Source organism: Ranitomeya imitator, chromosome 8 (genome assembly GCF_032444005.1).
Source record: "Ranitomeya imitator isolate aRanImi1 chromosome 8, aRanImi1.pri, whole genome shotgun sequence".
Taxonomy (NCBI): domain Eukaryota; kingdom Metazoa; phylum Chordata; class Amphibia; order Anura; family Dendrobatidae; genus Ranitomeya; species Ranitomeya imitator.
Window position 1 is genome coordinate 172,436,758 of NC_091289.1, and position 72,089 is coordinate 172,508,846.

The 72,089-nt window shown below is 41.9% G+C and overlaps 1 protein-coding gene across 1 annotated transcript; it reads right to left on the reverse strand.

Moving 5' to 3' along the window:
* Positions 1 to 1,661: 1,661 nt before the first annotated feature.
* Positions 1,662 to 59,967, reverse strand: SHISAL2A (shisa like 2A). Its single transcript, XM_069736560.1, has 4 exons — positions 59,625 to 59,967; positions 41,817 to 41,956; positions 4,472 to 4,676; positions 1,662 to 1,780 (listed from the first exon to the last, which is right to left on the reverse strand). Exons 1-3 carry the CDS (start codon positions 59,804 to 59,806, stop codon positions 4,492 to 4,494), a joined length of 507 nt encoding a protein of 168 aa, XP_069592661.1. The 5' UTR covers positions 59,807 to 59,967; the 3' UTR covers positions 1,662 to 1,780; positions 4,472 to 4,491.
* Between the last annotated feature and the right edge of the window lie 12,122 nt (positions 59,968 to 72,089).

Below are 72,089 nucleotides of genomic sequence, written 5' to 3' on the forward strand. Positions count from 1 at the left end.
CCCTAACCGTAACCTAACCCTAAGTTCATGATTTATTTATGTATATATTTTATTATATTTATTATGTTTTATTACCCTAACCATAACCCAACCCTAAATTCTTTATTTATTTATCTATTTTATTATATTTATTATGCTTTATTACCCTAACTGTAACCTAACCCTAAATTCATTACCTATTTATTTTATTATGTTTATTATGTTTTATTACCCTAACCGTAACCTAACCCTAAATTCACTATTTATTTATATATTTTACTATTTTTATTATGTGTTCTTACCCTAACCATAACCTAACTCTAAACTCATTATTTATTTATATATTTTACTATGTTTATTATCCTAACCATAACCTAACCCTAAATTCATTATTATTTATTTATATATTTTATTATATTTATTATGTTTTATTACCCTAACCGTAACCTAACCCTAAATTCATTATTTATAATAATAATAAATAATAATCTTTATTTTTATATGGCGCTAACATATTCCGCAGCGCTTTACCATTTACGCATGTTACAGAACCGCCCAGCACCAAGAATGTTATGCAGTATATGTATGTATAATAGTTTCCATGTGAAATGCATCAGTCCACAGGCTGCGCTCCTGGACAAGATATTCTCTTTCTGACCTCCCCCTACCTTTGTAATTCCCACAGTAAATATTGGCAGACTCCGGCCCCTTGCGGCTATTGTAATGTAGGTCTGGCCTGCTGTGCTCCTACTGGCCTGCCCTGTGTATCTGTGTTATATATTCTGTGTGCTGTAAATAAAGGTTGTTCTTAGACTGGAAATACGTGGAGAAGCAGTCAGCTTTTATATGCTCTCATGTAATCAAGAAATTCCTGCCAGCGTCCTTCATTCAGAATCTAGCAAAAGCAGAGTGGACTTCCTGAAACACGGGGTGGTACTGAAAGAGGTACCCCAGCTTGGTAGACCCCGTTACAGCGCACATTCTCATCGCTGTTCCCGATGGGGCTCACTATCTCAATTCCCTACCAGTATGGTCTTAGGAATGTGGGAGGAATCCGGAGAACCCGGAGGAAACCCACGCAAACACGGAGAGAACATACAAACTCTTTTGCAGATGTTGTTCTTGGTGGGGTTTGAACCCAGGACTCCAGCGCTGCAAAGCTGCAGTGCTAACCACTGAGCCAAATTTATTAAGTTTTATTACCCTAACTGTAACCTAACCCTAAGAGCTGCTCAGCCTCTGACTTCTCAGTTGCTGCCTATGCAGAATGCAGTAGTTGAGGTTAGAGTACCAACAGCTCCTGGGCTCGGCATATTCTGAGAGATATGTATGATTGCCTTGATCAAACCATTGCCAAGATTATCTAGACTGCTGCGCTCTGCGTAGGAACTGGTGGCAGCAACCAAGATGACAAGGCAGACACTGTGTACAGCTGGGGAGACGGGCATAATTTGGCACCCGATGGAAGCCGATGTTATTTTTTATTGTGAAGAACGGAGCACATTTATCAAATATCCAGAAGCAAACGTTAACATTTCTGTTACATTCGATCCTTCGTAGACTCATTTATAAGGCAATTGGAAAGCCATCAAAGCCCACAGAACCTTTTTATTTCTAAGCAATGAGACTGTGTTCCGGGAAAAGAAAGATTAGTACAAATGTCACACAAAGACAAGCGGATGTAAAAGAGGCAATAAAAATGTTTATTGATGAAATGCGTGGCACGTGTGTAGTAAGGCGGCAGGAACGGGCGATCGAAGCCAAGCAGCTGTTTGAAAACACTGAATCAGAGCACAATGACCTATGGAGAAAGGAAGAAGGAAATACAAATTAGTGACATGAGAACCAAGACTGACTAGAATGACTTTCAAAAGCGACATTATTGATATAGAGACTTAAATCTGTCAATATCTCTAAATTTTAAGAATACATCATGATGACGCTTCCATTTTGCCTTAGTATCTGGTTAACGGTTAAAACCTTAATGATCATAAATGCTTTTCTATTAATATTTTATTTTTTGTGCAGGATTTATCATGTTTTGCAAATTTTCCTCTACCATTTATGTTCTGGTATCCTTGTGGTTCATCAAAGTGTTTTGGCAAAACTAGAATTGAATCCAATAGGGAAGAGAGGTATTAAGAGGAGATGAGAAAATCGATTTGAAGAAAATCAAAAGCACTTGGAATGGCACAAAAAAAAATCAGATTTACCAAAATCCAAATGTTTTGTGATTCGATTTGTCTTGAATCCAGAAAAGTGGCAGCCAGCCAGGTTACCATGTATATGGGCTCATTTTAGGACAAGTAAGGGGATAAAAAAACAATAAAACATACATTGACCCACACATGTACTCCTTACTTGGTCCTCCATTTGTTCCCTCTGGCTTTTAGCATTGACTGCTAGGCCTCCGACACGACCCATGTGAACAGACCACACGCACATCTTTGACATCTATGATGTGCGGTGAGCCGAGGTCATGTGAGGCGCGATGCATGTCATACACATCAATGACATGCTGTAGCCTAGTCAGAGTGAAACAAGCCAGAGGCGTAGGAGTCAGTGCCAGAAAACATGAGAGAACAAGAATTGACAAAGAGCTGTGAAAGCAGGATAGATGAGGGGCAAAGTGAGTAAAATATTTAAAAAAAAACTCTTTCAGTCCATATGGCAGAGGATTATCTTCTGTCATATGCATCAACAGAGCAGCATTTGGAGTTTCACATCACTGTTATGATCCGGTGACCTTGGAGCAGCATGAAAACTTTCACTGGAGTAGGTGGTAACTATACTGACCGCAAATCCTGATCTTAACACCGCAACTAGAAGTAGTCGTGGGGTGTACCTAACAAACCCTAGACACCTCGTCACAGCCAGAGGACTAAATACCCCTAAAGATGGAAATAGGAATACTACCTTGCCTCAGAGCAGAACCCCAAAGGATAGGCAGCCCCCCACAAATATTGACTGTGAGTAGGAGAGGCAAGACACACACAGTCAGAAAACAGGATTTAGCACAAGAGGCCACTCTAGCTAAAATAGGAAAGGATAGGACAGAGTTCTGTGCGGTCAGTATTAAAACCCTTCCAAAAATATCCACAGCAGATTATACAAAAAATTCCTTCATCTAACTAAAGACGTGGAACGTATATCTGCAACTCCAGAGACTACTAAACTCAGAGCAGGAATACAATCAAAAAACAAGCACACAGCTTGTGTGCCATAGAAAAAGAAACAGACACTTATCTTTGCTGAATTGGCAGCTAAGCAGGAGAGGCCAGACAAAGATCCAACACTCCCCAAGAAACATTGACAACTGGAAAGGACTAATGAGTCCTGCAAACCTAAATACCTCAGTCAGAACTGCAATCAGCAGATACACCTGTCCAGGACTGCAGCCCAGAGACAACTGCGTTACCACCTACAACCACCGGAGGGAGCCCAAAAGCAGAATTCACAACACATCACTGACTTCTCTATAACAAGCAATAAACACAACTCGGCACCACTCAGCCTCTCTATATAGAGCACCATGCTGCAGAATATCACTCCTCCCAGCATCCTATATTCAACCCCATCTTGCAATATATCATGCCTCTCAGCCCCCTATATAAAACCACATAGTAGATCATTCCTTTCAGCCACTCATATAGAGCCCCACCCTGCAGTATATAGCTAATCTTAGCCCCTCTATACACAGCCCTATACTTCAGAATAACTTTCCTTTCAGTACCCTCTATGCACAGCCCCATCCTACCCTATATCACTCCTTTAAACCCCCTCTAAACAGCCATAGACTGCAGTACATCGCTCTTCTTAGCTATCAGCAAAACAGCACACTGTTGCTTTTTGTTGAGTTCCATGCTGTAAGGAAGGACGTTCTGCTCTTTCCAGTGATAACATCCTTCACAGGAGCAGCTACATTATAGACACATCCCAGAACGGTGCTATGTCGGCATAAAGTTTGCAGAGAGACACTGCACTGTACATGATCGTCCAGAAGAACTGGAACTACAGCAGGAAGGTTCCAATGGCAACTGGAGGGTACAGAGATCCTGGAGGGGCAGTGACATATGCAAAACAGGGAAGATTTAAAACTGAGATATACAGGCACAAATGAGTAAATACAGTGCCTTGCGAAAGTATTCGGCCCCCTTGAACTTTTCAACCTTTTACCACATATCATGCTTCAAACATAAAGATACCAAATGTAAATTTTTGGTGAAGAATCAACAACAAGTGGAACACAATTGTGAAGTTGAACTAAATTTATTGGTTATTTTAAATTTTTGTGGAAATTCAAAAACTGAAAAGTGGGGCGTGCAATGTTTTATGAAAAAGTGAAGTATAAGAAATGAGTTCTAGAACTGGAGGTTATTCCCAAAGTAAATATATAAAAAAAAATATGTTACTGGCCATAACACAGAGTGGGAGTAATAAAGCTGTCAGTGCAGAATGAATTTTTAGAGGTGAAGAAATGATATATACGTACGTGTATAATGACAGCTGAGCTCAAGAAGGTCCTTGTACATTGATTGTTGTTACAGTTGCAAGGAAACATCTCTGAAACAGTCTGTCCGGGTCCTGGGGTTGGTTGTCACAGTCCAATTTATGGCTCAGAAAATGCCGCTTAAAGCCGTTGGGCACTGATGATTGGCTGGATCTGCTGGGACCTTCCAAAGAGTTTTGTTCTATGCCTAAAGGAAAAAAAAAAGGAGGAATTTCCAATTAATTGCAGTATCACATATTGCAGCTGCATTTGACAGAAATACTGAGAACGAGTCACATATGTAGGACTTTTCTTCCAGAGTAAAGTGTTAGTTCAAAATTGATTTATTGGTAATAGTACATATCGCTAATTCTCTTAGTTACATAAAAATCAAGGTTCACCAAAATGGATTTAAAGAGAACCAATCACTTGCCATAAATATGTATTTTTTTAACCTGGTGTGAATACCGTTTTTCTCCTGAATCCGACGTTGTTTTTCTTTTGTTCTTGCACCTCTCCGCTCCTAAGATTTTGCCCCTTTTTACTTGTGTATAAATCTTGTTTTGTTAGAAACTGAGCAGTATTATCAAGAAGACTCCCATAAAAAAAGAGCTTATTGCCACATCCACTTGGCTAAAAACAATAAATTTACTTACAGGGTAGAAAGAGCGATATCTCAATAATGGAGAGGAGCAGGAACAAAAGAAAATCAACTTCAGATTCGGGAGAGCAGCAGCATTTATACCAGGTAAAAAAATATATAAATGTATGGTAAATGACAGGTCCTCTTTAAAAGTCACATATTTGGCCTAAACAATGTGACCATAAAAATGGACAAGAAAGTGCAGCTGTTCAAAGGGCAGCAGAGTGGCTCAGAGGTTAGCACTGTTGCTTTGCCGTGTAGGAGTCCTGCGTTCAAATCCCATCAAGGATGATAGATATCAACGTCTCTGCCAAATCCCGGCTGATGTCAGCCTTTTTACTTGCCAAATCAAATCTTGAAGTTTATCATAATTGTTATTTGTCCTCCCACTTTTCGAGCATTGGACACGCATTCTCATAGGGATTGAGATCTGGGGAGTTTCTTAGCCGTTGACTCAAAATGTCAATGTTTTGTACAACGAGCCACTTTGTCATCTCTATTGCCTTGTGCTATGATGTTAAATCATGCTGGAAAAAGACTTGTCACCATATTTCTCCTGGGTGGTTGGAAGAAGTTCCTCTTGGAGGATATTTAGATCCCATTATTTATTCATGGCCGCGTTCTAAGACAAATTTGTGAGTGAGCCCACTCCATGGATGGAAAACAAACCCCAACATAAATGGCCTCATGATCCTTTAATGTTAGCAGACACAGAACTCATGGTAAAGGCTCAACTTTTCTTCTCTTGGCAATGCAAAAGGACTGAGAAGATTCCATTGCCCTCGTACTTGTCTACACTATCTCGGAGTCTCGGAGTCTGCAACTACCGTGCTGTCTAAGCCTCCTCGTTCACAAACTTAATACCATACTAATTTCTACTCAACTACTGTACAAGGGCTGACAACCACACACTGTTCTGTTTCCACCATCCCTTTTCCTTCCCTGTCCGGCATTACTTCTTCAAGGACTCTGGAGCGCTCCTTCTTCAGGAACCAGCTCTCATCATTCCACGTCCCTTACTGTAGTCTACATACATACTTTAAGGAGACGTTAGATTTATTGGTTCAACTTACGCAAGAGGGATGAAGTCAGGGACAATCCAACTAAGACAAGGATCAAGAAGGGAAGTGTGGAGGTTTAATTATTTTGCACTTTTTGGCACAGTCATTTTGAGTGTATCGAGAAACATTTTTCAAGTGCTGTATATACAGCTCTTATACATTTTTGTAGTATTTAAGTATTATCATGCCTTTGTTAGTCTCTTTATATTTTCAAGGTTTCAAAAAGTCTGAACAACATATTCTCTGAATTTATAAGATTTCCGATGCTCACGTCTCCCAGGCAGCAGAATGAGCCCTGACTACATCCAATCCTTTCTCTTAGAAATCCCAAGGTTGGGAGATGTACTGTATAACACTCCTTGTTTTAGTGCCACATCTGTTTCAATACTTTTATATGTATATATGTATATTTTTTTATGCGATTTCCTGCAATGCAGATCTCATTTCTATCTTTTTATCTTATTTCTGCCTATGTCACCGTCACGATGCACTACAACGTCCTGGAATGATACAAAACATATACATATATAATGGAATGTATTGAAAATAAAGACATTGAAAAATAAACCTACTAAGCATCTCCCCTCATCCATAATCTCTCCGAGGTCATTCATCCTTATGTTTATAGTCCTTTTACCAGGCACTGCTCCTAATAGCCAGTTTCCTACTCCACACTGATGAGGGGCAAATACCCCAAAACAGCTGTCTGTGGATGGATACCATGTTTTGGCATAGGTGGTTTTCCCTTTTGGGATGCTGCCTTTCCCGTGGTTGTTCCTTCCCGGTGAAAGACCTGGCTATTTATTGCTTGCGTTGAGAAACACGTGATGGTGTCTCCGCGGCTTTTCTACATGTATTTGCATATTTCCCATAAGGGATGGGGGCAGTGTTCTGGATTACTGCTTTGAGAAACACGTGATGGTGTCTCCGCGGTGTTGGATGTTTTGATCTCTCCGAGGTCATTCATTCTTATGTTTATAATCCATAAAAATCCGACACATCAAAACATAAAATTATTTACCCCATAAAAAACCCACCATAGAACAACAAAAACATCGAGTTGCCATTTTTTTGGTTACCGCAATCAAAACATCTAACTCCAAAATGGAATGAATAAGCTTGCCACACAAAAATGAAACCCTTTTACAGATCCATCAACAGGTAAGTTAAAAAGCTACACGTGTGAGAAAATGGCAACAGAAACAATTTTTTTCTTACAAATTTTTGAATATTTTTTTCACCACTAAAATAAAAAAATTCCAGCATTCAACTATTACAGTACATCCTAGGTCAGTCAGGCGAATCCTGTTGCTATCGCTCTTTCAGCTATGTTGAGCTCTGCTAATAAGCTACACAATACAACTCTGCTGCTCCTGTGGTTTACTGTATCCCAGCTGGAAGACACCTGATTGTATATACATCTCTGCTATTGCTGTGGTCTACCATATCCCGAGCTGCAAGATATTTGATTAAACCTACTTCTCTGCTGTTTGTGTATACACAGTCGTGCTTGAACCCTTCAGAAATTTTCATATATCTGCATAAATAAGACCTTAAACCAATCAGATTTTCACACAATTCCTAAAAGTAGATAAAAATAACAAAATAAAACAAATGGTTTAATTTAAAGAACAGGGATCTTTCAAAGTCTGATCTACACAGCTCATGTTTGTTGAAGTGTATCATCGCACAAAGGATGATGATTTCTAAGGACCTCAGAAGAAAAATTGTTAATGCTCATCAGGCTATAAGAAGTTGTGAAACCATCTCTAAAGAATTTGTAATTCATCAATCCACAGTCAAACAGGTTGTGTACAATGGAGGTAATTAAAGACCATTATTACCCTCAGGAGTGGTCGACCAAAAATGCAAGGGGCACAATAATCTGTGAGGGCACAAAGGAACCCAAGGTGTCTTTTAAGCAACTAAAGGCCTCTCACATTAGTTAATATTAATGGTCATAAGTCCACCTTTAGGATGTTTTTGAACAACAATGGTATGCATGGCAGGATTGCAAAGACAAAGCCACTCCTCTCCTGCACAAAGAACATTTCTGCCTGTCTGTAGTTTGCTAAAGATCCCCTGGACAAGTCAGAAGGCTATTGGAACAATGTCTTGTGAATGGATGAGCCCAAAACAGAATTTTTTGGCTTAAGTAGCATTATGTTTGGAGAAAGAAAAATATTGTGTTGCAGCATACAAAATCTCATACCATCTGTGAAGCACGGTGGTGGTAGAATCATGGTTTAGGCCTGTTTTAATGCATCTCGGCCCATCATTGATGGAACAATGAATTCTGAACCATAACAGCAAATTCTAAAGGAGAGTGTCAAGACATCTGTCCATGCAATGTAATCAGCTCCAGACCTTTTACTAGCTTAGTTGATGATGCATTAACCAGGGAAACGCCGGTACAGTTGAATGCAATGATGGAGGAGAGAGTGTCTGCTGACGCTCCCTCTCCCATCATTCCCCGCTCTGCCTCGCGCTGACACTGCGGGTGCGCGATGATGTCATATCATCGCGCACCTGCTGTGTGTCAGGCGGGCAGACTGCAGCTGCTGAGACCAGATCCGGGAGCAGCGCGAGGCACGAGGAGAGGTGAGGAGAGTGTTTTTTTTAATATATAACTGAGTGATAACTGGATTGTGGGGCTATTGGGGGGGCTGTATTACATTCTATGGGGGCTGTGCTGCATTACATTCTATGGGGGCTGTGCTGTATTACATTCTATGGGGCTGTGCTGTATTACATTCTATGGGGGCTGTGCTGTATTACATTCTAAGGGGTCTGTGCTGTATTACAATCTATGGGGGTTGTGCTGCATTACATTCTATGGGGGCTGGCTGCATTACATTCTATGGGGGCTGGCTGCATTACATTCTATGGGTGGCTGGCTGCATTACATTCTATGGGGGCTGTGCTGTATTACATTCTATGGGGGCTGTGCTGCATTACATTCTATAGGGGCTGTGCTGCATTACATTCTATGGGGGCTGGCTGCATTACATTCTATGGGGGCTGGCTGCATTACATTCTATGGGGGCTGTGCTGCATTACATTCTATGGGGCTGTCTGCATTACATTCTATGGGTGGCTGGCTGCATTACATTCTATGGGTGGCTGGCTTCCTTACCTTCTATGGGGGCTGGCTGCATCACATTCTATGGGGGAGGGCTGTATTACATTCTATGGGGTGCTGTATTATATTCTATGGAGGGGCTTCATTATATTCTATGGGGGGTTGCATTATGCTCTATGAGGGGGCTACCATATATATGCAGGTGCTGCATTATACTATATAAGGGGGCTGCATTTTATTCTCTGGGGTTACATTATACTCATGGGACTACAATATATTCTGTGGGGTGGCTGCATTATACTCTGGGGTGGCATCATTATACTATATGTGGGCTGCATTATACTGTATCATGGACTATGGTGAATACGTTATACTATATGAAGAACTATGGGGTGCATTATACTATGGGAAGTGAATTGTACTACATGGATGACAATGGCGGGGCACTATACTATATGGAGCACTATGAGAAATATATTATACTATTTGGAGGACTGAGGAGTGTATTATACTATATGGAGGAATTGCAGTGTATTTTAATATATGGAGGACTATGAGGAGTGTATTATACTATATGGAGGACTGAGGAGTGTATTATACTATATGGAGGACTATGTGGAGTGTATAATACTATATGGAGGACTGAGGAGTGTATTATACTATATGGAGGACTGAGGAGTGTATTATACTATATGGAGGACTATGTGGAGTGTATTATACTATATGGAGGACTGAGTCGTGTATTATACTATATGGAGGACTGAGGAGTGTATTATACTATATGGAGGACTGAGGAGTGTATTATACTATAAGGATGACTGAGGTGCACATTATAATATATGGAGGACTATGGGGTGTGTTATACTAAACAAGCAAAATGCTGCCTATTTATCGAGTGATTGGATTGTTTATGTGGGAACAGAAATCCTTGTTCTCAGCAGCACATCCCTGATGTAAACTGTAGTTGTGCTGCTGATAACATGATACTGTATGGGGACAGATTGGTCTAAATGTGATTGTTCTGTTCCCTTCATTCTTTCTCAGTTGGTGTAAAGAGGCCTGGAAACAAGCGAACGACTTCAGTATTGTCGATCACACTCGTTTAGTGGCCTGAGATCAGCGCATGTAAATACAGCAGAAATGCTGCGCAGGTAGACTAGGCAAGGATGATGACAGTTGTAGTTAGCACCCGACGCTTGGGAATAGCGCTAACTCTACTGCTTTTCCCAGCCGCCAAAGCATTTAATTCTGGTATGTGTAATGATTTTTAGGATTGATGTCAGCTGCGTAATGTCAGCTGCTATCAATCCCTGGTGTAAGTAATGGAGTGGTGTCTATCAGACACCCCCACTACTAGCCCAGACCTGGCGAGACCTAGATGGGCTTGCTACATCTCATCTGATGAAGTTGATCCTCGCAGCCTTTGTTTCACATGAGAAGAATGGACTGATGATTTTGGTGCAGCAGGAAGATCCATATGGAACAACTCAAGCAGAATAGCACCAGGAGGAACAAATGGGAATCACGAGATCTGATTAAGCAGATATGAGTTTACGACAAGAAGTGTAACAGAGTTGTAATTCACAAAGGAAACCAAGGACAATCAGCAATGAGGAAAAGAGCTGAGCTGCATAATGAAATTGCAAAGTTGACTCAGTCTCAGTGATATACCAGAGCTAAGTTTGTCACAGAGTTCAATACAGAGCTGGCAGCAGTATGGCATTGTTGACGCAGTAATATAAGTATTCTGGGTTTGTCACAAAGTTCAAGGCAAAACTAGCCAGTGGTATTGCAGTTACCCAGCAAAGTAGCAGAGATTGGTTTGTCACACAGTCTAAGACAGAACCGGTCAACGATAAAGTTGTATTACCCAGCAGGTTTGTCAGGATGAAGTAAGCAGTGCAGGAAATCAGTTCAGGGTAGCAGCATGGATGCTAACTACCTGAATACTCAGGCAGCACACCAGCGGCCTGTAATACCTGGGAGTGTTATGTTAGAAGATTGTGTTGGGTTGCTATGGCCAAGGAGCAGAAGGTCAACAGAAGGAAGAAGACACAGCATCTGGCACTGAATGAAGGAGAGGTTAGTAAAAGTACTAACCACTGAATACTGGGAATACACCACAAGGCATGCTGTTTTGTTGATCTGACAGTTATTTAGCCATCACAATTTGGCACCTGTCAAAGTCACTTAGATCCTTGTGCCTGCCCATTTTTCCTACTTCCAACGCATCTGCTTACTGTGGGACAAGAAGGCACATGTCTATAGAAAACATATTACTGCCTGTTAGGTTGATCAATATGAAGATAAATTGAGGATCTGGTTGCCTTGGGTGGTGGTGACATATGCGTTGCTAGCTGATATTGAGTCATCAGAAGATCGTGTTTACACGTATCACAGGTGCTGATAATCAACAGTGTCATTTATCACACAGACAAGAGAGAAAAACCTCAGGACAGAATTACATGGTAAATGGTAATGCCAGTCTATTTGCTGTGTTTACAGTCCATATTGTATAAGCCAGAAACACCGCTCTGTCAGATAAGGCTATTAGAAGGAGGCGATAAAAGAGAACACATGATAATAATAATAATAATAATAATAATAATAATAATAAATATACATAGTATGGGTTTATTTTATATTTTCTCTCTTAAAGGGGACATTTCACTGGATATCTTTAATTTCAAATGAGCATCTTCTAAAATTGGTGCTGCTCCACTAATTCTGAAACAGTTTTTCTTTTTCTTCTGTGCAGCTCCATTCCAAAGTTATGCCCCCCGGGAAATAAAGATGCCATTTTCCCTTCAACCAGCTGGGTTTGGGCATTTGCTGCTATCTCCTCTAAGGCTACTTTCACACTAGCGTTAACTGCAATCCGCCGCAATGCGTCCTTTTGCAGAAAAAACGCATCCTGCAAAAGTGCTTGCAGGATGCGTTTTTTCCCCATAGACTTCTGCGGACCGTCGGGAGCAAAAAACGCTACATGTAACGTTTTTTGCTCCTGACGGACCGCTTTTTCCGACCGCGCATGCGCAGCCGGAACTCCGCCCCCACCTCCCGCACCTTACAGTAGGGCAGCAGATGCGCCGGAGAAATGCATCCGCTGCCTCCATTGTGCAATGCGTTAAAAGCTAGCGTCGGAATCTCTCCCCGACGCATTGCGACGGGGAGATTCCGACGCTAGTGTGAAAGTAGCCTAACTCTGGCCAATCAAAACATGGCCATGCCCACAGAGAAGTTATGCTGTACTCACTCAGTTGGTTGAAGTGAAAAATGTAACCCTTGTTAATAGGGGGTCATAACTTTGGAACAGAGGGGTACAGAAGAAAAAGAAAAACTGTTCCAGAATCAGTGAAGCAGCACCAACATGAGAAGGTATTCAGTTTCAATTTTAAAAAGATTGTAAAATTTGACACAAAATTGTGTGCATATTTTGGCATGGAATTTAAGTCAAACCCAAGGACAACCCATATCCCATGTAGGGAAGAAAAAGTAATGAGGATCATTATCCGGCACAACCATCCGAATAAAAAAACACTTAAAAACACGAGCAAAAATCGTTATCCCAACGCGTTTCTAGCGCGGCGCAATTAGTTAAAACACACAGACACTATATATATATATATATATATATATAAATATATATATATACAGTACAGACCAAAAGTTTGGACACACCTCATTTAACCCCTTAATGACCGCCAATACGTCTTTTAACTGACCTGAGATATAAGAGAATAGCCTCCCCATACAGGTGACAATCCAGCATCTGTCGGTTGTACACTATAGCTGACAACTTGCTGTACCAGCCACGATCAGTATTTGCACCATCTAAATCTGTTTAACCCCTTAGATGCTGCTGTCAATAGTGACTACATCATTATAAATGGTTAACAGAGCGTGGGGGCTTCTTCTTTGTCCCAATTGGTACCCTCATATCATGATTTTGTTGTCCTGATGTTTGCCATGGCAATTCATGGCCAAATAGTGGCCTTAGAGTCTGACGGCTGTAGTAATCTGTTTAGAAGTTAGAGACATTTAGGTGGTAAAAATACACATTTTCATTTCTGTCATACCACTTTGCATTAATTCCTGTAAAGCACCTGAAGGGTTAATAAACTACCTGACAGCAGTTTTCAATATGTTTAGGGGTGCTGTTTTTAAAATGGTATCATGTTTGTGGGTTTCCCAATATATGGGACCACTAAAGTCACTTCAAACATGGATAAGTCCCTAAAAAAATAAATTTATTAAATTTCTTTGAAAAAATGAAAAATTGCTACTACATTTTTAAACCTCCTAAACTGCTAACAAAATAAAATAATATTTTGCAAATGGTCCTGATGTAAAGCAGACATGAGGGAAATGTTATTTATTAATGGTTTGCTGTGGTATGACCATCTGGATTAAAGGGATAATCATTCAAATTTAGAAAATTGCTAATTTTTTAACATTTTTCTCAAATTTTTGATATTTTTTATAAATAAACACAAAAAATGTTGAACAAAATTTACCATTATCATAAAGTATAATGTGTCACGAAAAAACAATCTCAAAATCACTGGGATTTGTTGAAGCGTTGCAGAGTTATTACCACATAAAGTGACACTGGTCAGATTTCAAAAATTTGGCTCAGTCACTAAGGGGTTAAAGATTTTTTCTGTATTTTCATGACTATGAAAATTGTACATTCACACTGAAGGCATCAAAACTATGAATTAACACATGTGCAATTATATCCTTAACAAAAAAGTGTGAAACAACTGAAAATATGTCTTATATTCTAGGTTCTTCAAAGTAGCCACCTTTTGCTTTGATGACTGCTTTGGACACTCTTGGCATTCTCTTGATAAGCTTCAAGAGGTAGTCACCGGGAATGGTCTTCACTTCACACGTGTGCCCTGTCAGGTTTAATAAGTGGGATTTCTTGCCTTGTAAATGGGGTTGGGACCATCAGTTGTGTTGTGCAGATGTCTGGTGGATACACAGCTGATAGTCCTACTGAATAGACTGTTAGAATTTGTATTATGGCAAGAAAAAAGCAGCTAAGTAAAGAAAAATGAGTGGCAATAATTACTTTAAGAAATGAAGGTCAGTCAGTCAAATATTGGGAAAACTTTGAAAGTGTCCCCAAGTGCAATGGCAAAAATCATCAAGCGCTACAAAAAAACTGGCTCACATGAGGACCGCCCCAGGAAAGGAAGACCAAGAGTCACCTCTGCTGCTGAGGATAAGATTATCCGAGTCACCAGCCTCAGAAATCGCAGGTTAACAGCAGCTCAGATTAGAGGCCAGGTCAATGCCACACAGAGTTCTAGCAGCAGACACATCTCTACAACAACTGTTAAGAGGAGACTTTGTGCAGCAGGCCTTCATGGTAAAATAGCTGATAGGAAACCACTGTGAAGGACAGGCAACAAGCAGAAGAGACTTGTTTGGGCTAAAGAACACAAGGAATGGACATTAGAGCAGTGGAAATCTGTGCTTTGGTATGATGAGTCCAAATTTGAGATCTTTGGTTCCAACCACCGTGTCTTTGTGTGACGCAGAAAAAGTGAACAGATGAACTTGAGCGTGAGAAAATATTCAGAAAAATTCCCACGCTCGAGTTCATCTGAGGTTATACCAGCAGGGGGCGCAGCACCGCAAGTCTAGGTACAGTCATGGCCAAAGTTTGACACCCCTGCAATTCTGTCAGATAATACTCATTTTCTTCCTGAAAATGATTGCAAACACAAATTATTTGGTATTATTATCTTCATTTAATTTGTCTTAAATGAAAAAACACAAAAGAAAATGAAGCAAAAAGCAAAACATTAATCATTTCACACAAAACTCCAAAAAAGGGCCAGACAAAAATATTGGCACCCTCAGCTTAATACTTGGTTGCACAACCTTTAGCCAAAATAACTGCGACCAACCGCTTCCGGTAACCATCAATGAGTTTCTTACAATGCTCTGCTGGAATTTTAGACCATTCATCTTTGGCAAACTGCTCCAGGTCCCTGATATTTGAAGGGTGCCTTCTCCAAACTGCCGTTTTTAGATCTCTCCACAGGTGTTCTATGGGATTCAGGTCTGGACTCATTGCTGGCCACCTTAGATGTCTCCAGTGCTTTCTCTCAAACCATTTTCTAGTGCTTTGTGAAGTGTGTTTTGGGTCATTGTCCTGCTGGAAGACCCATGACCTCTGAGGGAGACCCAGCTTGCTCATACTTCATTATGCTGCAAAATTTGTTGGCAGTCTTGAGACTTCATAATGCCATGCACACGGTCAAGCAGTCCAGTGCCAGAGGCAGCAAAGCAACCACAAAACATCAGGGAACCTCCGCCATGTTTGACTGTAGGGCCCGTGTTCTTTTCTTTGAATGCCTCTTTTTTTCTCCTGTAAACTCTATGTTGATGCCTTTGCCCAAAAAGCTCTACTTTTGTCTCATCTGACTAGAGAACATTCTTCCAAAACGTTTTAGGCTTTTTCAGGTAAGTTTTGGTAAACTCCAGCCTGGCTTTTTTATGTCTCGGGGTAAGAAGTGGGGTCTTCCTGGATCTCCTACCATACAGTCCCTTTTCATTCAGATGCCGACGGATAGTACGGGTTTACACTGTTGTACCCTCGGACTGCAGGGCAGCTTGAACTTGTTTGGATGTTAGTCGAGGTTCTTTATCCAACATCCGCACAATCTTGTGTTGAAATCTCTTGTCAATTTTTCTTTTCCGTCCACATCTAGGGAGGTTAGCCACAGTGCCATGGGCTTTAAACTTCTTGATGACACTGCGCACGGTAGACACAGGAACATTCAGGTCTTTGGAGATGGACTTGTAGCCTTGAGATTGCTCATGCTTCCTCACAATTTGGTTTCTCAAGTCCTCAGACAGTTCTTTGGTCTTCTTTCTTTTCTCCATGCTCAATGTGGTGCACACAAGGACACAGGACAGAGGTTGAGTCAACTTTAATCCATGTCAACTGGCTGCAAGTGTGATTTAGTTATTGCCAACACCTGTTAGGTGCCACAGGTAAGTTACAGGTGCTGTTAATTACACAAATTAGAGAAGCATCACATGATTTTTCGAACAGTGCCAATGCTTTTGTCCACCCCATTTTTTATGTTTGCTGTGGAATTATATCCAATTTGGCTTTAGGACAATTCTTTTTGTGTTTTTTCATTTAAGACAAATTAAATTAAGATAATAATACCAAATAATTTGTGTTTGCAATCATTCTCAGGAAGAAAATGAGTATTATCTGACAGAATTGCAGGGGTGTCAATACTTTTGGCCATGACTGTAGCTACGTTCCCCTTCTTCCCATTCATTCCCCAGTTTTTACAGGCAGGGGCACCTGCATTAGCAGGCTCCTGCTTGTAAAATTATTTAACCCCTTCAGATGGATTTACATCGTGGGACATGACTGAGCATCGGAGAGGTATGGGATATTGTTGTTTTTTTATTTTAACTTTGTATCAGGTGACAAGGGTCTTCAATTGGATTGAGAGTATAATAACCTATTACAACACCATGTGTCTTTATTTCATTAAAATACTTTTTTCATAATGTGTGTGTGTTTTATTAACCACTTACTACTATTGGATTAATAATGGATAGGTGTCTTATTGATGCCTCTCCATTATTAACCTGGCTTAATGTCACCTTACAATAGCAAGGTGGCATTAACCCTTTATTACCCCATATCCCACCGCTACACGGGAGTGGGAAGAGAGTGGCCAAGTGCCAGAATAGGCGCGTCTTACAGATGTGCCTTTTCTGGGGTGGCTGGGGGGCAGATGTTTTTAGCCAGGGGGGGTCCTACAACCATGGTCCCTCTCTAGGTTATTAATATCTGCCCTCAGTCACTGGCTTTCCCACTCTGGTGGAGAAAATTGCGCGGGAGCCCACGCCAATTTTTTCCGTGATTTAACCCTTTATTTTAACAGCTAGAGCTCCAATATTTTGCACACAGACACTGGGAAGATTATTAGTGAGGGATATGTACAAAAATAAGGGATATGAAATGGTTTACTGTATGTACACCATGTCTCATATCATCTTGAGTTTGGGAAGGAGATAGCAAAAGCCGGCAATTGAATTACCGGCTTTTCTGCTATCTAGCGCTGTTTGAAATATAAATACACATATATATATATATATATATATATACACATACAGTATATATATGTGTCTCATATATATATATATATATATATATATCTAATATATAATTGCCTAGAATACTACTTCCTGCAATTTGTGCCAACTTCCGTGGCTTTGTCCGGAGCTAATGTCCGGAGCTAATGTCCGGAGCTAATGTCCGGAGCTAATGTCCGGAGCTAATGTCCAGAGATAAGTGACGTCAACAGTGTCCAGTGTCTGATTGGTTGCCGCCTGCTGCGAGCGACCAATCAGAAACGTGCCGTACTGTGACACACTCCGCCCGCCATTTTGGTGTGATTTTTGAATTTTTACCTCACAGCAAGTTTCTACTGCGTGGAGGCGGGCCCAGTGACGTTGCTCTTCAAGCTCCTGCCGAATTTCAAGTATATATGGATTCTAGACTCCCGATTCTTTAGAATCGGGCTGCCATCTAGTAAATCATAAATATCTTGTATCAGCCTGACGTCCTTTGGGTTATTAAGTCGGCTGTAGTAAAAGCTTTCTCTGCACTGGTGTAGAATGGTCACACGAATGTATTACATCTTAATTTAATGAAAGTGCTAACAGCGGTTTAGCTTTAATAATATATTCAGACATAATAATAATGTCATGACCTGCAAGCATTTCCATTCATGAGCTCGTGAATGGTAAATTATAAGAGTGATACACTACATTTTACAGTGAAGATTATGGTCTGGTTATCAGATTTTTCCAGCCTGAAAGCTATTTTTAAAGGATTTTTTTTTTAATTCTTAAGGGGAAGCTGTTACATGAGTCGCAGAGCTGAATAATGTCTAGTATTGTAGTTACTGATATTACTTTATGCCAGTGATTGACATTTATGTGTGTATGCACACTCATGCACCGCCAAGCAACCCTTCCTCCCAGCCAGGGACCGCAGCATTGTCCCACTAATGCCAGCAACCTTGCCTCCTGGGACCCCACTACACCACAGTCGTTCCCCCATGGCTTCTGATTTCAAGGCATGGAATATACATACTTACCCCAGTACGGTCACTGCCAACTCCACAATAACAGAAGGAACCACTAGCTGCCACCACCGATCATTTATACAGGCCAAATGGACTCCTGTACAGGTAGCATATGGCTTCAGTGGTGCGGTTTACAGAACAAGAGGAACAGACCTATTAAATTTTATATATTTAATCAAGAAACAGAGGCAGTGTTTATAAAAAAATATACAATATGATGTAAAATGGGAACAAAACAATATGATATATACAATTACATAAAATAAAAATGAAAATTGAAAGGAAAATACTAAACCTGATGTTGTAGGAATAGCTCTTATCTTTATGGAGTGAAGCACTCCGAATGTGAAAATGGAACACTCTCAGAGCAAACTATGACTTCCAGGATGACCAATGACAGACATTCAAACTGTTTTTTTATTAGATCAAAGTTACACCGTCTTACCTCCCCTTGGTGAGCTCATATTGGGGCTGGTTGTGGAATGTGCTAGGTCTTTTAGCAGATTATAAGATTCCCAACATTCAGGATATCCTCGCCCCTGGAGGTCCCAGGCGATAAATTTTGTTGTCATCATGTTACCTATTGCAATTTTACCTTTCTATAGAAATGAAGCACGGATGGCATGGATAGAATCATTAATTTGGCTGATATTAAGTTTCTAGTGGTCAGTATAGCCTTACGGTGATGTGAGGGAATGCGTTATGTTCGTCCCTTCAATGCAATGCTGAAAATATATCTCCCATTAATATCAGGTCGATGCAAACCCCAATATTCAACACTGATCACTGGCTCCAACAGATCTGTGACCTGTGCTTTGATCACAGGAAATTCACGCCTTGGAAGTGTACATCTCCTCCTCTGAATTAATGAATCCCATACTTAGTGTCTGGCTCTCAGAGCAGATCTCCAGTTATTATCTGGTCACTGTAGAAGGTCCCTACTTCAATTTAGGTTGGAGTGTCAGTTCCTGCTCACTTCGGCAGCTATAATTAATCCCATATGTTCAATTTGAGGGTTATATGTCCCCTCTCTGGAGATGTCTTTATGGATTTTAATTTTTCTCTACAACATGGCGGTTTAGTTTGGGTCTTGCCATCAAATCCTGCCAACAGCTGATCTTAGATTTCTAGCTACCACAAGCTCCCATATGTACTTGCTCCCTTCTAATAAGGTTTTATGCACACTATAATTACCGCCATTCTTCCCAATCTTCACTGAAAAATCATCATATATATTCCTAGCCTTTCCTCACATTTTCTTCTCCCTACGGAGCCATTAATATTTGCTTTGAAAGAACATAAAATCCAATTATTCTTACAGAGAGTGGCGCGGTCATGTTGGACTTCACTCTTCCTACAACACAGAACTCATCACAAATTAGTCTAAAACTCACCTACAGGACACTACGAGAGCAAGATCAAATATAGACACATAAAACATCCGTGTGCTTCAGGATTTCATGCCCCGAGACCCTCATTACCAGATTCTGATGGTTTTTATAATGGGAAATAGCTATCGGCAATGTAGGTGGCTTGTGCCGTGTGATGTGTGATCGCTGCGGTCCACGCATGAATGCTCTCTCTGTTATCTTGTGCATACGCTGCTGGATTTTTCTAAGTTTTTTGTTGTTTTTTTCTTTTAAAGAGAGAATTGATTAACACATTTTATGGTCTTATGGTGGCTCTTTAATTAACTGATTAATTATTTAATTTACCCATTTTTATATCAATTTCACACAGTTTTTACAGGGTTATTCTCAACTTCTTAAATTTGTGAAATTACAAAGCCTTTGTAAAAACAAGCACTTATAAAAAAAAATACATTTTGTTCTCAAGAATGGAGGGACTTTTTAATTTTTCAGTTTACTGCTCATTGCCTTGGTTACCCACCACCGTTGCGGTCTATAAAAGGTGGCCATTTTCATAAGTAAGGAGCGTGCACTTGCAAGTCATTTGCTATACAGCTGGAAAGTTCAGCTATGGAGCTGTCTGGATCTGGCTCTTTTCAGTGCTCCTCAATGTCACAGAGGCAAAGCTACCTCTACTATCAGCATGGTAGAGCGCCCAGTTCAGACCATTGATTCAACTGTGCCGCTTGGCAATTTTTAGGGGCGTACTGCAATTTTTAGGTGGCCGTACCTGGAGGCTCCTGAAGAAAGAAGATTAGACAACCCATTTAATATCTCTGTAGTCAAGGAATAGCAGCTAAAAGTGTACATACCATGGACAGAACCCATATTGGCATGGTTGATGGAGCTTGGTGAGGAGAACAAGACCTTCTGCACAGAGCCTGGACCTCAACCCCATCCAACTACTTTGGGATGATCTAGAATGCAGATTGTGAGCCCGGCCTTCCCCCAACATCAGTGTCTGACCTCACAAATGCTCTTCTGAATGTAGGGGCAAAACTCCCTCAGACGCTTCTAAAATCTTGTAGAAACTCTTCCCAGAAAAGCAGAAGCCATTATATCTGCTTTTTGACCAACTCCACATCGCTGTCTATGGATTTTGAATGGGAGGTCAGAAGATCTCCTGTTTTGTTGATTTGTGTCATTTAAAATTTTACTACAGATGGACAAGATGGACAAATCCAAAACAGGTACCAACAGGACACAAAATGGATCAAACCACCCTCAAAAAATAATAGCAAACATACATATGTACCCTACCTCTGACTTGCAGGCATATTAAAGTATGTAGTCCATCTATTAACATCTTGCCTCTAGATAGCAATAAAATTGACTGATAAAGTGTAAAAAAAACTAGGCCAGTTTAATACATCTGTAAAACCAGGGGCAGCATATCACTGGTGCAACTCCAGGGCCCAAGAGGTAAGGGTGTCCCACTTCCACCTCCAACGCAGCTGTAGTTCTGCATTATAAAGAGCCTTTGGACTACAAAAGGTCTATATTCTGTTCTTTCCATGAGGCTTTCTTCTCCTGTATGAAACACAGACTGTTCTAGCATTGGAAAACCAGGCACCACTGCTGGGTCTCCTAACTTGAGCAAAATCCTTCATAGACATATTTGAAGCAATTAGCTCAGGCCCAGCAATTGGGCTGAGTTTTCACAACACGAGAAAAGTCTATGTTTCACTGGTGTGCCCATATCCCTTAGGTAACTATGAGCTGAACTCCTGGCTTCCCCATACACATGAAAGTTTTGGCCAAACATTCAAGTGTTCTTGATGGGGGGAAGTGAAGTACCGTAAGCTGCTGCTGACACCTCTGATGGCGGCTTGTCAGATTGTCAAGCAAAAGGAACAGCTTATTAAATTCAAATAACCTGATCCTTATTTCTCCCGATATCATCTGTCAAGGTAGAGTCGTAGAGATGAGATGACTGGCCGACTCTTCGAAATTGGAGAGTTCGGCTGACTTTTGCTCCAAGGATGCTTCAACTCTATAAAGAAAACTAAGGGTTGGTGTGCTCCCCTTTTCCCAGCTTCAGCAAGGAGCACAAATAATAATTCTTCACCTTCCCAAGGTATGCAAAAAAGTACATTTAATCACTAGAAGATTAACGACAATCCAAGTAGCCCAAGCTTTAGAAAACTGCATAACTTTTCTTTACACAATAATAACCTTTAATTGCCTAAGCCAGAAATCTTTAGAAATAACAATATATATACATATATATATTTAAAGGGGACCAAAAATTACAACCAACCACAAAGCCCAGTAAACCTGTACAGAGCCCATAAATACCAACTGGGAAGTGGCCAATTTCATTTTAAGTTGCGTGTTAAATAAAGCACAGCTCTCGGTGTAATCGATACTGGTAATATCAATGGGTTTTGACAGTCCTCCAAAACAAATGGCTGATAGATGGGGGTCCCATCGAATGCTCTAATGGGAGAAGGGGTCATATGTACCAGTAACCCCTTTTAAATGGCATGGAAAGTGCTATTAATGGACTTTAGAATTGGCCATGAAGACGTCAAAAACACAAGTTTGATTTTTTTATTCAACTCCAATTTCGTAATTTCCAAGGAAACTATTTTTTTTAGATATGCAATTTAAATTCAATAAAAAGAAATAACTGCTGGAAAAAAAGGATCTCTGCTTCTTCACAGTCTAAGTATTTTCAATTACCGATACAAAAATCTCTGGATGAAAGGAACATGTTGGACAGCCTTTTGTCCTGGTCTCATGTGGTGGCATAATTGAAAAAAATGTAGCTAAAAAGAATGTATGTGTTCTTCAAAAATGCAACATGGTGCAATAGACTGTACATATTCTGCAGTTGTGAATGCTACATAATGAAGGAAAATATTCTCTTCATTAAGGTAATTCTCTTAATTTGTGAGCTGTAATAGCCTGATTTGGGTGGTTGACTTAGCAGAAAATACTGTATGGGTTTCTGTGCAAACAGAGTCGTTCATGAAGAGCTGCTTTCACACTATCCCTGGAAAACAGGGCATGGACGATAATGATGCAGACACTGTGTGCTCTTTTGAACATCATTTTGTGGTTGTATCCACTTATTTGCGGTGGGCTCCAAGATATGGTTGACCTATGGCTGAAAATTATGTCCAACAGAGCACAGAGTGACTCTATCTGCATCATTACTGTACAGTCAATGGCCCCATCAGTGGATATGTCCAAGTTCAGTTTTCCAGGGACTCAGACGTAAAAAGTGAACCTAGCCTTACAATGTAGATTTATTTGCCACTCAGTGTTAGTTGAAAGCTAGGCGACCCCTATAAATGCTGCAATGACTGTCATTGGCCCCTTTCCAAACGGCTAAATTTTTGTTTTAGGTGATTTAATTTTTTTTTCCTTCCTAGCCCAAATTATTATTTTTATTTTTGAGTCTAAGTAGCCATGTTAGGCTACTTTTCACACTGCACGTCTCTATGCGTCGTTTTGTAGAAAAAACGCATCCTGCAAAAGTGCTTGCAGGATGTGTTTTTTCTCCATTGACTTGCATTAGCGTCGTGTGACGGTTGCGCCGTGTTGTGGCGGACCGTCTGCTGCAAAAAAAGTTATATGTAACGTTTTTTGCTGCCGACGGTCCGCCATTTCCGACCGCGCATGCGCGGCCGGAACTCCGCCCCCACCTCCCCGCACCTCACAATGGGGCAGCGGATGTGCTGGAAAAATGCATCCGCTGCCCCCGTTGTGCGGCGCATTCACTGCTAGCGTCGGTACGTCGGCCCGACGCACTGAGACGGGCCGAGTACGACGCTAGTGTGAAAGTAGCCTAAGGGCTTGTTTTTTTACCGGACTTTGTAGAAGTTGTAGTGTGGAATGACACTATTCAATTTACCATATAATGTACGGAAAAAATTCCAAATGGGGTGAGGTAGTGAAAAAAATGCAATTTTGCCATTCTTTTTTAGGTTTTGTTTTAACAGAGTACTAAAACATCGGTGCCAGTTCCTGTCCCTTTTGGTCCCACCGTGCCTTTGTTGCGGTTGATGCTTGACCGCATCAGTCCTGTTTAATTCCTGGGACTAGATCAGTGAGTTATGGGGTTAATTGTTTGCCCTTTGATTACTCCTTTCCGGAGGCCTGCCTGCTATTTAAACCGCTGGGTCTCTGGATTCCACTGCCAGTCATTTTAGTTCTGCTACTTGGCTTGTGCTGTAGTCATTGCTTGTGTTGTCTTCCTGACGCCTAGTGTTTTCTGACCTCCGTGTGAAATTTGCCCACCCTCTTGTCTTGGCTCTGACACTACTTGGTGACCCTTCCTGACTCTGGTTCAGTCCTCCGGATGGCAGCCCTTTTGTGGAAACAATCCAGGGGACCCCTTTGTAATACCAGATCTCAGTACAGGAGTGAAAGGGTGAAAAAGACCAGAATTCCTTTGGAATCTGCCAGACGGAGTCGCTTATCATAAGTAGATTCTACAGTAACAGTGACCTGGCAACATAATTCATTATTCTCTAAGTCAGTAAGATTACAGCAATGCCAAACATCTAGGGTTCTTTTTTTTGCATTTAGTGGTTAGATAAAAAATAAATACATTTTGTAAAAAAAACAACAACCTGGTTTGTGTCTCCATTTCCTGAGAGCCATACCTTTTTTTTCTTTTCTGTCGATGGAGCTGTGTGAGAGCTTGTTTTTTTTAGCATGTGTTCATTTTTTGGATGCGATGTGGCAACCAAAAAAACAGCGATTTTGAATTGTTTGGGGGGGTTATGCCTTTTACAGGTGTAATAATTTTAGATTTTATTAGATGGTGCACAAAGATGGTGGCAAAGAAGGTCTATAACTGACATAGATTTCAAAAACCTGACCTGCACATCCAAACATAGACTCAGTGTGAACAGGTGCTGAACCTAGAGTCGCCAACTCGTATATAGTTAAGTAAATAAGGCAGCACACTGCAGCGCTAGAACATGCAAACTTGAAACACGAAATTTGAACTGCATTACTGCACTAGAAATATGAAAAATGAGAGCTTTTAGCGCATAAAAATGGCCAATTTTATGTGTACCTGGTAGCCCCTTTACGGCATCTCTCTTATACCAGGTCCTACGCTTGCCTTACCTCACTGAGAATAAACGTCTCCATCTGAATGGGTACATGTGAAACCTCTTCCTAGACTGAAATTCTCTCTCTCTATGGAGGGGTATTGGACCTGCTGTAATTAAAACACCTGTAGGCTAGGAGGCGGAGTGCACGATCAGAAGGCTAGAGAATACATTTCAAAAACCTGACCTGCACATCCAAACATAGACTCAGTGTGAACAGGTGCTGAACCTAGAGTCGCCAACTCGTATATAGTTAAGTAAATAAGACAGCACACTGCAGCGCTAGAACATATGTTCTAGCGCTGCAGTGTGCTGCCTTATTTGCTTAACTATAACTGACATAGAAACCCGTCAACACCATGGGATCAACCAATTTGAATTTTCTGTTCCTTCTCAGCTCTACTCACATAGCTCTTCAGTGATATTGGAGTAGAAGGGCTAGGCTTCACTCCCACACACATGAGCTAGCCTTGAGTACCCTTCACCCCCCAGCCTGGATCCTTGGACTTCTTTTGGTAGGTACTAACCACTGCATACCGGGAACCCACAAAACCTGCCATTTTAGAAATGTTCTGACAAAGTTGTCTAGCCATCACAATTTGGCCTCTGTCAAAATCGTGCAGATCCTTACGCTTGCCCATTTTTCCTGCTTCCAAATACATCAACTTAAAAAAAACTTACTTTCTGCCTATTATATCCTTCCCCATGACAGGTGCCATTTTAAGGAAATAATCAACATTTTTCTGGGTTTGGTGCCGGTTGATGGGTTTATATACAGTCAAAAAAATGTATGACAAATTTACAAAGAATGGTGCACTCTTCATTATTAAAACGGCTCTGGGGCACACAAAGAATATGGAGTGAAGTGTTTCTACATTTTACGTGTCCCCCGGCAACATTAATTATTTTCGTTTGAGACTTGTATACATAAGAGAAAAGGTTTTATTGAACCAGAATGATGAAACTGGCGAATTCTATAGTTTAATATAATGGAAGTCTGAAATAATCCTAGCAGCTTTTATTCCCAGTATGAGAATAATAATAGTAGGGTCACGGAGACACAACACCTGCCTTCTTGCTATAATGGCCACTCATCCCTAGTGAGTGAAGTAGCCTTGCATTTTTCTCAATGATTGAGAACACAACGGTGGATGACATGTTCCCAGAATCCACTTGACCTCTCCATCATGACCCATGTAACCACGAGGCACAAGTGATGAAGTGGGTAGAGAAGTAACATTTTGTTCCATGATTGGATTACTTGCATTAAGTCGCATTTTTTTTTGCACAACATCATCGATTTTCCTTTTTTAATTTCATCTGTACCAAAATGAAATCTCATCAGGATAAGCGCGGCCTGCAAGCTTTGCATCTTTCTCCATCGCATGGAAAAGGTTAATTAATTTTGTTATTCGTCCGGGTTAAATGCACGAAGCGACCAAAATGTGATTTACTGACACGTCTAAAAGTGCTGACGCCGCCATTAAAGAAGTACAATGGTAAAAATAGATAGTTCTCATGTCTAGTTTTTTATTTTATGTGCACATTATACGTTATAACTGATGTTTTCAAAGTGTTTTCCGTGTTACGAGCTGCAGTTTGTCCTCCAGAGCTGCATTTTCTGTTTTAATTTGTGGCTCAGAGTTCCAAGCATAAACATGATTGGCACATTAAAGACATTATTTCAATATTGAGATGCGATTTTTGTATAGTTTTTTACTTATTTTAATAAATTTCAACTTCTCGATTTTTACTTTTGTGCTTATTTTAATCAGCGGTGGTAGAACTAAAACTACATTTTTTACCCATTTTCTCCATTTTTCATAAACAAAATTCAAGGCTATGGAGTTAACTCCCAGAAAAAAAACGTGAGACCTCCTGTTCTCCAGAAAATAATTTTCCAATCTCCCAGGTGCCACCGATAATACCGTAAGGGAATCATTTTACAAAGATTCACTCCGGGCCCGATTCATTATTGCATTTGCGACATTTTTATTTTCGTCTAGCTTTTGATGATTTTCACCTGTTTTTCATTTGCAACTTTTTTTAACGTCTATTATATATATGTTCATCTGTTTTGTTTATTTTATTTTTTTTACATATATATATTCACCATTTGGGGAAAGGTTTGGGCTTTCCAGATATCTTTAGCTGATTTATCAATTGTGACTTTTGTAAAGTTTTTAAGCAAATATACTCCAGTCCCCTCTTCTTCCCCCAACACCTCACTGAAATTATTTTTTGAACGCTTGGATTTTTTACCCAAATTTTGCTACATTTTTTAGAACAAAAAAGGCTAAAGACAAAAAATAAAGAACATTTTTGATAATGCACAAAAAAAAAAACATGGCTACTTCGACTGAAAAATTATACAGCTATGCTTCTTGAAATACAATGATGAAAAATCAGAAAAAAAAATAGCTTTGTCCTCAAGGCCCAAAATAATGGCATCCTTAAAGGATTAATGTTGTATTGTATATGCCTTATTGATATAACGTGAATTGCTGCTTTCTAGTATCTTCATCCTTTTGAGACAGCATGACCTTGACCCATCTTGACCCATAACCCGCCATGATAACCAACTATTCTGGAATTGGTGAGTGAATTTCATTTCATTGCCGTACATGTCAGTGAATATGACAAATAATACATTCCATATGTGGAAGCCAACCTTGTCTTCACAGCCGTGCCATTAACAACACACATTATTCCCAAATGTACGTAATTGTAGTGGATCCATATCCAAGAAGCGGTTATAATAGGAAGATTATATAGCACCACGGTGTGTGTCCTTCAGGAAGGTCTATTAGTAACACCTCGTATGGAAGGTTTCTTTAGAAAACGACGGTCACTTCCATGATGGAGTCTGCACGGACATGCGCATCCTAAGTGTAAAAGATCTCACGTAAAGCTTTATTATTATCCCAGGGGATGCATAATTATAAACTCACAAGGAGGTCTCGGGCTTCAACTAGTTCATTAAGAATTTTAGGAGCCATTGTGCCCAGACATGAGACCTAATTAGTCTTATTCCACAAAGGAATACTAATTCTCCTTTTATAATTCATCGCCTTGTTTCTGTAAATTGCATTTATGATAAGAGGGGTAACGGAGCTTTTAGAAATCCTTCAGAGAAGATCGGAGATTTGTTATGAATTATTGACCTTGCGCCGTGTCCTCTTATGAAATATGGATGACCTAACTTTTTATGTATATATATATGCCTGTATTGTTATATGTGACTGTATTGTTATATGTGAAGAGTCCCCATAAGCTAGAAGATCGTTGGGTACAGCCGGGACCAGCTGATTGGAAAGCATCACCAAACCAGGGATTCAGGCTTGAGGAGGCTAATTTGCATATTCCAGGTGCCTTCTGGGAAAAGCGAAGAGTCTCCCTAAGCTAGAAGATCGTTGGGTACAGCCGGGACCAGCTGATTGGAAAGCATTTTTGCCTGTAGGACATTATTGCAAGAGAGCTTGGCTGAGTAGATTACACAAGAAGGAAAACACACAGCAAGTCAGCAGGATCTAGGAGCAACATGGCAGATGTGACAACCTACATGGTGAGCTGCAGCATGTGCTACATGTTCACAGATCGACCAGAAGAAGAATCAAATTTCACCTGTCAGAAGTGTAGACTAGTGGCCCTTTTAGAAGAAAAGGTGCGGGGTCTGGAAGAAAGAATAGCAACTTTGAAACTCATCAAAGAGAATGAAGACTTTCTAGACAGAACAGAAGCATCTCTACTGGTCACAGAAGGTGAAAAAAGTGTCAGAGAACCTCCAAAAGCAGATGAGTGGAAGCATGTGACCAAAAGAAGCAAGAAGACCATGGAGAAATCACCAACCACACAACTAAAGAATCGATATCAAATCTTTGTAGAGGATGAAGATGGCACACCTAAGGATGAAGCAATACCAGCAAGCAAAAGAGAAAAGGGCACACAGCAACAAGTGACAGCAAAAAGTACAGCCAAGAAGCAACGAAGAGTGGTGGTGGTGGGAGACTCACTCCTGAGAGGCACAGAAGCAGCCATCTGCAGACCGGACATAACTGCAAGAGAAGTATGCTGCCTTCCAGGTGCGATGATCAAGGATGTGACCGATAGGATACCAAAGCTCTTCAGCTCCAAGGACGTCCACCCATTTCTTCTGATACATGTTGGCACCAATGACACGGCAAGGAAGGACCTACCGACAATCTGCAAAGACTTTGAAGAGTTGGGGAAGAAAGTAAAGGAACTGGATGCACAGGTAGCTTTTTCTTCTATCCTTCCAGTAGACGGGCATGGCACCAGGAGATGGAACAGGATCCTTGATGCAAACAACTGGCTAAGACGATGGTGCAGACAACAAGGATTCGGATTCCTGGACCACGGTGTGAATTACTTGTACGATGGACTCCTCGCCAGAGACGGACTACACCTCAACAAACCTGGGAAACACACATTCGCCAGAAGACTCGCTACACTCATCAGGAGGGCGTTAAACTAGAAGAAGAGGGGACGGGAAGAAAAACATTAGACTTGAACAAAGAAGATCCAGGAAAACATACTCAGAAGGGAGGTAAGAACATTTCTAAAACAATCCACAGTGAGGAGATTGGAACAAAACAAAATCCTCTAAACTGCATGCTCGCAAACGCCAGAAGCCTGACAAACAAGATGGAAGAACTAGAAGCAGAAATATCTACAGGTAACTTTGACATAGTGGGAATAACCGAGACATGGTTAGATGAAAGCTATGACTGGGCAGTTAACTTACAGGGTTACAGTCTGTTTAGAAAGGATCGTAAAAATCGGAGAGGAGGAGGGGTTTGTCTCTATGTAAAGTCTTGTCTAAAGTCCACTTTAAGGGAGTATATTAGCGAAGGAAATGAGGATGTCGAGTCCATATGGGTCGAAATTCATGGAGGGAAAAATGGTAACAAAATTCTCATTGGGGTCTGTTACAAACCCCCAAATATAACAGAAACCATGGAAAGTCTACTTCTAAAGCAGATAGATGAAGCTGCAACCCATAATGAGGTCCTGGTTATAGAGGACTTTAACTACCCGGATATTAACTGGGAAACAGAAACCTGTGAAACCCATAAAGGCAACAGGTTTCTGCTAATAACCAAGAAAAATTATCTTTCACAATTGGTGCAGAATCCAACCAGAGGAGCAGCACTTTTAGACCTAATACTATCTAATAGACCTGACAGAATAACAAATCTGCAGGTGGTCGGGCATCTAGGAAATAGCGACCACAATATTGTACAGTTTCACCTGTCTTTCACTAGGGGGACTTGTCAGGGAGTCACAAAAACACTGAACTTTAGGAAGGCAAAGTTTGACCAGCTTAGAGATGCCCTTAATCTGGTAGACTGGGACAATATCCTCAGAAATAAGAATACAGATAATAAATGGGAAATGTTTAAGAACATCCTAAATAGGCAGTGTAAGCGGTTTATACCTTGTGGGAATAAAAGGACTAGAAATAGGAAAAACCCAATGTGGCTAAACAAAGAAGTAAGACAGGCAATTAACAGTAAAAAGAAAGCATTTGCACTACTAAAGCAGGATGGCACCATTGAAGCTCTAAAAAACTATAGGGAGAAAAATACTTTATCTAAAAAACTAATTAAAGCTGCCAAAAAGGAAACAGAGAAGCACATTGCTAAGGAGAGTAAAACTAATCCCAAACTGTTCTTCAACTATATCAATAGTAAAAGAATAAAAACTGAAAATGTAGGCGCCTTAAAAAATAGTGAGGAAAGAATGGTTGTAGATGACGAGGAAAAAGCTAACATATTAAACACCTTCTTCTCCACGGTATTCACGGTGGAAAATGAAATGCTAGGTGAAATCCCAAGAAACAATGAAAACCCTATATTAAGGGTCACCAATCTAACCCAAGAAGAGGTGCGAAACCGGCTAAATAAGATTAAAATAGATAAATCTCCGGGTCCGGATGGCATACACCCACGAGTACTAAGAGAACTAAGTAATGTTATAGATAAACCATTATTTCTTATTTTTAGGGACTCTATAGCGACAGGGTCTGTTCCGCAGGACTGGCGCATAGCAAATGTGGTGCCAATATTCAAAAAGGGCTCTAAAAGTGAACCTGGAAATTATAGGCCAGTAAGTCTAACCTCTATTGTTGGTAAAATATTTGAAGGGTTTCTGAGGGATGTTATTCTGGATTATCTCAATGAGAATAACTGTTTAACTCCATATCAGCATGGGTTTATGAGAAATCGCTCCTGTCAAACCAATCTAATCAGTTTTTATGAAGAGGTAAGCTATAGGCTGGACCACGGTGAGTCATTGGACGTGGTATATCTCGATTTTTCCAAAGCGTTTGATACCGTGCCGCACAAGAGGTTGGTACACAAAATGAGAATGCTTGGTCTGGGGGAAATTGTGTGTAAATGGGTTAGTAACTGGCTTAGTGATAGAAAGCAGAGGGTGGTTATAAATGGTATAGTCTCTAACTGGGTCGCTGTGACCAGTGGGGTACCGCAGGGGTCAGTATTGGGACCTGTTCTCTTCAACATATTCATTAATGATCTGGTAGAAGGTTTACACAGTAAAATATCGATATTTGCAGATGATACAAAACTATGTAAAGCAGTTAATACAAGAGAAGATAGTATTCTGCTACAGATGGATCTGGATAAGTTGGAAACTTGGGCTGAAAGGTGGCAGATGAGGTTTAACAATGATAAATGTAAGGTTATACACATGGGAAGAAGGAATCAATATCACCATTACACACTGAATGGGAAACCACTGGGTAAATCTGACAGGGAGAAGGACTTGGGGATCCTAGTTAATGATAAACTTACCTGGAGCAGCCAGTGCCAGGCAGCAGCTGCCAAGGCAAACAGGATCATGGGGTGCATTAAAAGAGGTCTGGATACACATGATGAGAGCATTATACTGCCTCTGTACAAATCCCTAGTTAGACCGCACATGGAGTACTGTGTCCAGTTTTGGTCACCGGTGCTCAGGAAGGATATAATGGAACTAGAGAGAGTACAAAGGAGGGCAACAAAATTAATAAAGGGGATGGGAGAACTACAATACCCAGATAGATTAGCGAAATTAGGATTATTTAGTCTAGAAAAAAGACGACTGAGGGGCGATCTAACAACCATGTATAAGTATATAAGGGGACAATACAAATATCTCGCTGAGGATCTGTTTATACCAAGGAAGGTGACGGGCACAAGGGGGCATTCTTTGCGTCTGGAGGAGAGAAGGTTTTTCCACCAACATAAAAGAGGATTCTTTACTGTTAGGGCAGTGAGAATCTGGAATTGCTTGCCTGAGGAGGTGGTGATGGCGAACTCAGTCGAGGGGTTCAAGAGAGGCCTGGATGTCTTCCTGGAGCAGAACAATATTGTATCATACAATTAGGTTCTGTAGAAGGACGTAGATCTGGGGATTTATTATGATGGAATATAGGCTGAACTGGATGGACAAATGTCTTTTTTCGGCCTTACTAACTATGTTACTATGTTACTATGTTACTTTATATCTTCAACCTGTTGAAATGAAAGCATTTTTAAGACAAAATCTAGACTAGATTTTTCTGCAGGTTTTCTTTTTCCTTAAAGCTATATTTCCATCTCATTTAGGCTAAAGGTACCTTCCCACATAACGATTTCGTTAACGATATCGTTGCTTTTTGTGACGTAGCAACGATATCGTTAACTAAATCGTTATGCGTGACAGCGACCAACGATCAGGCCCCTGCTGGGAGATCGTTGGTCGCTGGGAGTGATCAGGACCTTTTTTTGGTCACTGATCACACGCTGTCATCGCTGAATCGGCGGGTTTGACGCCAATCCAGCGATGTGTTCACTTGTAACCAGGGTAAATATCGGGTTACTAAGCGCAGGGCCGCGCTTAGTAACCCGATATTTACCCTGGTTAGCATTGTAAAAGCTAAAAATAAAAAAACACTACATACTCACATTCCGTTGTCTGTCACGTCCCCCGGCGTCAGCTTCCCGCACTAACTGTGTCAGTTCCGGCCGGCCGTAAAGCAGAGCACAGCAGTGACGTCACTGCTGTGCTCTGCTTTACGGCCGGCCGGCGCTGACACAGTCAGTGCGGGAAGCTGACGCCGGGGGACGTGACAGACAACGGAATGTGAGTATGTACTGTTTTTTTTTTTTACTTTTACTATGGTAACCAGGGTAAATATCGGGTTACTAAGCGTGGCTCTGCGCTTAGTAACCCGATGTTTACCCTGGTTACCCGGGGACTTCGGCATCGTTGAAGACAGTTTCAACGATGCCGAAGTCTTTTCCCTGATCATTGGTCGCCGGAGAGAGCTGTCTGACTTACCAACGATCACGGCCAGGTTGTATCGCTGGTCGTGATTGTTGGTAAGTCGTTTAGTGTAACGGTACCTTAAGTTCAGAAGACCGTAGAAAAAAAAATTGTCTGATTTTCATTCAGAAATGAATGGATCGTTTTTCCTCCGATATTGTCATCCATATGGAAATCATTTTTATACATCAGCAATCATTAACATTTACAAGACTAAATATATCTTTCTATTTTAAGGAGTGTATCCATAAAAATTCTATACGATGGCTCTGTATGGGATCCATTATTTCTTTTTTTAAATAGGTAAGTCATATGTGATATACAGAAAAAAATAGTGACTGCTGTGATTTTTCTTCATATGAATATTCAGTTTTTAAAGGGAACCTGTCACCTCGTTTTTTGAGATTGAGATATAAATACTGTTAAATAGGGCCTGCGCTGTGTGTTACTATAGTGTATGTAGTGTACCCCGATTCCCCACCTATGCTGAGAAATAACTTACCAAAGTCGCCGTTTTCGCCTGTCAATCAGGCTGGTCAGGTCGGGAGGGCGTGGTGACATCGCTGGTTCTTCCTCAGCTTTACGTTGGTGGCGTAGTGGTGTCCGCATGTTGAGGTGACTAATCCACTGTGGGCACGTGAACAAGCAGCGCGCGATCTGCGCTGTCATCCCTTTCGTCGGTGGGGGCGGCCATCTTCCTGGGGCCGCGCGTGCGCAGATCGAGTGCTCTGCTGCACGGGGCTTCAGGAAAATGGCCGCGGGATGCCGCACGTGCGCATTAGAGATCGCGGCGGCCATTTTCCCAAAGCCGAGATGCAAACTCGGCTTTGGGAAAATGGCCGCCGTGATCTCTAATGCGCACGCGCGGCATCCCGCGGCCATTTTCCTGAAGCCCCGTGCAGCAGAGCACTCGATCTGCGCACGCGCGGCCCCAGGAAGATGGCCGCCCCCACCGACGAAAGGGATGACAGCGCAGATCGCGCGCTGCTTGTTCACGTGCCCACAGTGGATTAGTCACTTCAACAGGCGCACACCACTACGCCACCAACGTAAAGCTGAGGAAGAACCAGCGCTGTGAACACGCCCTCCCGACCTGACCAGCCTGATTGACAGGCGAAAACGGCGACTTTGGTAAGTTATTTCTCAGCATAGGTGGGGAATCGGGGTACACTACATACACTATAGTAACACACAGCGCAGGCCCTATTTAACAGTATTTATATCTCAATCTCAAAAAACGGGGTGACAGGTTCCCTTTACAGATAAAGGGTTATCTGAACAGCACAATTTAATAATGTTTCTCCTAGTACTGTCCGTGTGATTTCATTTTTTTCTATATTTGTATCTGTGCTCTATTCCAACACTTTCTAATCATGGTGGAGGTTAGACCAGGAGATCAGAGCTGTAAAATTACATTTCACACACTTGTTAAAATTCTGCAAACAAAACCCTACTTTTTTCAGACCTCTGCCATTCGAATAGAGCAGGGCTTCACCATATACATTAAATAACCAAAATTGTCAAGCTTGGCCAAAATTAATTTAACGTAAAGACCACCACTTATAGCGGTTAGACAGAAATAACATTGAAATTCAGGTCTGTATTTTCAATAAAAATTCATCCTGGTAGATAACAGATATGTGGTAACCAGATCGAGAGCAATGAAGTCCTGATTACATTTACACGTGTAATGGCCAATGCTCTGCGGTCACCGGGTAAGACCGATACACCAAGGACGTTACTTAATGAGGCATTAATGTAAATCTGCTTCTCCCCAGAACTTACATTAAATCACATATCTCTTAATGTCTATCTCCTATGGATTTTCTAAGAGATAAATAGCTAACAATTTATGCGGTATACGGAACAAAAGAAAATCATAATTCCTTTTACCAATTTCCGAAGGGAAAATTGTCCTACTTTATAATTCCAAGGACTCAAAATAGGTCGCTGTTCATGGGACATTAAAAATGTAATTTGTTTTGCTCCTTGTCACATTGGAACACTTTGTCACGGTTCATCTTGACTTCAATGTTAAATTAACGCTTTCTCTCATTAAGGAACTCTCCAACACAGGAAATGTATGGCAGCCGCCCAAATGACCTTGTGCAAACAGCTTATCCATCTAATTGACTTCATTAGACTAATGTTCTGGAGCTAAGAATTACCAGATTTATATTTTATTGCAATTTATTTTTATTTCTGATGTAATTATTAATCATGTTATTTAAGATTATTTAGGATTATTATAGAATCAGCAGGTTTGTATCTGAGTCTGGTAGAGATATCCAGTAATATACACTTTGTATACGGTACCTGTGGGAACAATGTGAGTGTCATGGCCCACTTCTTGGGAATTATACAGTATTGTATTGTTGGTCTTACGTTGCAATGCAATAAAGTTTGCCTTTTAGAAGTTTGTCCTCTCTCTCTCCCTGTCTGCTTCCCTAGCACTGATGTCAGTAACCCCTCCCTTCTTCTTCCTTAGTCTCTGTATTGCATCCATCTTAACCCTGGGTCAGGTGCGTCTCTGTCACTCCTGAGTTCAGGCGCAGTGCACCTGACAGGCACAAGTTAGAAAACCGCCTATAAGATCTAATTTTCTCAATTTCCTGGCTCTAAAAGTAATCATTGACCTTCATAGGGATGCATTAAAAGAGAGTACACATAGTCAGATGCAAAAAAAACCAAACATATAATAACCATAAACGAAATACAACAAAAAGTCCCCAAATTTCACAACTGCCGCCAAACCCTCTTGTAAGAAAACCCTACTTATTTGTACAAAATATTCTCAAATGTTGCATTATTCATCCATAAGACAAGCAAAATAAACAATTGTGATGAAAGAACCCCAAAAAGTACAAACCTTCAAATATGAGAACCTACAGGCGCAATGAGTCTGAAAGGCCACAGAGGTCCCACCTGCTCTCCACAAAGACGGCGGTAAAACAGAGTGGGGGGTTTTAAGCAACACCTAAAGGTATTAAGGTACTGGAATTCGTGGGATCCTCTGCCGCTTTGGAGAGGAGGGGGAAACAAAAATGTGTGAGCTGTGCCTGCCAGGCCTATCGCGCCTGATGTGGGGTTAAGAAGCTCATGTCTCGCAGCTCTGGTTCAAATTAGTCTTTTTTGACTACTGTAATTGGGTATAATGACAAGAATTCAGTTTGAAAACAAATATTCCTCTGGAATCTTTATACGTGCCTCTGCAGTCGAGTCAAGCTATCTGATGATATCTCTTCGTGTGAGTACAGGTACGTAGAGACATCCATAAAAACGGAGTATCACGTGCCCTACTCTCACAGCCTAGTTATGGAGTCAAAATAATGAGATGTATCTATATATTGGTGGTCACAGACAAGTTAACTTTACTTACCTCACTCACATAAGTCATGTAAATGTTTATTTGGTAGAAAATGTATCTGACAAGCTTAAAGGTATTTTTTCAGGACCAATGATTATTATTAGTGATGAGCGAATGTGCTCGGATAAGGCGCTATCTGAGCATGCTCAGGTGCTAACCGAGTGTCTTCGACGTGCTCAAATGATATGTTCAAGTCCCCACTGCTGCATGAAACCCTGCATGTCGAACAGCTGGGAGACACGCAACCGCGGGGACTGGAACATATTATTCGAGCACGCCGAAGACACTCGGTTAGCACCCGAGCATGCTCAGATAGCATCTTATCCCAGCACGTTCGCTCATCACTAATTATTATCGAAAACCCTTCTACAGCTGATCCTAAGGATATTTCCAATGCACTTATTGCAGCTAATCTACAACATTCTGTAGCAAAACCAAAGAAATGAGCCAGAGAATAAGTTGGTATAAGTATAATGTATAGGAAAACTTTGCTATTTAACAGACAAAACCCAAGATAAAAACAAAATGAGAAAATACCCTGCAGGAAATGAATAAACAAAAAACGTTAATAATACATAACATTAATATTACAGCAGAAACTCAGCCTGATGCTCTTCTCAGCAATTTTATACAGATTTTATAGATTTTTCCTATGAATTGATAGTGAATGATAGGTCCAGGAGGAGAAAGAAGCATATTTCTCTGATTAGATATTTTACAAAGTTGATTATTTTCATGTGTGCTTTTGATTTATTAAATAAAATTAAAGGGACAGTTACTCTTTTAATGCTTTTGGAGGGCTTTGTATGGTCAATAATAGGTGGCATTACTCGATATCATACAGAAACTCCCATAGAGGTATATGAAGTATTTACTGTATTTGTTTATGTCTTGAATTTCAAATTCATTTTTTACAGTCGTCCGATGCCCCATACACATTAGACTTTCAGCGAAACCTGTCGATAACACTGGTCTACAAAAAAAATAATTTCTGGCATGGACTTTAAGAACAGTTTTAGACTAATTTGAGGGTGCTGAATTCAAATCTGATCTTATAATTTCTCGATCACATCACGTTTTTGCGCTACAGGTATATAGCCCATTTTCAAGAATTCCATGATAAATATAAGTAGTGTATGAAAAGTGCCGGTTTATACGGTTCACTAAGGTAAATTTAGTTTTCATTTAGTCTCCCAATAAATGTGAGAATATCTTTGTTTTCTTTGAACATGCATAATTCCCATTTGTTATGATAACACCCTTGTTTTCTGTCCTACTGGGACAGTAGAGCTACAGCAGAGCATTGGGTGAAAACTTAATGGCTTCAGCGACAGAGTTTGGCATCTGGCGATAAGAATGTCATCCATGATCCTCTAGTGGATAAGAAGGACATTGTCTTTCCTCCCTTACACATAAAACTTGGATTGATGAAGCAGTTCGTCAAAGCTCTCAATCACAGTGGAGAATGCTTTAACTATATGTGTTCAACTTTTCCTGGTCTTAGTGAAGAGAAGAAAAAGGCTGGAATATTTGATGGACCTCAAATAAGAACACTTATGAGAGACCCAAATTTTATCACATCGATGAATAAGACAGAAGAAAGAGCTTGGAAGGCATTTTGCAATGTGGTGCAGAATTTTCTAGGGAATAAGAAAGCAGACAACTATGAAGAGATTGTGGAAGAGCTACTAATGAGTCTGCGAAATCTTGGATGGAGAATGAGGATCAAGATTCACTATTTACACAGCCATTTGGACTTGTTTCCAGAGAACCATGGGGATGTAAGCGAGGAACAAGGGGAGCGTTTTCATCAGGACATTAAAACAATGGAAGAACGGTATCAAGGCCGGTGGGACTGACATATGATTGCGACTATTGCTGGAGCTTGATGAGAGACAACCCAGAAGCCGTACACCACAGATCAGCCACGAAAAGAAAGTTCAAATAACTGCCATTTGTCATTCATCTGTGTGCCATATATATGGGTTTTTATATTTTGTAGCTTAATTCTGTAAGTATATTTGATTTGCTATACATAGACTTTGTAATCTCTGTTATTCCTTGATTAAAAATATACAATGTAGTATCGAAAATCATGTGTTTTTATCATAAAACATTAGATAGGAGTAATTTTCATCAAAAATTGAAAATATCTCGAAATCCTGATGTGATAGCCAAAAACGGAGTTCATGTTCGTAATCAGCAGCCAAAATTGACTTAAAATATGTTTTAAAACCTTTTGCCAGAAAAATTGCGGTGACCTGTGTAATCGGTGGCTCTTCTTTTGATTAATCAGCATGGCGCAATGTCACATGTGCATCATGCTGCATCAATGATGTCATACCAGGCTAGCTAAACAAACGAGGAGCCACGGATATAGGCAGGTAAGAGGATATTCTCAAAGTCCAGATTACCTACGTGGCTGATGGGCCGCCACTTGCAAATTGTTGTGCGCCAACTGTAGGTACAACGTACAGACCTGTAGTTATAATATGCTGTCCTTACATAAAACTGCATATTTAAGGGTTATTCCGGCACCCCATAAGGAAGTGGCTAGTCATGGCATGACATGGTCAATAGGAGGTCATAGCATGGAAAGCACACCAGGCTAAATACAATGCCCGATTTGGATTTGACCATGCTCATGATTAATCAGATTCCAATGATAAAACTATATAAATGTATAAATGACATAAGGAAGATGTCCTATCATTAGGCTAGATCATCAATATCTACGGTATTCTGAGAGGGTCTGAGCGCCAGAACCCCTGACCATTAATTCAACAGAACTGAACAGAGATGCCGTTCCGGGAGTCCAATCCCCCACAAACCAGATATCTATTGCCTATCCTAATGGAAGGTCATCAGTACATCTCACAACCCCCTTTTTTTTTATAAGTGACAGCTAAAATCAATTATAACACGAAGGTCAACTTAAATGATATTTGGGAATTGGGATCCATATATAGTCCAGCATTTTACGCATTATGAATGTCATTAGGCTGAATAGTTTGTCCTATGTATAGCACCTGGATTTGTGGCTGATTCATTATCTGCACAAGTAGTTTGGCATTTACTCTGTTTACACCTGCTTTAGATATTACTCATTTTATGGATTATGCGGCTCTTACACTGTAGTCGTAGTCAGGCTTTCTTTTACCAGGGCAAAGATTTAGTTCACTGCCTCAACAACGTATGCAAATACCGCAGCCCTGGTGTCCAGAGCCCTGGGGACATGCTCTGCAAGCTCACCCAGGTATACCCTTGTACAGTGGTTCTGGCATTAAGACTGGTACAAAAGTCAGTACGTATACCACCATCTGTTAGTCTTAACTGTGTCTGGCCCTTTGCCAACATTTCCAGTCTTACACACACCACCCAAACACCTGTCACTCAACTCATTTTTTCATCATATTAATGTCACATGCACATGGTGCCCAAAATGATGGTCTGGCCATTGAGTTCCTTCAGTTGCTATCATGTCTGCAAACTCCTGTGTATTCTGCAACCTGCTTCTACTGCTTCTCGGACCTGCTGTTTATCCCATCGTCAGCTATAAGAATTGCGAACTATTATCTAGAGACTTATCACCTTAAGCTGTAATTATTTGTGCAAACTCCTGTGGGTTCTACAACCTGCTACTACTGCTTCTTGGACCTGTTGTTTAACCCATCATCTGCTGTAAGCATTACGAACTATTATATAGAGACTTATCACATTAAGCTGTAATTATTTGTGCAAACTCATGTGGGTTCTGCAACCTGCTACTACTGCTTCTCGGACCTGCTGTTTAACCCATCGTAAGCTATAAGAATGACAAACTATTATCTAGAGACTTATCACATTAAGCTGTAATTATTTGTGCAAACTCATGTGGGTTCTACAACCTGCTGCTATTGCTTTTCGGACCTGCTGTTTAACCCATAATTAGCTATAAGAAATGTGAACGATTATCAAGAGACTTATCACCTTAAGCTGTAATTATTTGTGCAAACTCCTGTGGGTTCTACAACCTGCTACTACTGCTTCTTGGACCTGTTGTTTAACCCATCATCTGCTGTAAGCATTACAAAGTATTATGTAGAGACTTATCACATTTGTCTGCAATTATCAGTGTAACCCGCATCTTCTGCTCCACAGACCAGCTGATTAACCCAACATATGTTGTAAGCATTATGAACTGCTATCTGGAGACTATTCACTTTACACTGCAGTCATCTTTTATGGTTTCTACATCCTAGATCTATGCTCCTGGCTATGCAGCTTACAGTGTGTCATGCTTTGATTGTCTAGCAGTCATCCAGCATAGCCCATTGTCCAGGTCTTCTCTGTGCCACATATTATCTGGCAAACCCATCCTGCTGTGCCATAAGCCTCCGTCCATGTGTTCAGCCTGACGTTCGGCTTCATAAATCTAACTCTCCAGGTGAGCCCTAGCAAAATGCTAAGACATACTTTGTAAAAAAAAAAAATAGTCAACATCAAGTGTAACCACCAACACAGCAGGATAATGTACAGTTGGTAAGTGTCCAGCCCAACAGTATACACAATAGGAAAAAAACTGTCATATTTATGAAAGGTGTTTGAAATGGCCCCGACCACACAAATATAAACCATAACAGGGTAGCTCTTCCTCACCAACTACACCACAGCAAAGTGCAATATTTATTTTTTTAAAGTGCATGTACCATGAGAAAAAGGATTTATTATATCAGGTTTTTATCATATCTTTAAACACATTTGGTGTACTTTTAGAAATTTTATGCAACTTTTTATATCAAACTAGTCATGAAATTTTCACACTGAAAAAGGGAAAACACTCCATAGGCAGACATACTCTGTTTTATGCAGCTCAGTTTCCAGCTTTGCTGTACAGACTGGGACAGGTTGACCAGAGTTATAGCATTAAAGAATGAGGGCTTTAATGAGAAATAACAGTGACTATTCATTTGGTGACCCTTAAATATATTCTTGAAGGGGGTTGTCTGGAACTGGTATATTGATGATCTATTCTCTTTGATGGGAGCTGAGCTGTAGTAACCAATAACAGTGACGGCCGAGTGTACGGAGCTGTGATGTTTCAGTTCTGTACACTGTGTACTTTTTGGTGGCCGCAACATCATTTTGTAGATAGAATGGATCCAAAGCGATACATCGTTCTGTAGTTCTGTATCCTCTCTGCCATGAAGGATATACACAAGATGGCTCAAAGCCCAGAAATGCAACAACTCTCAGCTCACCTGCCGTTTGTAGGCTCAGCCCAGTATCCAGCTTGTTGTGCGGCTTGTTACTGATGAACAGATAGCAGAGGACGCAAACAGTGATGATAAATGCCAACAGGACCACCGCTGCTATGGATAAGCCCACCAGCGCCCCCACGCTGCAGAAACAAGAGCACAAGCTGAGTGCCTACCGGCCTATACAATGAGGTTTAGTAACAATTATATATTCATTTGAAAGAAGTAATACACATATATCTGCTAAACTGAAACATTCCTCCATCATTTAGACCTCATTTAATTATATTGAAGCCACACAAGATTTTATGGTTCCTATGTGATTAAATTTAACATTTTTGTTCCACCTTTTCAGCTAAACTTAGAGGCTCAGTTTTATTGCTATCCAAAAAAAAAAAATAGAGCAACATGATTATATCGATCATCACTTACCTCTGTGCGCTACGTGAGTCAGCATGATGTAGCGTGCACAGACCGGTCAGGAGTGATCACTCAGTCAAACCCATCTCTTCTGATGGCAGATCTGTTGGTAAATTTCTGCAACTTAAAGAGGTTCTGCATAGCTCCCCTGCTTCATGGTGTCTTACTCGCCAGGGGTCAGTGCACCCCTGATTGACAGTTCGGACCACAGGCATCGTTGCACCAATGGCACAAAATGTGCATTCTCTGATGCTGCAAGCAGGGGCACTGTACTGCGTCCAGTTTTAAAGTTGGGCTTACAAGCTAGTTAGCAAAGAGCTTGTAAGCATGCACGCTTTGCCTAGAGCCCGGCTCCCACTTACAGACTGCAGAGGTGGCCATTAACCTAGACAACAAGCAGTAAGATCTATATTTTGTTGAGAATGGAGTTGATTTTTTCAGAACAAGTAAATTGCACTTTGTAATTTTACAGTACCTATTTATTATTATAAAACAAACCTCTTAATCATCTGAATCTGCAATGTGAACATACCCCCCAATGACTTACTGTAGCACTCTACTTACTGACAGTTTCCATCTGGATAAAAAGGATTTTCTGCTTTAAACCATCACTGTCATTTTAGCAAACGTTGCATAAATCAAGGATACATGCAAATATAAGACAATTTGTAATATATTCTATTATTGACTATTTCTCTTCCTCTCTGCCTCTTGAACTCATCACTTGCTCTGCAAAAAAAAAGGATGAAATCTGTCTCGGTCAAAACAGGATGGGCTTCCAGCTCACCGAAGTTTCGGTTTACAACTGCTCATTGAAGTTTATGTAGAAAAGGGGAAAGGAAAGAGTCTGAAGAGCCAAATAAGAATAGGTAGAGAAATACAGGTGGCTGCAGTTTTCTAGTTAGTGTTTATCTCACCCTAGTGCTGGATTTACAGCTACATTGCTCAGTACTTCTGTATGATGTGCCCTAGGCTGGTGCTGTTTATGAACATGTGCTACATGTAAACAGGAAGAAGAGAAATCCCTCATGTATCTGAGTGCTGTGCGGGAGAGAGACATAATAGCAGCTAGTCTTCTTCCATCAGCTCAGGCAACTAAAATTAGAGATAGAGTCTGGTGAGTGGATAACTGATAAAAGAAATACAGTATAAATGTCATAGATTAGCCAGAAATAGTGTTATCCCTAATGTATACACAAAGCACAGCTAAATCTGAAATATCACTTGAAACACCAGACGTACTTAAGGTTAACTTGCCTCATTTCTGCCTCTCTCCCTTTCCTCTATCCTGGCCATTGCCTAGCTGTCACTTTGCCTCAACTCGTACACTCCTCCTTGACCCATATAGCCTTTTGTAAAACCAGTGACTTTTCTCTGCTTGTAAATTACCTCAATCCAACGCTGCCATGACCAGGCTCTGCTCCCTTCAACTCGGCCAGCTGCCCTCTGTTGTGCTCCACGTTGGGCTTTGCAGGTTGCCCGTCATCTGACATCATCTCCCTAAGCCCACACCTGTCTTTTGATTCTGTTAGGCTCACTTTGTGAAGTGGACCCCAGGTCCAGGTGAGTACACGGACTCTGTTCGTTGATGCAGCTGGCAATGGCATGTGGAAAGTGAGGAGATATGGCACACACAGGAGTCTTGGGAGCAGCAGGGTGGATAAGTGAAGATAGCAAGGCAGCAGGGATAGAAGCAGGTTAGCATGGTGTGCAAAGGAGGTGGAGAATACCAAACTAGAGTCTGCAATCACAATCTGAAGGCACAGGTGTGTGTCCTAATTGGCGTTAAAAGGCCTAAGGAGATGTCACATGTCGGGCAACCTGCAAAGCCCAATGTGGAGCACAACAGAGGGCAGCGGAACGAGGTGAAGGAAGCTGAGCCTGAACCCAGGGCAGGTGCGTAACACTCATAATAGATCTCTAAATCAATTGATAAACCACACACTTGAATTATTCCAGACCCCAGAAAGGACTTTACAACAAATACAAACCTTAGAACAGACTGCTAAATAAATTTAGACCCCGAGCCAAACCCCAAAATGACTTGAGACACCATAGCATTCCCTAAGATTAATTCTTTCCCCAAACCAAAGCCTTAAATCAATTTGGATCCTTAAATTACCGTAATTCAGATCTCAGATCAGGCTTCTATATGAATTCAGATCCCAGACCAAACCCCAAATAAATTCACACCTCAAACCAGACCGTTAAATTTAGGCTCCACAACGCTAAATCATTCCGAACATTGTCCTTTAGTGAATTCAGAACATAAACCAGACCCCTATATTAACTGAGATGTTAGACAGGACTCCTAAATAAATGTAGATTCCAGACCAAACCCCCTATTTTAATTCATGGAGACGTTTATTCTCAGCGAGGTAAGGCAAGCGTAGGACCTGGTATAAGAGAGATGCCGTAAAGGGGCTACCAGGTACACATAAAATTGGCCATTTTTATGCGCTAAACGCTCTCATTTTTCATATTTCTAGTGCAGTAATGCAGTTCAAATTTCATATTTCATGTTTGCATGTTTTAGCGCTGCAGTGTGCTGCCTTATTTACTTAACTATATACGAGTTGGCGACTCTAGGTTCAGCACCTGTTCACACTGAGTCTATGTTTGGATGTGCAGGTCAGGTTTTTGAAATGAAACCTATTTTAATTAAGACCTAGGACCCTTATAATAATTCAGCTCCAGGTATTGCACATGGGGTCCTACAGCTGGCAGAAGCATAGCAGCCATAACTCCCAGAAACGAAGAACAGTGAGGAAGGAAGTTATTTCTCTGTAAGATAATGCATCTTGCCACACAACGGAGAGTATTACATTTTTTTTATTTAGAGAAGACATATCTAATCAATGACATGACCATTCTTCCAGAAAGATAGAACCAGCTTGAAGGATATTGATTATCATTAGTTCTTGTTCATGATTAAAAGAATTCAAGCCACTATAAAAGCCGGAGAAGGGCAACAAAAGGATTTATTTTAATAATTCCAAAATAATGTCCCTGAACCTTGACCCATTACATAATTTTTTATTTCCTTATTTGATCCAAAGAACATACCCCAAATTTTTTATTGATTGCATACAAAAAATGAAAGCCAAATCTGCTGATGGTCTGTCCAATTGGGGCCGTGTAGAGGGAGAAGAGAAGGGGGCCAAGGACTGAGCCCTGAGGTACCCCGACAGTGAGAGGAAGAGGAGATGAAGTGGAGCCAGAGAACAGAACACTGAAGGAGCGGTCAGTAAGATAGGAGGAGAACCAGGAGAGAGCAGTGTCCTTAATGCCTAGTGACTGGAGCCTAGAGAGTAGGAGAGGGTGGTCAACAGTTTTGAAAGCTGCAGAAAGGTCGAGAAGAATGAGCACAGAGTGGTCACCATTACGTTTTGCTGTCAGAAGGTCATTGGTCACTTTGATGAGTGCAGTTTCTGTCGAATGTAGGGGGCGGAAACCAGACTGTGAAGGGTCTAGGAGGGAGTGCGTAGAGAGGTAACGGGTAAGGCGGGAGTAGAAAAGGCGCTCCAAGAGTTTAGAGATAAAGGGGAGATTGGTCTATAGTTATTATAACTTGCTGATCGCTGGGACTCCGACCACTGGGACCCAGAGATGGGGCTTTGTAACTCTGCCACCCCATCAGAAATTGAGCAAAAGTGTGCATGCTTCATCTCCATTCATTGTCTATGCGACTCCCGAATCCAGTGCTTGATTAGTCCCATAGACAATGAATGGAGCAGAGGCTGAGCTCCATTCAGGAGCAATCTTGGGATCGTTGGGGCCCGGGGCCCAAGCAGCCAGAACGTTATGCCCTATTCTATGGTTAGGGAATTAGTTGTTCTTTTTTTAAATAACCTCTAATATCCTGTAGTATAAATTCTTTAGATTCTGTGTTATCAAACAATAACGTATCTTTAATTATACCCTTTTCTCCTACCTCTTGTCTTAATCTTCCCCAAATCTTCCTAATTAGGTACTGAGTGGGATACTTTGCTTTCAAAGGCACAGATCCACCAGAGTTTATATTCCTCATTAGACTCTCATTGCCCTTAATTATCATTTTCAAGAAAACACTAGACTCCCTGTTCACCAGAATTACTGTTTGAGCTGCTATAAAATATATTCGCCATCGTGGGAATGATAAACCATCATGTTTTTCAGGATCTGCCAAGTAAGACTTTTATTTTTATTTTCTTATTTTATTTTTCGATAAATCAATTGGTTAGCAGTATACTTACTTTTTTATTTGCTTAAACCATTTATTTTCCGATATGACTGGGAAATTGCCTACTATATCTATGAATTGGGGTAGACGTACCATTTTTTAGTGAGGCCATACCTAAGGTTGTGTGCAAATGTTGCGTATTTAAATGCGGATCCGCAGCGTTTTTGGATGCCTGGAATTGCATCAAATCCGCAGTGTAGTGCACAAGCAATGTTAATCAATGGAAAATTGAGAATTTTTGTGCACATGCTGCGGAAAAAAATGTGTTTATTTGCAGTGTTTTATTTGCCGCAGCATGTCAATTTTTTTTGTGGATCTGCAGCGTTTCTGCACCCATTGACTTCCATTGTGTCAGGCCAATCCGCAGCAAAACCACAGGTTTAAAAAAGATCTGCGGATTTGCTGCGGATGTGCCTGCGAGAAAAGCTGCAGATCGGGAGGGGGGAGAGTGTGCGCACGGAGTGTGGGTGAAGACTGTGTGTGTTGGCGGAGACTGTGCGTGTGCGGAGATGTGCGTGTCTGTGTGCGGGTGTTTGTGTGTGTCTGTGTGTGTGTGCATGGGTGTGCAGGGCTGTGTGTCTGTGTGTGCGGGGCTGTGTGTGTGTGTGGGGCTGTGTGTATGTGTGCGCGGGGCTGTATGTGTGTGTGTGGGGCTGTGTGTGTGGGGCTGTGTGTAAGCAGGCATAGTCCGATGAGATTACTAGTCCCATCCGGCTATGCATGCTACAGTGACAGCGAGCCCGATGATGGGACAGTAGTAGTCCCATCATGAAAGGAGTTTGCATGGGTTATCCTCTGGGTTCTCCGGTTTCCTCTCACACTCCAAAGACATACTGATAGGGAATTTAGATTGTGAGCCCCATTGGGGACGGTAATGATAATGTGTGCAAACTGTAAAGCGCTGCAGAATATGTTAGCGCTATATAAAAAAAATAAAGATTATAAAGATTATAGATAGATATATCTATAGATCTATCTATATACCAATCTATTATCTACAGTATCTATAGATCTGTGTGTGTAAACATTATTCTTCAAAGGAGTATGTAAATTAAGAGGTTGGACAAGAAATGACATCACAATTTTTTTTGTTCAATAACAGATCTTTGTTTAGCTTACAAATCCGCATGAAAAAAACGCATGAAAATCAGCATAAAAAACGCATCAAATCCGTGCGGATTTTGACCTGCGTTTTCTGCCAAGAGATGCAGAATCTGGCAGAAAATTCCATAGGAAAATCTGCAACGTGTGCACGTACCCTAACTGAGAGTCAAGGGTAATTTATTCCATACTGATACTTTATTTCTTAATTTGTCAATCAGAGGATGCATATTTAAGCCCTCATGTACTTTTTCTATTTTCCTGTCTATATTAATGCCAAGGGTTTCCATTACTAAAGCTTGGTATAAATCCATAATGATCTTTACCAACAATTGAGGCCACCACTTAATTCAGTCTTTTGCCTTTTTGATAAAATATTTATGTTGACATTTAAAAATATATCTAATTCTATCTATCTGTAATAGAGTGCAGGGTAGACTATGTCACCACGGAACAGACAGACCAACTGTTGAGGGGGGTTTATTAACAGGAGTAAGATTCTCCTCGCAGGGAGAAAACAGTAGAATATAAACTGCAGAAATAACGGTGCAAAATATATGGGAAGCAGTATAACAGAAGTAAACGGAAGTTCTTGGGAAAAACACTTATCAGTCTGATGAGGACTTGCTTGTAGGGTCGTTTTCTCCAACGTTGGTACCGGGAAACAGCAGCACTTGTCATTCCCTCTGTTATCCGTGAGCTGTGTAGTCTCTGGGGACCCGCAACCTGGGGTTTGAGGGGTTACTGTGGTGAATAGAGGGGATGCTAGGCAAACGGGGTCCCCTGTGCTCTGAGTCTTCTGCCTCAACAGTGCAGCCTATCTCGGGAGAACGATGCTCAGTCTATTATTGGGTCTCCCAACAGGAATCAGGGGCTCTGCACTAATGCCGTGGGTGCTAGGGGCCACTGTCTCTGCACGGGCCACTGTCTCTGCACGGGTCAACTTCTTTGCACGGGTCAACGTCTTTGCACGAGCATCAGGGCACACCTCTCCAGTCACAGCAGAGTCCGCTTTCACGTACTCACAAGATGCAGGCTTTCTGGACAATCTTCCTGTCTCAGTCCTCCGACCGGAAGCTCTCTCTCTCTCCTCCCCGGAGCGCAGCTGCATTCTGTTCTGTCCGCTGTATCCACTGCTCTCTCTGCTGCACACGCTGCTCTCTCTGCTGTGCACGCTGCTCTAGCCCTGGAAAGCGCACCTCTTTTCTCTCTCAGCCCGGCTTCCTTCCTGTCCCGGCCTCTAAGTCTGCCCCCAGGGAAACCTGCTGCACAGCTAAGTGGTTCCAGGCACAGAGCAGAGAAGGTAAACCCCTTACATATCCATATATCTATTATCTATGTATTGTCTATCTATCATCTATCTATATATCTATTAATAATAGATATATAGATAGATGATAGATACCGTAGATAGATATTAGATAGATAATAGACTATTATCTATCTACTATCTATCTATCTATCCATCTATCATCTATCTATCTATTATCTATCTATCTATCTATTATCTATCTATCTATTATCTATTATCGATTATCTTTTATCAATCTATCATCTATTATCTATTATCTATCATCTATCTGTTATCTATCATCTATCTATTATCTATCTATTACATCTGTCTATTATCTATATGTATATCTATTTATTATTTATCTATCAGAACTTGCACAATTGGTGGCTGACTAAATACTTTTTTCCCCACTGACCCCTTCTGTTCTAGTCCCCACGGCTGCATATCTTGTGGCTTTGCAACAGGCGCAACACATGCATGGATTGCCAGTTTGTTAGAAAGACCGATTGCATGAGACTTTGAGCCGCAGGAACTGAAAAATATTATTTGAGCACGCCAAAGACACTCAGTTAGCACCCGAGCATGCTCGGATAACACTTTATTATTATTATTATTATACATTTTTATAGTGCCATTTATTCCATGGCGCTTTACATGTGAATACGGGGCAAATATAGACAAATACATTAAACATGAGCAGATAACAAGGCACACGAGTCTTTATCCCAGCATATTCGCTCATCACTATTTTATGTCTGTCTTTCTAGCAGTGTTTCCTGGCAAATCCTGATCTGGGGTTGTTACTGGGTAGGTTTTACTGGGATTCTACAGGTACCTTCCATGCAGACGTGTTTGGATAGGTCACTGCCACCTCCTCTTATCTAATCTTGAATAAATTTTGCATAATGGGTTAATTCAGATTTTTCTGAATGTACCGCTCTCTCACATGTCATAGGGCCTTCATATTGTTATTTCGATGGAAAGACTGAAAGATTAAGAAAAAAGTTATATCTCTTGGAAGAAGAAGGAACAAAACCAAAGTGCAAAAAAGAAAAAATTTCTCAGAGTGAAGGGGTTAATTGTCTTCTGAAGGATCAATGCCAAAACAAGAACTAAACAATTTTCTGCATCTGATGATGATCAATGGACATTTTACCTATCTCAGTCTCTGTTGGAAACCAGGATAGTCAACGAAGATATTGACAAACCACTTTACACACTCCGCGTTTCACAGAAGCAGCAATCGAAATCGCGTAAATGTAAAATAATAATGAGCCCAACGAAGCTGCAAACAATCGTCAAATTGACATGAAACAGCAAGCTGCCTAAGCTGCATTGTTTCCTAAAATATCACCTATGTATTGTGCACAGAGAAATGTTCTATGGAAACAGTGTACCACTCTTCTGATGACTTTCAAGGCTGTTAAGCTTTTTGGTTGCTGAATGGTTTTCTATGACCTTCAGTTTCATTGTATGTTACTGAATGGGCAGGAAAAAAAAAAGTCTGTTTAGATTGGGAATACGTTGTGGAAATAATAAGCCATCCGCAGTTTCTGCAAAAGTCTTTCTACAGAGAAAGAACAACTCAGATATCTAACATGACCCAAACACTGGCCATGAAACCAAAGATGATGAGCGTAATTCATCTTAAGCTATGCCAGGGATGTGTAGGAAGAATTGGGTACAAAGTTTTATCTTCTGTGAAGTTGAAAATTAATTTAGGCTTTAAAGTGTTTTTTTTTTAAAGCCCACGTTAGGACATCTGGATAGTTTCCAGTGAAAAGCAAGTATTGCAACCCCTAACCCAGTAATTATACCTCTGTGAATGCCTCCATTAAAAAATATTACTGCCCCTTTAAAAGGTAATGATGTCCTTTGAGTGCCTTCTCTAAAGAGTAAATTGCCACCTTTGTACCACCCCTAACAAAACAAAATAAAGTTTAGTCTAGCCTAATTTGTGCAACTGAGTCCTCTTCTCCCCTGGACAAAGAGAGGACAGTGACATAAATACCGGTTCTAGAATGATGGCCGCGTCTTGTAGACATACAGCATGCAGAGTGGTGGAGTAGGGAGCCTGTTGCTCCCGGCTCCACCACAGCATCAAACTAATAAAAGCATCATGTTGAGTTGGAAGGGACCTCCAGAGTCATCGTGTCCAACCCCCTGCTCAATGCAGGAGTCACTAAACCATCTCGGACAGATATCTTCCCAGCCTCTGTTTGAAGACTTCCATTGAAGGAGAACTCACCACCTCTCGTGGCCGCCTGTTCCACTCATTGATCACCCTCACTGTCAAAAAGTTTTTTTCTAATATCTAATCTGTATCTTCTCCCTTCCACTTTCCTTCCATTGCTTCTTGTGTTTCTATGTGCAAATGAGAAAGGAAGATCTCTCTACACTGTCGTTGCTCATACAGTTCAAAGTGGCTCTTGCCCTGAGATCCTGAGCGCACATGGCCAGAAGTTCAGGACATGTGGACTGCCCCAAGATCCTCTATAGTCATTAGCGAATATACTCGTTACTCGAGATTTCTCGAGCATGCTCGGGCGTCCTCTGAGTATTTTTAGTGCTCGGAGATTTAGTTTTTCTTGCCGCAGCTGAATGATTTACAGCTATTAGCCAGGCTGAATACATGTGGGGATTCCCTAGCAACCAGACAACCCCCACATGTACTTATGCTGGCTAACAGATGTAAATCATTCAGCTGCGGCAAGAAAAACTAAATCTCTGAGCACTAAAAATACTCGGAGGACGCCCGAGCGTGCTAGGGAAATCTCGAGTAACGAGTATATTCGCTCATCACTAATCCTCTACATTAGCAATGCCACTACTACTACTTTTTTATTATTATTTTGTGCCCCCAAAAATTATTGTACACAGAGAAAGAACCACTGTGCCCCCTCCCCACACGACGCCAGTGTTATACTCCAGCATCCATCACTAGTGATATCATAACTCGTGACAAGAGCTAGTACTGACAAAATGATTAGTCTTTCCTGAAGACACGTTGCAAGCAGGGGACATGCCACTGTTATCTCAGAAAAACCGTCAGTAAAAAAAATTATACTTTTTTTTTTGCTTTTGTCACCATTTATAAGGGAGGCAGCTTGCAGTACCATTCATGGCCGCCTGCTTCTTCAGGTACGTGCAGTGCGACCTCAAGCCTCAGGTGAAGTTTACAAGGAACTGCAGCATGCAAAGTTCTAGGAGGAGAGACTGAATTCGGGATCAAAGTCATGCCTCAGTGGGTATGCTGTTGTGAATTCTGTTGTCGGGCTCCCTCCTGTGGTCATGAATGGTACTTCGGCTGGTTCTGTCCATGGACTTCCTCTGGTGGGTGTTTCTGAGTTTCCTTCCACAGGTGACGAGGTTAATTCGTTAGCTGGCTGCTCTATTTAACTCCACTTAGATCATTGCTCCATGCCACCTGTCAATGTTCCAGTATTGGTCTAGTTCTCTCCTGGATCGTTCTTGTGACCTGTCTTCCCAGCAGAAGCTAAGTTCCTGCTTGTATTTTCTTTGGTTTGCTATTTTTCTGTCCAGCTTGCTATTTTTATTGTTGTTTTGCTTGCTGGAAGCTCTGGGACGCAGAGGGAGCGCCTCCGCACCGTGAGTCGGCGCGGAGGGTCTTTTTGCGCCCTCTGCGTGGTCTTTTTGTAGGGTTTTGTGCTGACCGCAAAGCAACCTTTCCTATCCTCAGTCTGTTCAGTAAGTCGGGCCTCATTTTGCTAAATCTATTTCATCTCTGTGTTTGTATTTTCATCTTTACTCACAGTCATTATATGTGGGGGGCTGCCTTTTCCTTTGGGGAATTTCTCTGAGGCAAGGTAGGCTTTTTTTTCTATCTTCAGGGCTAGCTAGTTCCTTAGGCTGTGCCGAGTTGCATAGGGAGCGTTAGGAGCAATCCACGGCTATTTCTAGTGTGCGTGATAGGATTAGGGATTGCGGTCAGCAGAGTTCCCACGTCCCAGAGCTCGTCCTTATTTATCAGTAACTATCAGGTCATTCCGTGTGCTCTTAACCACCAGGTCCATTATTGTCCTGACCACCAGGTCATAACAGTATGCTATCCTCAGACGAGGCAGGATTGGTGCCCCCCGATAGTGCACGACTTGCCAACTAGTCAATTTTTTCCAACTTTTTACATATAGTGAAAGAAGTTTTAAAAGGTGAGTATTAGTTATGAGAGAACGTGCTGGGATAAGGTGTTATCCGCCATGATCGGATGCTAACCGAAAGTCTTCTGTGTGCTTGAAAAATATGTTCGAGTCCCCGCAGCTGCATGTCTCACGGCTGTTCGACAGCAGCAACACATGAACGGATTACATAACAAACAGGCAATCCCTGCATGTGTTGCGGCTGTTGAACATCCACGAGACATGCAGCCGCTGGGACTCAAACATATTTTTCAAGCAAGCAGAAGACGCACGATTAGCACCTGAGCATGCTCAAATAGTGCCTTATCCAAGCACGTTTTCTCATGAGTATCAATATATATTGTAAACTTTCCCAAACACAATGGGGATGACATTAATCAGCCTTAAAAGACAGATGCTGCCATATAATTAGTTCATAAGTGATGATTCCCTTTAAGTTCTAGATGTGTGTCCATATTGAGTCTTTTTGTTGGGTGATGAAATGTCGAGGTTCAGCTCTGATAAGGACCCTGTCAGTACAATCGCTATCTTGCTGTAAGAAGACATAACAGTATTAAAGTTCTACTACAGCAGAAACACTTTCCACTCCTGCTGGTTACATCAAGGAAGATCAAGTCTTCTATCCAGCTCATGTCCTTCTCATGTGGGTGTTGGTTGCAGGAGTAATTAATTACACATCACCACCATCCCTACTACTGAATGTGACAACCACTGATCTCAGCAACACTGGAGATCCAATGTTGTCACCTGTTGGCCCAGCAACACTGGAGATCAAACATTGTCACCTGTTGGCCCAGCAACACTGGAGATCCAACATTGTCACCTGCTGGCCCAGCAACACTGGAGATCCAACATTGTCACCTGCTGGCCCAGCAACACTGGAGATCCAATGTTCTCACCTGCTGGCCCAGGAACACTGGAGATCCAACGTTGTCACCTGCTGGCCCAGCAACACTGGAGATCCAACGTTGTCACCGGCTGGCCCAGCAACACTGGAGATCCACCGTTGTCACCGGCTGGCCCAGCAACACTGGAGATCCAACGTTGTCACCTGCTGGCCAAGCAACACTGGAGATCCAACGTTGTCACCTGCTGGCCCAGCAACACTGGAGATCCAACATTCTCACCTGCTGGCCCAGCAACACTGGAGATCCAACGTTGTCACCTGCTGGCCAAGCAACACTGGAGATCCAACGTTGTCACCTGCTGGCCCAGCAACACTGGAGATCCAACGTTGTCACCTGCTGGCCCAGCAACACTGGAGATCCAATGTTGTCACCTGCTGGCCCAGCAACACTGGAGATCCAATGTTGTCACCTGCTGGCCCAGGAACACTGGAGATCCAACGTTGTCACCTGCTGGCCCAGCAACACTGGAGATCCAACGTTGTCACCGGCTGGCCCAGCAACACTGGAGATCCACCGTTGTCACCGGCTGGCCCAGCAACACTGGAGATCCAACGTTGTCACCTGCTGGCCAAGCAACACTGGAGATCCAACGTTGTCACCTGCTGGCCCAGCAACACTGGCGGGCTCCCACTATGCACATTTTCGATCAGGGTATTTTTTTTACAACAAATATATAAGTGCAATAAGCGGTCTAGTAGAAATAATCCTGTAACTGCATTGCAGGAATATTTCCATATACACAGGGTTAAATTGGTTGCAATATTTTTACAACTGAGGATACAGCTCTATGGTTAGTGATGAGCGCTAGTGCTCGTTGCTTGATTTTGCCTAGGGTGCTCGGGCATGCACCAAGTATCGCGGGTGCTCGAGTGACATTTTTAAGTGCCCGTGGTTGCATGTTTCGCAGCTGTTAGACAGCCACAAAGCATGGGGGGATTGCCCAGTTTTTGCCAGGCATGTTTTGTAGCACGAAACATGCTGGTGTGGAGATTCGAACATGTCACTGGAGCACCCGCGATACTCGATGCATTCCCGAGCACCCTAAGCAAAGTAACAAGTACATGAGCTCATCACTATCTATGGTGACAACAGTAAAACTGCAGCTTTATCATGACTCATGTGACATGACATGAGTCATGTCACAGCTTCACTGTTTCTGATGGGGCCAAAAGTTTTCAACGACCTTGTAGGTAATGCAAAAAAAAAAAACACCACAACCTGGAACCATGGCTGCCACACTATTGATAATAATTTTTAGATTCTTTATATACCGTTTAGCTGATTCTTATGATGGACCATCATTAACAGATCGATGGAGGCCCAAACTGCACCTTACTGATCAGCCAATTGAAGGAACAAGCCGTTTCATGAGGGTAACACATGTTCATCTCTTTGCTTGACAGTCATATTCAGGTAAATGGGACTAAACTGGTGAGCGTTGGACCGGGGCATATGTAGAAATCATGAGGCCCCATGGCAAAAGTCTTAATTGGGTCTCCGTCCCTACTACAAAAGAGAAAAACTCCACAAAGTGGGCTGGGCACTGTGCATATGTGCAGTCACAGAAGGGTATACATTATGATGCCCCCTCCTGAGCCACAATAAATTAACCCACTCACAGTATGATGGCCCTACAGTTCCCCACATACAGTAGGATGGCCCTCACAGCTTTACACACAGTATGATGACCCACACAGCTCACCAAACAATATGATGGTCCCTACAGTTCCCCACATACAGTAGGATGGCCCTCAGAGCTTTCCACACAGTATGATTACCCACGCAGCTCACCAAACAATATGATGGTCCCTACAGTTCCCCACACACACAGTAGGATGGCCCTTACAGCTTTCCACACAGTATAATGGCCCCAACAGCTCCCCATACACGATATGATGGTCCCCACAGTTCCTCACACACAGTAGGATGGCCCTTACAGCTTTCCACACAGTATAATGGCCCCAACAGCTCCCCATACACGATATGATGGTCCCCACAGTTCCTCACACACAGTAGGATGGCCCTTACAGCTTTCCACACAGTATGATGGCCCCAACAGCTCCCCATACACAATATGATGGCCCCCTCAGTCTCTCACACACAGTAGGATGGCCCTAACAGCTTTCCACACAGTATGATGACCCACACAGCTCCCCATACACAATATGATGGTCCCCATAGTTCCTCACACACAGTAGGATGGCCCTTACAGCCTTCCACACAGTATGATGGCCCCAACAGCTCCCCATACACAATATGATGGTCCCCTCAGTCTCTCACACACAGTAGGATGGCCCTAACAGCTTTCCACACAGTATGATGGCCCACACAGCTCCCCATACACAATATGATGGTCCCACAGTTCCTCACACACAGTAGAATGGCCCTCACAGCTTTCCACACAGTATGATGGCCCACACAGCTCCCCATACACAATATGATGGTCCCCACAGTCCCTCACACTCAGTAGGATGGCCCTCACAACTTTCCACAGGGTATGATGGCCCGCACAGCTCCCCACACACAATATGATTGTCCCCACAGTCCCTCACACACAGTAGGATGACCCTCACAGCTTTCCACACAGTATAATGGCCTCAGCAGCTCCCCAAACACAATATGATGGTCCCTACAGTTCCTCACATACAGTAGGATGGCCCTCACAGCTTTCAACACAGTATGATGGACCCCAAAAATCCTCACACACAGTATGAGGGTCTCTCACAAAGTATGATAGCCATCCATAGAATATCATGTCCCCCACTGCTCCACCACATAATATAATTACCCCCACAAGGTGAAATGGACTCCCATACAGTATGATGGCCTCTACAGCACCTCCACGCAGTATATTGCCCCCCACACACACACACACACACACAGTGTTGTGTTCCCTACAACTACTAATAAAATAAATAAATTTAACTAGTCACGTAATCCCTGTCCATCTGATTAGCTGCTCCAGTCTGTGCACTGTGTGAACTGAGGCTCTGCGCAGCAGGTGTGATTCATGCCTACTGTGCTGAGTGTCAGACTCACAGGCTGAGTGGTGGGAGAGCGAATTGATGGCTCTCTGTTCCACTGCCCTGTTACACGATATCTGCATCCTAAACATGTAGACACATGGGCCACATAGATGCAGCATGGTCTACCGCTATAGGTGGTACACCCATGGTTGGACCCTAATCAATCTGATAATGGTGGTTTATTTTAAGGGTAGGCCATCAATAGTCTAGTTCTAGGGAACCTCTTTAAATCATACTTGCTAACTTTCAAACTTTCAGGAATTGATGACTGAGTGGCGTTTAGGCTAGGGTCACATTGCGTTAGTGCAACCCGTTTAGCGCTAGCGGGTTGCGCTAACACAATGTTTTTATGTGGCCGCATCCCGGGGTTGCGGTAACGTCCCCGCTCTCGCAGATCCCCGATCTGCGAGAGCGGGGAACGGACAATGGGCGCGCCTCGGACGTTGCTTGCAGCGTCCGCGGCGCGCCAGGAAACACCGGCGCGTCGCTAGCGCGTGCCGAACATGGCACGCGCTAGTGCTGCGCGTTCCCATTGCCTTGAATGGGCGCGCTAACGGACGCGTTGCACGGCGTTAATTTCGCCGTGCAACACTGTCCGTTAAGCGCGTTCCCATAACGCAATGGGAACCCAGCCTTACACACCCCAACCACACCCCATTAACTATTCCCTGAATGTACATTGGACATTAGGGCTCTGTACAATCCAGAATCCTTTCTGGGAGGTTTTGGCGGCATCAGTGACGTATGTTCAGTGTATACATGTGTCCTATGTAGCACGCTGAATAATTTTGTATTATATTATTCTTCTGCAAACTTTAGAGCAGAAATCTTTAAGCATTTCTTGCTGGCTGAGTTTAAAGATTGCTCGTCTGATTCACATTTCCGTCTACTACTCTACACATGTCCTCTATTCTGATAATCACCTAAAGTTAACATTATCTATAATCCAAACCTCTCATTCCCACTATTCAAACTTCTCTCGTGCTGCACCAGTTCTCTGGGATGCGCTATCCTAGGCAATTTGGTTGATTTCCAGCACAGCATCCACAGTTTTAAGTTTGCCTAAACCACGGTCTATCTCTGTGCCTCGCTAATCTAACTGTTCTCAGTTCTCCCTTCCTCAGAATCTTGTCCTTTCCCACAAGCTCTGCGCACTCAGTAGCGCTTTGTCAAGTTTTACATGAATACACTTATTTGTTATAAAGATAGCTGGATCGTACGCTACAAGCAATTTTTACCTTTGGAGTCACCCATATTGGAGTCACCAGCATGGACCCTCACACAGTGTCGGACTGGGGTGCTATGCGCCCACCAGTAACATTGACTGTGAGGGCCCACTTTTCACCTGCATACAAATATTACACTACCCTGGTTCACAAATGTACCTATATCTCTATATAATAATAAACTGGGTAGTTTGGTTAATTAATGGTGAGATGCTGATTTTTTTATATACAGAGTGAATCAATTGATTTATGCCAAATAATGCCCATATAGTGGGGTTGGGGGCCCAGATTTGCACAGGGGCCCCCCGGGGGACTCCCCTGTTACCCTATGGGCCAGTCCGAGCCTGCTCTCACTCATACTGTTCCTCTGAATTGTAAAGTGCTGCAGAGCATGTTGGCGCTATATATATGGGGCAGCACGGTGGCGCAGTGGTTAGCATAGCAGCCTTGCAGCGCTGGGGTCCTGTGTTCAAACCCCACCAAGGACAACATCTGCAAAGAGTTTGTATGTTCTCTCCGTGTTTGCGTGGGTTTCCTCCGGGTTCTCCAGTTTCCTCCCACATTCCAAAGACATACTGACAGGGAATTTAGATTGTGAGCCCAATCGGGGACAGTGACGATAATGTCTGTAAAGCGCTGCAGAATATGTTAGCGCTATATAAAAATAAAGATTATTAAATACAATTATTCTTATTATTTTAACAAGTTGAGTCTTTACACCAGGTTTTGTACAATAACCTCAAGTAGAATTTTTTTTTTATTATCGGATGATTCTAGCAAAAAATGTTTTGTTGATTGAGTAGCAACCAGCAGAATTATGAATGCAGCTGTGGGCTACAATACAGGCTATAACTTTATATTATATATGTATATATATATATATATATATATATATATATATATATATATATATATATATATTACAAAATATCATTCATAAGAGCGCAAGGAACCCTCCTGCTACAAAGTCGCGATCCTCCACCCAAGAATCACGTTACAAATTCAGTTCTGTTACATTTCCAAAATTGTATAAACAAAAAAGTAAAAATAAATGATAACATAACTAAACAAAGAAGTATCATTTGACTTCTGAGTTTTTAGGTTCTGTCCACGTGTTCCATTTCAGGAACAGACAATTTAGAATAAGCGATCGGTTTCAACAGTTATGGAACCGGAAGCAGAAGGGGCCCTATTGATTATTGTGGGGTCTGTCTACATTCCGGAGTTTGTTTTTTTTTAGAACGGAAGAAATAGTTCTGCATAATGGATTTTTTTTTTTTCGTTCTAACTATTGGACACCCAACGAACCCCATTAATTTACATAACTGATGCACAGGATCGCTTATACCTTTTTGTCCATTCCTAAAGTGGACGTGTGAACAGAGTCTTAGTCGGTTGTTTCTTGATTACCCAAGGAAGTTCATTCATCCCAAAGTGATACTTAGACAGCGTCTTACCTCAGCCACCACATGTAACTGTGCTCATAGGGGAAAAAACTGTTGGGGTCATCACAGCAATATTTGAAGTCCTTAAATCCACAGCAATATATGGCTCCCAGGTCACTATCCGCCCTCGGACAGCTAAAAGCCCCAACCAGCACCTTCTCCATTGTGGTGTAACTGGAGCACACCGCACTCATAGTCCTCCTGTGTGCTTCACCAAGTCAGCAGCATGAAAAGACACTAGGAGCTCCAATGCTACCACCATCCCATGGACAAAAAGATGAATGCTTTAGTCCTGAGAAGAAGCATGGCATGAGCTCCTCAGAGCGGCATCTTCAGCATCACCGCTCTCATCAGGACCACAAGTGATGCTCCCTATATACAAGCAGCTGCAACAACTGCTTGCTGGCACAAAATGCATCTCTGTCTCCCTCTGGTGGCGATGGGGTGCACAACATATGAAAAGATAGAAGAAGTCTTTCAATTGATCGCAACATTAATACGCAAAATAAAACAACACAACGCTAAATATTTACTGCAATATTTCCAAAGGTTCAAGCTAAACTCAATATTAATCTGAATGATCGCAAGCGACCCTATAAAGCATGTTTTTGTTTCCAATCTCTACTTCATATACATTTTTTATTTTGCAGTATTTTTTTTTTTTTTTTTTCATTTTTCCATGATTTTTTTTGGGATGGGTTCAGATAGTATCATTTTAGGCTACGTATTTAATTTTAATTCATTTTTTGTGAGGATTTGGGGTTGGGGGGGGATTGGGAGAAGTAATTCCACCATTATTCATTTTAAATTTGTTTATGACGTACACCATGTAATATAAAATATAGAAATGACGATAGCACATTTTTATATTTTTTTATATGTTTTACTACTTTTGCACAATAACATTTTTTTTATTAGAAAAATAGCTTGCTTTGGTATTGCTGCATTCCAAAATCCATAACTTCTTTTACTTTTCCGTAGATTTATGGGGGCTTTTACTTTTACCATACTTTTTTATTATATAGCTATTACACAGGCATATTATTACACTATTTTAATAGTCCATAATCTAGGTTTATAGATTAATGGATATTATAAATCTAGGTCAGTTTCCAATCCCCGTTTTATATTATAGACATAACCATCACTATTAGGTTATTTATTTAGGTTAGTTTACAAATCCCTGTTGTATACCATAATATAATTTCATTCCATTTTTCAGAGCTCAAGATGGGCAGTGCGCCTGCGCGGATTGCGGACCTGGGATGATCGGCGAGCGGACACCTGGGGAACGAGAGGGCATAATCGCACTTACGGACAATCTGCCTTCTCTGACCCCGAGACTGCAATCCGATCGTCCATTGTGGCAGGTCTATGCAGATCTGCGCAGGCGCCGACAGGCCCATTCTATATAGGAAGTCCACCTACCCTAAGCCTATGCCGGAATACCACTTGACATCCGTACACCATATCCTGGGCTGTGTTGTTTCCGGGGTCGGTACGCTGCGACATGGGAACTTCTGGTTTGGATTTGTTCCATCCGTCGGAGTTCCCCTGTCGCGCTTCCGGTGTCCGTGCAGCGCAGCTCAGGAATGGAACTTCCAGTTTCCGTACATTACAGCAACATGGGAGTGTCCTGGGTGAGGCTCCAATGGCCGCACACTATTACGCCGAGATGCGGCGTTTAGGTAATAGTGCACACAATCATCCACCGGATCCAAATTAAGGGAGAGTTTTTTGCCCAATCAACACCGCGTCCACCATATTTCAATCAGCTAGCCCCCTGCCCTGACACGCCTCCCGAAGAAGCAGTGCGAAACGCGCGTCGGGGCAGAGGGACGCCGAGGACTGCACCCGTGTGACTGACCTTCAGGTAATTTACCTATATCCGCACAAGACATAGTGTTCATTGCTTATAACTATGTGCCACACTAGGGGATGAGCATAGCCCACCTCAGAACAGTACAGAAATTTGAACATACTCTATTAGATGTTTTTTCATCATATATACCACACATATTGGCTATTTATGTGCATATGAGAGATACTATGTCGGAGTGTTTCTATACCAGCATGCTGTGTCGGTCCACGTTTGGGATGTAGCCTATGGCATTTGTTTGTCCCTCATTTCTATGGTCCAGTACCCTTGTTTTCCTATTCAGTACCGTATATACTCGAGTATAAGCCGAAATTTTCAGCCCAAATTTTTGGGCTGAAAGTGCCCCTCTCGGCTTATACTCGAGTCACGGTAGCGGTGGGGTCGGCGGGTGAGGGGGAGAGGTCGCTAAGGTATACTTACCTAGTCCCAGCGATCCTCGCGCTGTCCCTGCCGTCCCACGGGCTTCTGTGCTGCAGCTTCTTCCCCTCTTCAGCGGTCACGTGGGACCTCTCATTACAGAAATGAATAGGCGGCTCCACCTCCCGTAGGGGTGGAGCTGCCTATTCATTTCTCTAATCAGCGGTGCCGGTGACCGCTGACAGGAAGAGGCTGCAGCACAGAAGACGGGGAGGAAGGCGGGGAGCGTCAGGATCGCTGGGACTAGGTAAGTATATCATACTTACCTGTCCCCGTTCCAGCCGCCGGGCGCCGCTCCATCTCCCCGGCGCCTCCATCTTCCCGGCGTCTGCGCTCTGACTGTTCAGGCAGAGGGCGCGATGACGCGTATAGTGTGCGCGGCGCCTGATCAGTCAGAGCAGAGGCGCCGGGAAGATGGAGGCGCCGGGACCGGACGCTGGGAGCTGCAATCAAGAGAGGTGAGTATGTGTTTTTTTTTTTATTGCAGCAGCGGCCATGGCACAGATTTATGTGCAGCATCTATGGGGCAGTATGAACGGCACACAGCACTATATGGGGCATCTGTGCAGCATCTATGGGGCAATATGAACGGCACACAGCACTATATGGGGCATCTGTGCAGCATCTATGGGGCAGTATGAACGGCACACAGCACTATATGGTGCATCTGTTCAGCATCTATGGGGCAGTATGAACGGCACACAGCACTATATGGGGCATCTGTGCAGCATCTATGGGGCAGTATGAACGGCACACAGCACTATATGGGGCATCTGTGCAGCATCTATGGGGCAATATGAACGGCACACAGCACTATATGGGGCATCTGTGCAGCATCTATGGGGCAATATGAACGGCACACAGCACTATATGGGGCATCTGTGCAGCATCTATGGGGCAATATGAACGGCACACAGCACTATATGGGGCATCTGTGCAGCATCTATGGGGCAATATGAACGGCACACAGCACTATATGGGGCATCTGTGCAGCATCTATGGGGCAGTATGAACGGCACACAGCACTATATGGGGCATCTGTGCAGCATCTATGGGGCAATATGAACGGCACACAGCACTATATGGGGCATCTGTGCAGCATCTATGGGGCAATATGAACGGCACACAGCACTATATGGGGCATCTGTGCAGCATCTATGGGGCAGTATGAACGGCACACAGCACTATATGGGGCATCTGTGCAGCATCTATGGGGCAGTATGAACGGCACACAGCACTATATGGGGCATCTGTGCAGCATCTATGGGGCAATATGAACGGCACACAGCACTATATGGGGCATCTGTGCAGCATCTATGGGGCAATATGAACGGCACACAGCACTATATGGGGCATCTGTGCAGCATCTATGGGGCAGTATGAACGGCACACAGCACTATATGGGGCATCTGTGCAGCATCTATGGGGCAATATGAACGGCACACAGCACTATATGGGGCATCTGTGCAGCATCTATGGGGCAATATGAACAGCACACAGCACTATATGGGGCATCTGTGCAGCATCTATGGGGCAATATGAACGGCACACAGCACTATATGGGGCATCTGTGCAGCATCTATGGGGCAATATGAACGGTGCAGAGCACTGTATGGGGCATCTGTGCAGCATCTATGGGGCAATATGAACGGTACAGAGCACTATATGGCACAGCTATGGGGAAATAATTATCTATTTTTATTTTTGAAATTCACCGGTAAATGCTGCATTTCCACCCTAGGCTTATACTCGAGTCAATAAGTTTTCCCAATTTTTTGTGGCAAAATTAGGGGGGTCGGCTTATACTCGGGTCGGCTTATACTCGAGTATATACGGTATCTTGTTTTTAAAGAATTCTTTCTTAATAAACTGTTAGTTTTTATCAGTACCATGGTATAGGTCACTTTATTTTCCATTTGTGTGATCAGAACCTCACGTGATACAGTTGTTGTTATGGTACTAAATCCTCCAGTTTGGAGGGACATTAATAATAATATTGGGCAAATTTTGTGAATATACTTTTGCACAATAACATTTTTTTTATTAGAAAAATAGCTTGCTTTGGTATTGCTGCATTCCAAAATCCATAACTTCTTTTACTTTTCCGTAGATTTATGGGGGCTTGTTTCCTTAAAGGGGTTGTCCGCTACTAAGATATTGAAGACCCAAGTCATCAAAATCAAATTGGTGGGGTCTGACTCTCAATTGTAGCTTAGCTGCAGTACCCAGGAACGGCCTCTACACAATGTGCGGCGCTGTGCTCTTCTGGCTCCATGCACTGTTTACATCTAGTTGTAGGTAAGGCTACTTTCACACTGGCGTCGGACTCGACGCTAGCAGTGAATGCACCGCACAACGGGGGCAGCGAATGCATTTTTCCAGCGCATCCGCTGCCCCATTGTGAGGTGCGGGGAGGTGGGGGCGGAGTTCCGGCCGCACATGCGCGGTCGGAAATGGCGGACCGTCGGCAGCAAAAAACATTACATGTAACGTTTTTTGCTCCCGGCGGTCTGCCACAACACAGCGCAACCGTCGCACGACGGTTGCGACGTGTGTCAATGCGTCGCAATGCATCGCTAATGTTAGTCAATGGGGCAAAAACGCATCCTGCAGACAACTTTGCAGGATGCGTTTTTTTTCCCATAAACGACGCATCGCGACGTATTGAAAAAAACGCTAGTGTGAAAGTAGCCTTAAGCTCAAAAAAGCTGATTGGTGGGAGTTTTGGGTGTCAGACCCCCACCAATTTGTTATTGATAACCTGTCCTAATGGTAAGTTGCCAAGATCTAAGTAGTGGAAAACCCCTTTAAGTCTCCATTTTGGAAAAAAATATATATATATTTTTTTTTTAATGTATACTTTTCGGAGGAAGAATAAACAATCTGCAATTATTGCATGGATTTATATTTATTTTTTTCAAGAGTATAGTCAAATCTATTATTTATAACAACTAAAATGATTTACTTATTTATTCTATATGGAATAACTTTATAGGTTGTTACAGAATCTTTAGTAGTACTTTTTTGCATAGTTTTATTTTTTGTATGTTACTATGGAAAAAATGTTTCAGAATCTTCAGAAAAAAAAAAAATACTCAGCATGAAATGGCTAATATCAGTGAACCATAGAGCGAATGGGTATTTTAACTGTTGAAATATCTGACATAGCTAAGCTATATCACATAGGTCGGGGCTCAACCTCTGGGAGGGACAGGGTGTTATGCATAAAAAAAAAAAAATCTGCGTCATATAAGTGTACACATTTATGAACATGGCTACATATATGACTTGCAACAAACTATGTTTAAAGAGAGGATTCCAACTGGATTGGTGACCACAACAAAGACAGTAAAATGCTGCCAACTTTTTAGATAGGCTTTCTTTCCAAAAGATCCTAAAATTGTCTCATTGCTGCCACCACTAGGGGGAGCTCATTGCATAGAGATTTATACATTTCTCGTTGAACTCAAGAATAAATTTATATGTAAACAGCTCCACCTGGTGGTAGCAGCAGAAAGAATTCCAGCCTGTTACCAAACTTTCAAGTAACTTTTCAGAATAAACTATCCTGTGTGTGTAGATAAGTAATTAAACTATTTCTGATCATAATATAATTTGTATCCTTCATGTTCACCAGTTTTCTCACTCAGAAGGTTCTATTTCTTTATTTGCAATCAACTCTGAGCTGGTGGGTGAAGACTAGCTGCTATGTTTTATTTTATACAAAGCACACGAGGATCTATTCCTGTTCTTCGTTTCTTTTTTTAGCACATAGAAGAAAAAGCAGCAATATGGATGATACGAAACAAAAATACTGAGCAGTGTAGATGTAAATCCAGCTGTGGAGTGAGATAAAAGACTTATTAGAAAGCTCAATATGATCTTTCTTTGTCTCCCTCTGCCTGTTTCCTCACTCTGCTCCCTCCTCATCTCTCCAAAGAATATAATAGGCTACTCAATCTGAGTAGTCCTATTGTCTAAGGCCGGTTTCACAAGTCAGTGGCTCTGGTACGTGAGGTGACAGTTTCCTCACGTACCGGAGACACTGACTCACGTAGACACATTAAAATCAATGTGTCTCTGCACATGTCAGCGTGTTTTCACGGACCATGTGTAAAACACGGAGACATGTCAGTGTTCGTGGGAGCGCACGGATTACACGGACCCATTAAAGTCAATGGGTCCGTGTCCCCCCAGCGTGGTGCTGAAGCCGCCATTCATATCTTCTCTCCAGCAGCGTTCGCTGGAGAGAAGATATGAAAAAACCTTTTTTTTTTGTGTTTAAAATAAAGATCCCTGTCCCCAACCCCCTCCCACCCCCTGTGCGCCCACCCGCTGTTAATAAAATACTCACCCAACTCCCTCGCAGCTTCCTCTCAGCGCCAGCTTCTCCTGTATGAGCGGTCACGTGGTGCCGCCAATTACAGTCATGAATATGCGGCTCCACCTCCCATAGGGGAAGAGCCGCATATTCATGACTATAATGGGCGGCACAACGTGACCGCTCATACTGGAGAAGGTGCGGCGCAGAGAGGACGCTTCGAGGGAGCCAGGTGAGTATTTTAGTAACAGCGTGCGGGCGCACAGAGGGTGGGAGGGGGGTTTGGGAACAGGGATCTTTATTTTAAACACGAAAAAAAAAAGGATTTTTCATATCTTCTCTCCAGCGAACACTGCTAGAGAGAAGATATGAATGGCGGCTTCAGCACCAGATGCAGGGGACAGCGCTTATCTTTATCGCTGTCTCCTGCACGCTCCGTGTGGTACCCAGTCGGCACACGGGCGGCACACGGCTGCCGCACGTGTGCCACACTGATGTTCAAGGTAAGCACACGGACACACGGACACGGATAATTCCGGTACCGATTTTTCCGGTACCGGAATTATCTGGACGTGTGAGACTGGCCTAAGCAAGATGGAGTTGAGCTGTTCTTTCAAAGAGGATATCCAAGTGCAGAAGGCGGGGTGGGATGGAGGAAAAGAAGTGGCTCATAAGTGGGGATGGAAGCAGATTTCTCTGATGAAATATATTAGAAAGTTTCTTATATTTACTTGTACTGTTGATATATGCAAAGTATGTTGAAGGTACAGTTCCCTGGATTTTTTCCTAATCTGTAGGAAATGGAGCTTCGGGCACCTTGGGAATCTCCTTTTCCACCAAGAACACCCTTGATTGCATATATATCATTAGTCACTATTCTACTTGTGACTAATTCAATGATATTAAAATAGAAATCAGCCTTTATGTCCCTTTAATATAAAAAATAAATATAAATAATACTTATATATTTAGTGTCAGTGTTTTAGTCTTTGCTGAAATGACCAAGTCCCAATTGCAGGGTATTTAGAAGCCTGTGGATTTGGATAAATATATTCACAACTCCTGCCAGGTTTATTATCCGCCCCGGGCTGACGGGAGTGACCCTGGTGGCATTATATGTTTAATGTGTCTCAGCGCTCAGCAGGAGAAATCAATAGAAATGAGGAATGATCTCGCTCACCGGCTAATCATTCCTTTACTACGTTATCACAGACCTGGACATCTGCTCACGGTCGAGGCGGTTTATTCAGGGAGGATAGGTCGGTACTTGTTTAGTCACAAGCCGGAGCTGATAGATTCAGCGTGCTGTGAACCGCAGACACTAGTGGTGATAATATTTTTCACATTATTTGATTTGGTGCACAGATTAAATATCCAAAAAAATGCATCACCATCAGATATACAATTAAAATAACTGCTGACAGATTCCATTTAAAACTACATTGCGGTAAACTCTTGCGCCCCTCTAAGTGGTGGCTAAAAAAAAAAAAACTTTATTATTTAAAGGGCTGGTCCGAAGCTAAAATTAATTTTAATCCTAAATCTCTATTCAATGCTAACATTTAATCTTTTTTTTTTTCTAATGTACTTTTATTAAAAATTCCCTCACTACGCTGTCTAGCTGCACAGTGACAATGCACTCCCTCGTCGGCTCTGATGAGAAGGGACAGAGCTAGTAAGAGAATGCACAGTCTGTGTGCAGGAAAAGCAGAGACCAGCGCCACCACCGCAAGTTACGTTCTATTCTTATAATGCACAATGACAGTGCGCTCTCTTGAGGGCTCATCATTTCTTATCAGAGCCGGTGAGGGAGCGCACTGTCACTATGCACTGAGAAGAATATTGCACTGAGACAAGATTATAATGAGCATCCAGTGGAAGTGACACCGGACATATGCTCAGTACAGCACCCCCTGAAACAGACATTTAGAGTGAGGGGAAGAGGCTGCATCAGTGATTGCAGCCTTTGCACACTCATGTTGACTCGTTTGATTATCCCGGCATGCACTGGGATTCTCAAGCAAAGTCTTTTCACACAGGCGGTAAAAAAAAAAAAAAAATCGGTAGATTAATTTTCAGTAACAGTGCGGTCATCTGCTCAGGTTCCGCTATACCCATGATGAGGGTTCACCACCATAAATGTAAATATGGTGACCTATTTAGGGGCCCACTCAGATGTTTCCCCCTCTCGCATCCCAAACTGAACCCTTAGCTGCGCCTCTGCCTGTTCCCTAGTGTTATAAGACAAGCACCTCATTCCCCTCATACAGGCCTGGTTTTATAGCCTAAGTTCCAAGAACAAACTAGTGGAGTGTACAACAGTCTTCTATAATTAAAAATATTAATTGCATCCCATATTAATGAGCTCCGGGCCATCGGGGGACATTGACATTCATCATGTACTTTGAAATGTTAACCGAGTCGCACTCTTCTGTAAAATTGCTTTGCATTAAATCAAGCTGTGACGGCTGATGGAGGAGAAGAGACGTCTCGGCGATGCTCAGCCTTCTGTGAGATTAGCCGCACAGTTATTAATGTGTTTTCCATAGATGTTGGAGGCAACAGGTGGAACTAGAAATGACAATGTGCCCATGTTTCTAGGTGTGTCCGTAGGATACTTATGATAGACCGCAGCGTGCAAGCAGCGATATATAAGGCAACTGAAGAGAAGCGAAAATTATATCTGATTCATGTTAGATAGGGACAGCACTTGACCGCTGCAGATCTTTTATCATCTGTGGGTGAGTAGAATTTTTTTTTATCATCTGTGGGTGAGAATAGATTTTTTTAATCATTTTTTTCATCATTGGGTGAGTATAAATTTTTTATTATGTGTGTGAGTATAGATTTTTCTCATCTGCAGGTGAGTATAGAATTTTTATAATCTGTGGGTGAGTATAGATTTTTTTATCATCTGTAGGTGAGTATAGAATTTTTTATCATCTGTAGGTGAGTATAGAATTTTTATCATCTGTAGGTGAGTACAGAATTTTTATCATCTGTGGGTGAGTATAGATTTTTTATTATGAGTGGGTGAGTATAGATTTTTTATCATCTGTAGGTGAGTATAGATTTTTTTATCATCTGTGGGTGAGTATAGATTGTTTTCTCTATCGCTTCATTGGGTATAGATTTTTTTTATTGCAGCCCTTAAGGCTATGTTCACACTTTGCGGATTTTGCTGCGGATCCGCAGCAGTTTCCCATGAGTTTACATTACAATGTAAACCTATGGGAAACAAAAAACGCTGTGCACATGCTGCAGAAAAATCCGCGCGGAAATGCTGCGGATTACATTCCGCAGCATGTCACTTCTTTTCTGCGGATTTTCACCTGCTCCAATAGGAAACTGCAGATGAAAATCCGCAAAAGAAACCGCAGTAAAAACCGCGATAAATCCGCAGTAAAAACCGCGACGGGTTTTCACTGCGGATTTTGGAATTCTGCTGCAGAAAAATCCGCAGTGGAATCCACAAAGTGTGAACATAGCCTTAGAGAGGACCTGTCACTTGCGATGTTTTTCTTCTGTAGCTGTACCTCTTTATACCTGAGATATGGCCCCTTCTTCCCTGAATATAAATTTTGACTTGTTAGCCAAGTGGGCGTGATCATCAACTCTTCTCTTTGGGTGTCTTCTTGAAGTCCAGGCACACTTGATTAAAAAACAGACTGGATTTATGTACAGGGAAGATAGCGCCATATCCCAGGAATGGAGAGATCCAGGAGCAGAAAGAAAATAATGCCAGACTCAGGAGAACGTCATTTACACCAGGTAAAAAATTATATATTTATGGCAAGTGACAGGACCTCTCTAAGCCCCTTCACGACATATGACATACATGTAAATCATATACAGCATCCCTGTTGTTAACACGCCGAGCCCATATCTTTCCCGGTAAATGATGCCTGAATTATTCAGCCATCATGTGCCTTTATCAGCCATCGGTGGAGCAGAGAATGCAATAAGAATGCAAAACATTGTTTCTACCCCATAATTTTATCAGTAAAAACGTAAGCTCAGGTTGCAAAAATAAGACATCACACAGCACTACATCCAGAAAATTACGGGTCTCGGAAAATGGTGACATAAACAAAGGTGGGAGGTTTTTTTTACAATTTTCTGTATTTTTTTCACCATTTAATTAACAAAAAATTATTCATGTTTGGTATATGTGTACTCGTACTGACCTGGAGAATCATATTGCAAGGTCGGTTTTACCATACAGTAAAAATGGTAAATAAGCAAAAAAATTGTGAAATTGCAATGTACTTGGAATTTTTTTTTCCACTTTCCAGTGCATGAAATGATAAAATTAATAATGCCATTCGAAAGTACAACTCATCCTACATAAAACAAGCCCTCATACAGCTATGCGGACGGAAAAATTAAAAAAAGTTATGGCTTTTGGAAGAATGGAAGGAATAAAACAAAAATGAAAAAAAAAAAATTAAAAATTGCCCGGTGAAGAGGTTAAACTGCAATAACAGTTTTTCTAATTTCATAAATACCCTAAAAGGAATATCTGAAAGTGATCAAAATTAGGATAAACTTATAAAAAAAACACATTGCTCACCAAATAAGCTCCTCTGATCCAGCATCGCTGCTCTGGTGGTCCCCAATGGTCCTGTAGCGATGGTGTCATGTCAATCGTTTTTTTATCACTGCAGCCAATCATTGGGTACAGAGGTCACTAACGCCATGGGGATGCTACGGCAATTGATTTTCTGCCGCAATCAAATAAATGATAGACATGATTTCATTGTTGCAGGACAGCCGCACTAGATCAACCTAAGATTGACTAGATAAACTATTTATTTTTTATGCTATTCACGGCGTTTACTTCAGTTTTGAAAAATCTCGGAATATCAAACTAGTAGAAAAACTGAATTTTCTTTCCATATACTTTGTATATGAGTTTTGGATGACTGCTTTGGATCTTCTGATTTCCTTCCACTGCTTGTTGTGTATTTTCTCTATTTCTCCATTAGGATATAGAAGATTACCGTCCAGCTGTTGCAAGAGATTCAAGAATCGCAGCGTAGCAAGAGCTTACGGTCATGCTGGAAGTGTGAAATGTGTATTATGAGACATGAATCCATCTCTTGGTTCGAGCACGTTGAACTCAGCCTGGGGCAGATACTCCGTCCAGCAGAAACCTTTGTAAAGATCATTAAATATATATTCTACAGTGTGGAAAGTAGACAGGGCTTGAGGCTGAAAGCCATGGCTGACAACTTGCCAAAAATCTCCAATATATTTCATTTGATTTGGGCACCGTGATCAAGGCCGTAAGGAAAATGAACCATATAGGACGGTAAAGGGTACTTGGAGATGTAACGTCCAACATTGGAACGGGTGGTCACCTCGTTGGACTAGGTTGTCTCCAGGCAGTAAACAAAGCTATTAGACAATTTGCATGGAACAGAATTCAATATTTCCAGTCTTTCCTTAGCAGGATACAGTTAAACATTTTGTCAACAGCTCAACACTTGGATTAAAATCGATCGTCCACTACTTACGGTTGTCTCAAAGTAAAACTATATATGCTCGCCTACTAGAGTCCAACTGCTGACCATGGACCGCAGCAGCCTCATCTCTTCCTCTTTCAGTGGGAGATGTTGAGTGAGCACTGCGACTAATCAACAGCTACTGATTGGCAGCAATGGTCACGTACTATCTGAGCTGGAAGAAACAGTCACCTGTAACTTCCAGTTTGGGCAAAACGTGATCACTGGGGTCAAGTAGTGGACACTAACTGGTCACAACTATCACATGAGAGCTCCCACCAGTAAGAAAGTGAGGAGACTAGCGGGGGACACATGCATCCGTATTGAATAATTGCAGGAGTTCAATAGGTAAG

Coding starts and splice junctions, on each gene's coding strand:
- SHISAL2A (XM_069736560.1), bottom strand. CDS start 59,806: ATGAGTGCGGTGTGCTCCAGTTACACCACAATGGAGAAGGTGCTGGTT. Junction 41,957..59,624: donor AGTTACATGTGGTGGCTGAG/GTAAGACGCTGT, acceptor TTGTTTCTGCAG/CGTGGGGGCGCTGGTGGGCT. Junction 4,677..41,816: donor GCTGAGCCTACAAACGGCAG/GTGAGCTGAGAG, acceptor TTTTTCCTTTAG/GCATAGAACAAAACTCTTTG.